The sequence below is a fragment of the Quercus lobata genome, chromosome 3 (genome assembly GCF_001633185.2).
Source record: "Quercus lobata isolate SW786 chromosome 3, ValleyOak3.0 Primary Assembly, whole genome shotgun sequence".
Classification (NCBI taxonomy): Eukaryota; Viridiplantae; Streptophyta; class Magnoliopsida; order Fagales; family Fagaceae; genus Quercus; species Quercus lobata.
The window spans coordinates 43,577,025-43,649,113 of record NC_044906.1 but is presented as its reverse complement, the minus strand read 5'-3'; the positions used below and the strand labels follow the sequence as shown (position 1 = coordinate 43,649,113).

Below are 72,089 nucleotides of genomic sequence, written 5' to 3'. Positions count from 1 at the left end.
TGTGAGGTTAAATACTTAGGCTTGCCTAATTAATTTCTTATCTAGCAATTTATAATTCGTATCTAGAGGCAATGTCAAGCTTTATGCTTATCGTGATAGGTTTGCTTGGTATTGTTTAGGTTCTAGCTAATCTCCTTTAGAGCTTTGGAACTAGGCTTTTTTGCGGGTTGCAAGGTAAGTAGTTTTTTAATGGGACTTTTTTGGAAAACAACCATGTTGCATAAACATTGTTTTTGGGTTAAACACATTTTGGAAAATTATTTGTGGAACTATATTTTCCTAAAAAGAGTCGTGTTGTAACCCAACTATATAAGATTATATATGAAAAGTGCATCATTTTTAATATTGCATTTGGGGAAATGCATGAATATTTGGCATGGAAAAGAAAAGCATCTTTGAACTCCTTTGATAATGGATTTCATCATTTGTGGTATTATTTGGAAATACTAAAGATGCTTTATCTTAACCTGTATTATTAGGGAAATTTATGCAATATATTTATGACAAGAAATGGTTTTGAGGACTTTGAGAATATTGTAGATATTTGGTTATTGAAATATTTTATGAAACTACTTTGAAGTGAATTGAGTGTTTTGAATACATTAACCTGTGAGCTTTCGATGTGGTTTTGCCCTTGTTCCATGACATTGGTGATTAACCCGTCTATGTGATATGTGATTATCCCATCTGTGTGACAACCCATCTATGTGACGACCCTGTCTATGTGACGACCCGTCTATGTGATGACCCCGTCTATGTGACGACCTTGTCATGTGGCCTTGGGTGAGGTTTCTAGTTTTGAAATGGTATTGGGTATTTTTATGGCTAACATTGACTAATATATAGTTTCGTAGTTATTTTGGGAAGCTTGGTGCTACATTATTTCTATCATTCTTGTCATGTTGTTAATGAAATTGATTTTTCATAAATTAAATGAAAATTCCAAATTATGCATGTTTTGTTAACTATTCTTCATAATGAAACTTGCATTTTCCCCACCCCTATTAATTATACTACTTACTGGGCTCTATCTCATTCCATTCTTTCACCAAACTTTTTAGAGCAGGCATCGATCCTGTAAGACAGGTTTTATGGCTAACAATAGTTAGGAAACTACTGAATCACTCTTTTGTAACATATAGTGGTGATGAACTTTATCCTTGAAGTTCGATGTGTAATTATAATTATTCAGACTTCCATTCTTTTGTGACCAATAACCCTTGTAATTATCATAGAGTTTTGAATTAGGGTCTGTTTGGATACCGCTTATTTTGCTGAAACTAAAAACTCATTGCTAAAAGTACTGTAGAAAGGTAAAAGTTAGCTAAAATAATACAATGGAGCCAATGAATAGTACCAAAAAATGCAATGGAGCCTATAAATAGTAGCAAAAATAAGCTAAATAGTGAAATAATTTTCATTTTTCATTGGTATCCAAATGAATGCTTATTTTGGGAGCACTTTTAAATGAAATTTATTAGGATAAATTCTAGAAAACTACCCTGAGGTTTGGGTTAATACCAACCAGGTCCATGAGATTTCAAAATTGACCACTTTAATCCCTAAAGACAATTTTGTCCCTAAACACCATTAGCCTCTGTTAGCTTCTCTCTTCTCTCTCTTCATGGTAGCCTCTGTTAGCTCATCTTTCTCTCTCTCTCTCTCCCTCTGTGAAAATGCAAACTGAGCAAAGACAAACCCAAATCCAAAAAACCCCAGCAAACCCTCACTTTTTTTTGTTGAGAGCAGAGGCCCTTCAATGTCCAATGCCTCCATCTCCTTACCCTCTCAAGCCTCACCACATATCAACCTCGTCCAATCATCGTCATCCTCTGCCATAACAACCACCTTAGCCAACCACAACCACCACTCAGCAACAAAACCCAAATCCAAAAAAAACCCAACAAACCCACCACGGCACCACCATATCTTAACCAACAACCACCATTGGCCACAAAACTCAGCCAAATCCACAGCAAAAAAACCCAAATCCTTCAACAAAACTTAAATCCAAAAAACTTGTAGTAAACCCACCACTCCATCGGAACCCACAACCACCCCCACTGCAAATCGAACTCAGCCCATAGATCCATTACTTGAGACCACAACCACCACCTCACCACCATCGCTACAAAGCCCACAACCACACCATAAACCACTGTAGACCCACGCTCTATGGAGACCATCGCCAACCATCGCCTTCAAGAACGTCGCTACGGTGTTAGGCTCGGTGAAGAGTGGTGTGGAGGACCTAACTTGGCTAAACAAATTTGGAAAATTTGTGAAGAGACGGCAGATAAGAGAGGAGAGGTTGAACGAGAGAAAGAGAGAAATAGAGGGATGAGAGGGAGAAAGAAAAATAAGTAACAGAACTTAACTCCATTAGGATAAAATTGTCCTTAGGGACTAAAGTGGACAATTTTGAAATCTCATGGACCTGGTTGGATATTAGCCCAAACCTCAGGGTAGTTTTCTGGAATATACCCAAATTATTATTAAAATTACTTGATGCTAGTAGAAACTCTTTGGATTGAATTGTAGAATATTTACAGGTACATTTGGGTTGTAGTTTCCTCATACTTTGGACCCTTTTGGGTCTGGGGCATGGCAATAATAAATAAAATACTTATAGTGAATGCAATAAAGGAAATAAAGCACTTATTTAAGTGTGTGTGTATATATATACACACACACTTTTATATCACCATAGATAGATGGATATTCTAAATTTAAGAACGAAGAGTTTAAAGGCATAAAGCAATATATATGCAAATAAAAGACAAGTGTAGACACCTCATTTTGTACCCCTTATGATTTGAACCCCCATTTCCCAATAATGATATCACTAGAAAGGTCCACGACTAGTCTAGGGCCTAACTATAAAAAGTCTTTAACTTGGAGGATGTTTTGGTCAAATAAAAACATACAGGAACCCTAAGTATGCGCACGCATGTGTAAAGCATGTGTATGCATACTTAGACCATCCGCGCTTGCATGTAAAGTTACAGAATGCCCTATAATGAAAGTTTTAATGGTAAAAAGTGTGTAGAGCTAAACCCACATCGGTTGGGAAGAGCCATGCACCCATCTCCAATCACTATAAAAAGTCTTCATGGCCCTTTTCCCAAAACACGTCGAATTCACTAGAAAATAATTAATCAATGAGGGAGTTTTTATTCTAAAACAACCTCTAATTAAAGTTTTCTTGGTTGGGACCTCTTCTAGTCCAGACCTTCTAGTTAAAGTTTACTAACCTTCTAGCTTCTGTGTCTTTCAGATTGACCGAGGAAAGAAATTAAAATCAACCACTAAAAGCTCTTTGTTTGAGGTACATATCTTGTCTTTTCTTCTCTTTTCTTTCTTGTTTTTAATGCTTTAATCTTTTTCTTTTTTTTTTTGAAGATTAAGTTTATTGCCTTCGTATTTAGAAGCATGCTAGGTTAGATTAGGTTTAGATTAGATGTAGTTGTTTGGCTACTTACTTGCTATGTTTTTAGGAAAGGATGCACACGTATGCTCATGCATGCATACGTACCCTTATGAACATGCATGCGCACGCATATTCAAGCCTAGAAACCTAGATTTAAATGTTATTTTATGTTCTTGTTTTAATTAATTTTAATGCTTATTTAGGATTTGTGTAACCTAGTTTTCACATGTTTTAATTGGAGAATAATAGTATAACATGTTTACATGCTTTGATCGTTAGATTAAAGATTAGGGTTTTTATGTGTGATGAATAATATGAACATGCATATGATGCATAAGTTCTACAGTGCTATGGTGCAGTGAGATAAGTAAAGGTAAGACATGCATTATAACATGAACATGCATACTTCTTTGATGATGAACATGATATGCTTGATGAATAAGATGAATTTGTTGATGAACATGATGAATATGCTTGATTGATGCCATGTGTACATAATGATATGCTTGCTACCATGTTGGTGTTATTACCATGTGACGTGTATAATATCTTGATGATGATATGATGAAATGGATGATAGCATGTAATGATATGTGTTTATGTTAATGTGTGTATATGCTTAGATAAATGCTAGGCATATGTATGTGTTGATATTGCATGTGCTATATGAATGCTAGGATGATGTGTATGAAACGCCATGTGATATGATATGATATGTCATGTTTAGATGAATGGTAGGTTGTGTGCTAGATACATGATATTATAGAGGATAAACCAAGAGTGTGTTGTGTATATATGATAGACTATTAAAGGACCTTTTGATAGAATCAAGATATGGAATATAATGAGTTAAGGCTGACCCACGAGTCTGGTGGGATTGGGTGTTGTAGACACTAGATTTTGCACCCATGATTTAATCAAGGAAGATGACTAGAATGACGATCCATGTACCCCAAAAATCATGATTGCATTACATGCATTAATTCATTCATTGCATATTATAAAAATGATCTTCAAATTCTAACGGTCGCGAGGGTATGTCTGGTTTCCAAATCAAACCATCAAATAAAAAAATATCGCATGATCAAGTTTACACAGTCAGCATGCATTGTGTCTAAGTAGAGTCGACCATGCATGATTAATTTAAATTAATTTTGATTGGTTAAAGAATTAAAATTAATTAAATAATTTTGTGAATGGTTGATAGTTAGTGTCAAAAATAGGATTGCTTGCATGGGAATAAAGAGAATAATTGGTAACAATAAAATTGTGGATAATCTGAACTTTATCAAGATTTATTTTAGAGCATTTATCTACAAGATATTTTTTGCTGAAAAGACCTGAATTATCCAAAAAAGAGATAAAAATCTAAGAATATGAATTGAAAACACATCTAAGTGCAAGGCCCGACTTAAGAAACCCTAAAAAAGGGAGTCCAAAACGCACCCGAACACGAAATTGTGATTGGCATCCAAGAGTACCATCCGGCACTTTTGGAGTGCCGAATGACACTTTCAAAGTTCCAAATGACACCCTTAAGGGCATTGGCCCAACGCTCTTCGGGTGACAATAATGCACATCCTTTTCGACTTTTTCGCAGAAAGACGCATCCTAATTCGTATTCTACTCATCATTGCTTATTTTTTAAGCATTCTAGCCTCTATAAATAAAGACTGGATCTCAAAATTTAGTACACTCTTTTACGCTCTCAGAGAGACACTTTCTCATACCCCTAAATTTCTTATATTTGTAATCCCCATTCTGATATTCTCAAGCTAGGATTTTTAGGTTTCAAAGATAATTGCATAAATTTTGAACCCTAATATATCTTCTCAAGAAGAAGAGTGCTCCATGCAAGAGGTTGTTTCTTATTAACCCTTTTTTCTTATATTGCTTTTGTTGTGATGATGTATGTTTATTTATTGTAGTGTAGTTGTTTCAAATATTCATATCATGAATTGTTGATTTATTTTGTTGAAACATGTTCTTGATTCTTTTTTTTATTGTTATAATCTCTTGCTTAGTTTCAAAATCTGCATTTTATCAATTCTTTTTTTTTTTTTTCAACTAAAACGGATATGCATCTTCATTAGATGCAGATCTGAATTTTTCTTTAAAAAAAAATGGATCTACATCTTCCTTAGATACAGATCTAAATTTTTCTTAAATCAAAAATGGATATGCATCTTCCTTAAATGTAGATCTGAATTTTCCTCAAGTTAAAAACTGATCTACATCTTCATTAGATGCAGATCAGCATTTTTCTTTTTCAAATTCAAAACTGATCTACATTAGATGAAGATCTAATTTTTTTAACATAGCAGATTTTGAAAAAAAATTTAAAAAGGATCATGAATGGTTGTGTTTGTTGTGTTTTTTTTATTTAGTACACATAGCATAAATTTATTTCATGGATGAAATCCTCTTCTCCAGAAATCATTTTCATATTTTTTTTTTACACATATAAAAACGGATCTGATTTTTTTTCAATACACAAATCTATTTTTTTTTTTTTTTATTACAAAACAGATCTGATCTTTTACAAATCAAAAACCATTTTTTCTCAGTTCTCAAAAAACAAATCTAATATATTTTCAAATCAAAAGATTTTGTTTTCTTTAATAAGCACAGATCTAAACTTTTCTCTTTAAAAAACCAATCTTTTTAAGTTCTCAAAAACATATCTGATTTTTCTAAACCAAATTCAATTTTTTTTACAACACCAATCTATTTTTTTTTTTTTTTTTTTTTTACAAAGAAGAGGATGCATTCATAAATAAACTTGTGTGATTTAGTTTTTTTCATGTGTGCAACATATCATTCATGTCATACATAAAGGGTATATTGGTCACAAAAGTCTAGAAGACCAGACTTTGTCTGGGCAGAATGGGTGCCTAACACCTTCCCATTCCATACCCTTGCCTCCAAATTTAGTTCTTTTGGATAGGCAGACCTATGCTTTGTCTTTATTTTTATTTTTGGGTAGATTATAACTAGGACAAAAAGCCATGTAATTTTTTGGTAGTTTGTAACTAGGACCCAAAGCCTTGTAATACTCAGTTTATCAAGTTTGTACTTTTTTTTATTCAATTAATGATAATGGAACATTTTAGTCATGTAAAGTTGTATTTAGTTTTTCTTATTTTTTTTGTATAAAAAATAAGTGGCGACTCCACACCACTTACCCAAAAAGAGAGGTGCCCTAAAAAGCACTCTAAAAATCTCTCTTTTTTGAGAGGCACTTTGGCGGTCTCTCACAAGTGCATAACACTTTTCCATCCCCATACCTAAACTACAAACACGTGCTCTGGTAAGATCAATCCCTCCACAAGTGGCACTTATACATATGGTTCATAGACCTAATCTAGGTGGCAACTCCATTTACATACCCTCTGCCTTGGTCCACTCAGCCGAGGCGTACTCTCCACGATAAGCCACGTTGTGGTCACTTGCATCCACAACAAGACAAGTATTTAATGGAAATATTTAAATTAGAGGATCTAGGTCTTTCTTGAGTAAACTTTTATATCTATAGGAAATAAATAAACGGTTGTCCAATTTAAGGGAAAAAATACACCTCCATTCATCATATTGATTTGGGATATAAATAATAGAGTGGGAAGATCAATCTTGAACAAACCCTACACCCATGGAAAATCAATAACTGATTGTGCAATTTAAGGGTAAAAATACTCCTTCACTCACCACATTGATTAAGGATGTACAAAATGAGCAAGATGAAAGGATGGTTTTTCTTAAATCCATCAAATTTAGTATACAAATGTGGAAAAGGTGTATTCCTTCACACATATTATATGCCCATAAATATTGTTGATACTATATTTTGTCTAGCCTCCATTTGCATGCAAAAATACCAATTTAAGCCATGAAAAGCCAAATTTTGTGTTTTTAAACATGGAAAAATAAGGGATTACATGAAATAATTATATTTATCCCAATATAATGTTGGATAAATCCTTTTGATGGTACAAGAGTTTAAAATCTCAAATTTTCCATATTTGGCTAAGTTTAACCATCATTGACTAACCCTAAACGAGACTAGACAAAGTTTGACCAAAACTGCAACCATTCAATCATGATAAATTTGTGTCCATCTTAAATATCATGAAATACCCTTTAAAACAACAATTCACAAGCCCAAATCGAGGTTGAAATGTATGAAATATCTTGAAAACATCAAAAGCCGGAATAAAATACTTATCAATTCTTTTTCAGATTAAAAAGCCATTTTTTTGGTGTTTTTGTGAAATAAACTGTACAAATTCAGCCACAATGGATGCAAAAGGCCTAAACGAACTTGAAATATGATGAATTATCTACGCTTCAAAAAAGTTCTTGACAATATCACTTCCAAATTAAGAAAAATTAATTTTCCAAGACAAGTACTACACAATTTTCTACACTGCATCACCTCCCCCCTGTGTGCAATATATTAGCAGCCATAGCTCCAAATTGAATGAGGGAAAAACCTATAGAAACCAGACATCTAGACCTTTCTAACAATATTCAATTTGAAGAAATCTAATTCCTAGAAGACATCCAAACAACTACACAAAAACAAGGTTAGGAAAGGGCAAAACCAGAAAAGGAAGAATGAAGGAAAATGAGGAATTACAACCTCGATTAGTAGGCCAAAATGTTGGTTCAAGCCTTAAAAAGCAAAAACCATGCTTTTAAAACGTAAGAAAATGAGGAATTACATGAAAAAAAAAAAAGAACTTTTTTATTCCGGACGGGACTTAGATTAATCATTCTAATAATTCAAGAGTTCAAAATCCCAAGCTTGCCTATTTTGGCTAAGTTTGACCAACGTTGACTAACCCTAATCGGGATTAGTCAAAATGTTGACTTTTTTATCTAACCATCCAATCAAAGAAAATTTGTATCCACCTTAAAGTTCATGAAATTCCGTTCAAAAAGATAGTTCACGAGCTAAAATAGGAATTAAAATGGATGAAATATTAAGAAAAAAAAAACAAAAACAAAACCCTAATTAAAAAGTATTACTTTTAGGTAAAAGTGATGTTTTTAGAGCGTTTTCAAGGAATAAACTATACCAATCTAGCCATAACCGGTGCGTACCACCTATTGAAGCATTATGGGTTAGCTACCTTCCACAAAAAGGGTTAGATGATATCTTCTCTGGATTAAGAGGAATTAATGTCTCAAGAAAAGTGCTACAGAAATTTCTACACCACTCACCTCCCTTACGAGTGTGATATCTCAACAATCGTAACTCCAAATTGCATGAGGTTAGAACCTATAGACATAGAGAACTTTCCTGGGACACCAACTTTGAAGAAATAAAAGCTCTAAAAGACCACTGTGTAGGTACAAATTTTCTCACATGCCACATGTCTAAATTTCATTTAACCACTCACCAAAAATACCTACTTAAGTCTCATAAATTATTTTGGGCCCCCACAAATATTCCTTATATCATTACCAAATTGGGCCATAAAATTAAGCCATCTCTATATAAGGCCAAAGCTATTTATCTTTTTGGAAAAACCCAAAAAAAATGACAAATACATCATATCCAAAATCAATTTACCTTGTTAGCAAAACCCAAAAATCCCAACAAACACATTAAAGCCCAATGTTACATGGCACCATTAAAAGTCCATTGCTACATGGACTAACATGGCAACTACTACAAAATCTCAAGCCTACACTTGGCAATCACTACAAAAGCTCAGACTTACACCTAGCAACAACTACTATCAAAGCTTAAGTCTACACCTGGAAATATTTTATTAAAAGCCCAAGTACTATTCTTGGAAAAAACTTTTATTGAAAGCCCAAGTATTATTTTAGCAAAAAATCATTTCAAAAAAGCCCAAAAATTATTTGGCAAAAATATAATATCTTACTCAAATCCCAAAGCTTTGGCAAAATTGATTCTCCCAGCAAATACATAAGTCCATGACAATTATGAACCATGGCAAATATTTATACCATATTATAAAGCCATATATTTTATGTAACATTATTCATTTTTCCAATACCCACGGCAAATATACATCAAGCCCATGGAAAAATATGAATATGTGTCACTAATACTTAAGCCCATAGAAATTACACTCAAAACTTATGGCAATTATGTGTATTTTACAAATCCATGGAAAACATTTATAAATTACATTATCAAAATAATTATTCTATAATTACATTACAATAATAAAAGCTCATATATATTACAAACTCATGGCAAAACTGTTCATTATGCAAAGCCCAAAGAGCCATATCAAAGGTACAAGCCGATAATAGAATCTCAAGGACAAAGCCCAACTAAAACAATCCAGCCGACATGTCAAAATCCAGAAAACCAGCCAGCAAATGGAGCCCAAACGTGTAACTAAGACCAATGTTCTAATTACCATTTCGGAACCCGTTTCGGTTTGTCAATTGGAACAGAATATTTCAGTACCAGTCTATTTCGGTATGCCATTTCAGGTTATAGCTATTTTTTATATATTATAGGTTATTCATCAAAATCCATATAAATTTTTAAGAATTTTATAATTATAAGTTCATATTTCAACTAATATGTCAAACTTATTAAGCCCAAATCCCAGATATCACTCAATAATAATAATAATAATTAATAATAACAATAATAAATTAATAATTATTTTTAGATTATAACAAGAGTAATGATAAAATTAAAATTAAAAGAGGAAAAAAAATAAAAATGGTGAGACATAGGTTAGCCACATGGAGTGGGGTGTCTTAGAAGCCAACACAAATGACTAAAGGCTGAAACTTTCAGCTTTCCCAAGTGACTCACGTGTGAAGGGCTCACAAAACTAAAAGAAATTAAAGTATTAACTATTAAACAATAAATCAATACAAGGCAGTGAAGGCAGACTACACGCAAAGGACTAAAAAAGAAGAAGAGAAGAAGCAGAGAACACAAAAACGCAAAAGAAGAAGCAAAAAAAAAGGAGAAGCTACCAGCTGTGAGGAGGTGGGTTCCTTCAAGAAACCAACGACATATTGGTGACTACTGCCACAAGATCATTTCATTCAGCAAAAATTGTTTAAAACTTAAAAAGGTATGTTCTTTTTAGTACCACCCGAAATTGATATATCGGCCGAAATTCAACGAAACAGGCTGGAATGGCCGGAACAGGCCAGAATGAACCAAAATTCAATCCAAGGTTGAACAAGGGGGTGATTCGTACTGGCTAAGTGACTAGCACGAAATTTTCCGGCCATTCCGGCTAGTACGGAACGAAATTAATAATAATGACTAAGACAACTTGACAGGTTACTCATTTAGTTTCAACCCAACCGGATGATAGCTAGAACCCATAACAGTCACAATTCAGCCCATTAAATAAGATCTAAGAACACATGTCAAGATGGGATTAAAACTTTCCTTGGAAGCTGATAACTACTGAACATGACAGCACTTCAGGGGACATAAAAGAGCTGAAGTCAGCTCACTATCTCCTTCCACTCCAAGTTTCAGTCAGGGAATAAAGGAAGCCGGAGATTCTAGCCTTTTGCCCCTGTTGGGCAAAATATTTGGCATTATGCCCCTGTTTGCAAACTATATAGGGGCGTGCCCTTGTTTCGATACTCAGCCACTCAATCATCGAGTTACTTAAATAACTCAACTATTCTGAAGCCGAGTTCTGGGCAAGTTCTTGCCACGCTGGTAATCCAACGTGGCTTTTAGGCAATAAAATATTCCCGCGTTACTGTTTGTAACTCGGCAATGGGGAAACCGAGTTACTGACGGGATTTCAAATCACTTACTAGCATGTAAAGCTGAACCCGATGGATTGAAAATCGAGTTATTAAAGTTACTCAGCTCTCGTGTAATCGAGTTGTTTTGCTATGTTCTTGATTTCAAATCAGTTATTTGCATGTGAAGTTGAACCCGATAAATGGGAAATCGAGTTATTAACGTTACTCGGCTCTAGTATAATCGAGTTGTTCTGCTATTTACTTCTTCCCTCCACAGATCAGCTTCTCATGCAATTCTCCTCATCATTTTCAGATCAGCTTCGCCTCATTTTTAGAATTTTCTGTCAGAAGTTGGTGTTATCTCTCTATCATCTCAAGTGAGAAACTCATTTTCTTCTTTGAAATACATAGAAAATTTTATTGTGTAGGTAAAAGTAGTTGTAGATATTATAAAAGTTTATCAACCATAATGTATGTTTTTGTTAGAGAAGAATTTTCATTTAATAGGTTGTATTACTTGTGCTTTGGTATTTTCTTGAATAAGTGTTATGTGAGTAGATTAGGGTTATATTAGTTGTTTGGTGTTGTTTGGTGCTACAAGAAATGTACAATAATCTATAGAAACGATGATAAGTGTTATGTGTGTACATTGGGTTATATTGGGTCTTTGCTGGTGTAAATTTCATTGACAAAAAATGAAAATCTTTAGATTTGCTAAAACTAATGAACAATTAATCTTTAGATTTGCAAAAGTTAAATGTACATACTCATCATTGGTCAGACATTAACAACAACATTTTGTATTGCACACAACGTGTAGACATTAACAACAACGTCTAATGCTTATGGTCAAATTTGAGTGTTAATATTTCATTTTTAACATGTAATAATACACAAAATTATGAATGTCTTTGTCGTGTACCATCTTATGCAGCATTACATTATTTACCAACAGTTGATGCGCCAATTATGTTACTAGGCTACAAGCTAGGACTTTGCTCAGCATGATATCTTGACAAAATGAGCGAAAATAACAAATTTACTAATGTAAGCAGTATTTTTCCAGAATTATAATATATCATAAATTATAATATATTTTTCACAAAATAAAGAAAATCATATGTCAATCAAAACCTATTATGTGCTAAACGAGATTAGTGCCAACATGGATTTATTATTAAAGTCAACTATAGACACATGCTCAGTGAATGACAAATGGCATGATAATTGTATCAAAGTAATCAAATAACATACCTCCTGGCAAGGGGACCTGCCTCCACCGGCGGTTGTGGCGACCTCGTAACAGGGCATATAAATGGGAACCTCGAATACGCCCATAGCTGCACCAACATCAGTGCTCCTCCAATCTGCTTCGCCTTCATCTCTGATGCCTTGCATAGGTGCCTGTATAGCCAGGCTAATGCTCCACTGCCCCAACTGTACCTCTTCGCATCGCTAATTGGTTCAAGAACTATAGAGGCATCACCGACACCCGATCTGCCGACTTGTCCATAAACAGAATCGACCCCAACCACACCAGTATGTGATAGTGTGCATGTTACTGGACTACCTCGTCAGTAGCATCCGCAAGTAGGGGACCTCTAAACTGTTCCTTCAGCCAGCTGACTCTTATCCTCGCCCCAGCAAGGATAGACATGTTCTCATGGGGATGCGGTACCAGGTCTGGAGGACGATGACCCAATAACTCACGGCACAACGCAGGCCAATCCAGCTTGACACCCCCAGTCACCGACAACCATCAACAGGAACCCCTAGCATCACCTCAATGTCTTGTAAGGTGATACCCATCTCTCCGTGCGGTAAGTGGAACATGTATGTCTCCGAACGCCAACGCTTGACCAATGCTGTGATCAAGTTCCATGTTTGGAACCTTAAATAACCCTTCCAAACCCGCCTCAGCTATGTAATGCGCAATTCGTGGGTCTAGCCCATGCCAGGGTAACTCATAAGATCGGCGTCTGCACTTTAGCATGCCTGGCACTACCTACACACAAATGAGCATTGTCTTAGGATAGTGCACACGAAATAACTATAAGAATGCTACATAATAATAATATGCAATAAACAGTAGGCTAACTAGTTAGTTACGAACATTTTGCAATATGTTAGTTACGATGTTAACTGCTTATTCACTCAGCTCAATAGCAGATAGGATTAACTCAAGATCAATGACATTATTTAAAATTAGCATTATGTTTCGAAAAATAATGGCAGCGGGTTCATTTTAATTGATTACTATAACTTTTAGATGAGATCTACTAATAGTGAATATACCTTTTCATTAGCCACTACTAATGTTTAATTTTTTTTTTTAGCATTAGTAGTTTCGCGATCATTTTCTCTTTGGATTAAATAAAATTCTTCCTAAACCAAAACAGTAATGATACCATTTCCAACATCTATTTTCAAATAATCAAAGAACCCTACAGAAAGAAAAAGAAATGACTTTGACACGTCCGAAGTTCAGTACAACTACGTACTTGACCGGCGGTAAGCGTCTCCCACAGTGCCATGGATCGATGAGCCAGCTACTGCGTCAACTATGTACCAACCACGGGTCTAGGATCCATATTTGGCAATTGCTGCATATCTGACACGCATGCAATCTAGTTAATAAACCATTGATCACAAGCAAACATTAACAATACAGCCAGGACTTGCAATTATAAACATTCATAATTTCCAATACACCCAGGACTTGCAAAAAAACATAGAACTTGCATATTAACTTGAAAGTATCATAACAACTAACATGCAAGTTTAGATAGAAAACATGCATGAGATTAAAATTGAACATGCATGAGGTTCAAATCTGGCATAACAGAATTTCCATCAGAATCAATCGCCATGAAATTTAGAGGGGAAACTTACTATAGAAATTATGTTTTTAAACTATCAAAACAATTACATATATGAAGAAGATAGACATACTTAAGATTCAGGTAAAAGATAACAACAATTCAGGTTGAATTCCCGCAGATCAACACCAGGACTAAACTAAAACCAATAAAATCCACTGCAGTGAATGTTTAACTCAGGACTTTATCAGAACCAGATTATAATCATACAACCCAAACCCATGTGCTTTATAAACATATAAAAAGGTCGTAAAATAGGTTGTTCACTTGTATGGAGTCAAGGAAAGGTGATTGGTAGGCAATGCAATGAAAGTTTAGCTCATACTTACACCCCTCCCCCCCCCCCTTTTTTTTGGTCTCAACTAACTCAAGAGTGAGTACATATATAGCTATAGCTTTTAAACTCAAAGTTTGAATCCCATATAGTTGTATGCATTGTACTTACCTTTGCAAAATAGGTTTACATTTAAAAAAAGAAAAGCACTAGAGTTTAAACCTAAAAATATTCTATCTTGTCATTTGTATACATCTATATCCTATCTTGTCAACTCTCACGCTTGAGTATCATTTTAAGAGTATAAACACGTATACTTTTTTAATGTAGGTATTCATTATCATTTGAACAAATTTATTTTGATGAGCCGGTTAGGCGACAAAAAATTAATGTTGTTTAAGGCTTATAGTCATCTCTTGACCAAAAAGGGGTGAAATAGATGGTCCTATGCTAAGAAAAAAATGAGTACAGAACATATGGCATAGAAACTGCACTATATAGGTACTCTCCATCCAACTATCATTTAAGACGTTTTCTTCCTCTTTTTAAACTTGTGATGATTGAAGCATTCTCATTGATGATATGAAAAGAAACTTATATATAATTGATGTAGCAAAAAAGTATTAACTTTCTATCTGATAAATGCAACAATAGGCATTAAGAGGAAAGATGAAACAACAAAAAAATGGAGAATAGAAAAAGAAAGGTTGAAACTGCAAAGGATGAGTTTAAGGGTTCAAGACTAAAGAAGTCTGAATTTCTTTGATATTATGTGGCAGAAACTTTATACTAAGGCTCTTAAGAGACTAGTTTGCAATAGCCCATTAGGAAACTTACACTGTCAACCCTTCATTACACAAAGCCTTCTAATCTTTGCCATTGATGCACATTCAAGGTCATATTTAAATTACAAACATAAGAAATACATCAAGAATATATAGCCATATTAGAAGTTTTCACTATGTTTAATATAGAATTCTAGCCTACATGAAAACGTGCAAGAACTTTCACACAAAGCAACGAGTCATTACCTTTTTGAAGCAATTTAAAGAGATTTTGCAGAAACAATTCAGTGTTGTTCCCAATACCTTGTTCTGATAATCATCCTTTCATTTTATTTTTAGTTCAGAATATTTACTAAAGCTTCATCTAACTACTCACTTGTCAAATTGATGTATCCACAAGATCATTCTCAACTATTGGATTGACCCACTGGTTCTATACCTTTCTCTCTGCAAGCCATTTTTTCTTAGTACCAATGGCCTGACTGATTAAGATGAGAAACTCACTGTTGTGCTTAGAAATACTATCTATGACAGGTGGTTGGTAGATAGTCTTAACCTTAATTTTGAAGAGGCAACCACAAGAATCGAAAAGCCTACAGCAGCTCAATATTTTACATAGTATACAAGATCATCAAACCAAACTAAACTTTTTTGCATTAAAATTCAGTCTTTCAAGATTCATAATAAGAAACTTGGATGGAGTGTGGAGTAAATACTATCTAAAATGTAATCCCATTGTCAATAGCATCCGCAAAGTCGGGTCATGAAAGTGAAGTCTCTAGCTACCTTTCAAGATGAATATTATTTTTTAAATTATAAAATTCAGGCTAGCTATACCTTTTGTTAGAGAAATCAAGAAACCTAATTCAGACACAATTCACATTTCTTGCCATAAGATGTGTCTATAGCTTTATTGAGTCTCTAGTCAGATTATTATAAGTATGTGGAAAAATTATACTTTAAAGCTCCTACTTTAAGAGAACAAATTAGACCCATAATCCGTATTAAAGCCCAAATACAATATAGTTCCAAGGTAAATATTAGATTTTTTTTATTTTTTTAACTTTTTGTTGAAATAAACTATATGAATTAAAAAGCAATTTTCCCTAATACAAGCCAATTGTATTTTACATGAATTTGTGCCCTAGTTACGCATCAAAACCCAGTTCAAAACCAAACCCAACAAAGCTCAAACAGCAACAATAATAATGAATAGAGAAAAATCTAACAGAGAAAAGCTGAAGAAACCACACTCAAATTAGAGTACATGCACAAGCCACACTTAACTCAGATTAAATGCAAAGGGAAAAAAATTGAACTCAGCATTTACAAATTACCTTAATACATTTCTAATCCTTTAACTCTGAAGATGGATTGGGTTGACCTTCGGCTATGGTGAGGGTTATGGTGAGAGTTTTGGGTGTGGGTTTGCGTTGCGCTTCGGCCTATGGGTAGAAATAAGAGAACTTCAAGATGCGAATTTGGCTTTGTCTACTCTAAACGGATTGAGGGTGGGAGACAAAACAATTTGAGGGTGGCTACTGATTAGACTAAAGGGAAGGAGACAAACTATTTTGGAGACATTACATTCAAAATTGCAATTTACATTGGGTTATAACTCGGTTTCCCCATTGCCGAGTTACAAACAGTAACGTGAGAATATTTTATTGCCTAAAAGCTCAGCTTCAGAATAGTCGAGTTATTTAAGTAACTCGATGATTGAGTGGCCAAGTATCGAAACAGGGGCACGCCCCTATATAGTTTGCAAACACAAGCATAATGCCAAATATTTTGCCCAACAGGGACAAAAGGCTAGAATCTCCGAAGGAAGCCATAACCAAACCTCAAAGTTTCAGAAATTCTCAACTAAACAAGTCATTCTCTTACTAAGAATACTTATTATTTGGTATAGAAACCAAGCCCATAAACCCTAATGAGAAAACTTAGGAAAAATTGGTTAAGAGGGCACTAAGGGGTAAGGACAGAGTTTCCAGTAAGAGTTGTGCCCAATTATGTGGTATTAGCATAATTCTTCCTGTAATTGACACCTGATTTGGGTGACATAATCAATCCTTGGAGCTTTGATCCTAATAACAACTAACAAAGATCAATAGCCTTAATGCATGGTCTAATCTTATTACTTGAGGATAATCTCCAAAATCCCAACATTAAAACCAAGATTAGTTGGATTTCAGCATCCAGCCACCATTACCCAAAAAGGCAAAAAATTCATAAAAGCTGAATAGATCATCTTTGACCAAATCTTAGGATAAATCTTCTAGAGATTTATTGCTGATTAGGACTAATTTTGTCTGAGATTTTTTGCTAATCACTCTCCTAAACTCAGCTATAAATAAAGCTCTTCACTAACACACCAAGAGTCCAGGAGATACACCAATGCCCACTAATCTCTCATAAATTTCTTACCTGTCATCTTGCTCTTTAGCTCATAAATTTCTTACCTATCATCTTGCTCTTTAGCTCATAAATCAACTTCTTAGTTCTTTAACGAGCTTCTAAGTTTTTAAGCTTTTAGTTCTTAACTCAGTAAATAGCCTCTTATCTCTTAGTTCATAAATATATCTCATACATTTACCCATAAAAACTCATCTCCCCTCCAACAAAAAAATCCCAGTAGTACAAATGTCTACTAGACATAAATAGCACATTCTCTTTTTTCCACTTTTACTTACTTATAGTCCTAAAATAGCTTAAACTGCTTACTATATATACAACTATCATCATGAGCATGACATGACATAAAAGTGATCTTGCACTAGCTGGAATCTCTCTCTCTCTCTCTCTCTCTCTCTCTCTCTCTCTCTCTCTCTCTCTCTCTCTCTTTATTCCATACTAAGTTTTCCTCGTGTATTTGTTATAATTACAAAAATAGAGCCTATAATCTTTGTCTATAGATTTTTTTTATTGAGGGCTCTAACACATTTGTAACGATGGAATTTTTTCCACACATTAGTTTAGTGGAGGATTCGCTTTCACTAGACCCTTCTGATGAGGATCTGACCGACTTGATTGGGGTCTAGGATTTCTCAACCCGCCACTAACTAGAGAGATTGATTAAATTGGCATACCAAGCCTTCAATAGGTGGCGATCGATTCAATTGGCATCATAAAGGCGAAAATCCAATAAGATCTCACCAGACCCAACGGAAATCTCGTTGAATCTAGCTGAGATCTCACCAGATCTAGCAAATCTTGCCAAATATGGCTGGTACAGCAAGTTGGTTCAAGTTTTTTGAATTTTTGGGGGAGGAGACTCGCAACCAACCTGCCAATCATTAGAGTAGTCGGATCAGGCGACAGTTGACTCAGGTCCAGTTGGGTTTTTGGTTGGGTTGGACAACCCTAGGCTCAATTTTTTTTTTTTTTGGGGGGGGGGGGGTGGGGGACACATCTCCCAAGCCATAGTACAACGTAAGAATAAATGGTTCGCTTCCTTCTTGTGTTTTTTGTACATGGAATGTTAGAGGGAAAAACAAGCTAATGGGGCTAATCTGGACTGCAACTGCCAATCAGCAATTCATTGTGCATCATAAGTGAAACCCACACTTTATCACCTTTCAAAGAATACCCACTCCGTAATAATTAGATCTATCTTCTTTAAATTATCAACGGTCAAAATCCTCCTCAATGCAACACAGCACCCAAAAAAAGAAAGCCAAAATATCATTTGATCCCCATCAATTTGATCTTACATTTTGGTAGCAGTCAATTTGGTCTCTGTTATTTTTAATTTGTAGTCAATTTTTGTTAGTAAGTTGACAGTAAAGACCAAATTGTTACAAGTTGAAAATAACATAAACCAAATTATGTGCTACCAAAATGTACGTGAACTAAAATGGTCCAAAAAGAAAACATCCAGTGAAACATAAACTTTCCATTTGCTTTTGTCACAAAAAGTTCACACTCACCTCCCTCCTCAATTCAGAGTAACTCGTTACTTGGAAACCTTCATTTACTTGGAAACCTTTGTTTAGTGAAGCAAGACGCACCAGCGTTGGAGTAACTCAACATTCCCAGACCAAATCTTTGTTGCATACAGACGTTGAGATTGAATTTTATACATGCACACGAAATGGTTGGGAAAATATTTTGGGAGCATAGGATCCTACCCCAAGGAAGTTGGCTAGAGGATCAGCGAATATAGCAATTTGATGTGTACTTATGGACTCGATGTTATGAATGAATTTTGCAAAATCAGTTAAAATTTGTTTAGTGTTTCTTGCAAGACACTTTGCAAGATGGGGGGCTGCCAGTTACACAGCTTGAGCTTAACTGGAGGTTTAGCCTAAAGTTAAAAAGTCTAAATCTTGCTTGGTATAATCAGTACTCAACTACTGTTGGAAAGCTCAACATTCAAATAACAATATGGAATAAATACCCTGATCACTAATTTTTCACTAAAAATGTCGGGTAATACTTTACACCATATTATGTAAGAAGAAAACACGAGACAATAAATGAAGTTCTAATGGGACTCTATCATTTAATATGACATTATTTACGCTGCATGTGCTTTTTTAAATTTCCAAGAGGACCACTCTTCACTTTCTGTTTGTTACAATTACAACTACTAGTGTTTAAATTTGTACCACAGATAAGACACAAACCTTTGCATCTCGGATCACAAATTGCATTAATGGTAATTTCCACATGCAACATGTCCCTTATGTTCTTTGAAATGTCAATTTCTTTTTCCTCAGGAGGAAAATACAGCCAGTCATCCAAATCGATTGAGGCTTCATCATCTTCCTCTCCTTCCTCGCTTCCAGAAAATGTTTTGGCTTTTCCATCTCCAAAGATCACTCCCATGGTGATAATCTCCGGTTCTTTAATGGGTTCTTCAGTTAGTAATAGTGAGAAGTTGGAGAATACACACTCAGCAGCAGGCTCACCACACCTTCAACAAGAAATTAACAAAGAATCAAATTATATGAAACAGAAATAAATAAATGACAGCATCATAGATGCAAGTGGAATGGGCCCAAAAGGCAAATGCATGCAGATTTTGTTTTTAGGTGACCTAAAAAGTCATGTCAGACACTACATGAAAAGAAATCATTCCTTTTGTTTCTCAAAGCATTTGTTCATACCTTAAGATAGAGTTTCCAACTATCCAAATTCATAAAAGTTTAAGCAAGAAAAGCACTAGAGAAAGGATACAGAAGATTGAAATATTACCACTTCCTTTTTTTTTTCAAAAAATCCCAATATCTGTAGCACATTTGCAACAAAATATAAATATACACAATTCACTTTTTCTCATTTGTTCCTTTTTTTAACTTTCTTTCCGTTGCACTTTTTGCTTGTTTGGCAACAGATGGTCATTTTTCAAAAAAATACAAGTGCATCCATTCCATAGATTTTGTCACCTAGGCACCAAAGCACACAAGAACTCATGCATTGGTGGTTACAGTAGTAAGACCAAACCCAACTACAAAATTCAGCGCAGATTTCATTTGGTAGTTTGAATGATTCTTGATTTGGGATTTTATTTAGAACTGACCAGGTCAGTTCTGATATAGCCGTAAATGGTAAGTGCTCACATAACCCAAACCACCCTAAGAATTCACCACCATTGTATTTCACTGATAAAAAAATAATAAGAATACTGTGCTTTCACATTTCTAATATTGTGCCACAATTAATCTGCTCATAACTTTTAGCAATGATGTGATGTAACCTTTTAGGTTATTGTAATTTAAAAGGTAGGCATGCACATGCCTGATCTAAAATTCTAAAGTAGGGCAGCATGAATCACATTATTCTTTAGCATGTGGGGGAACTAAGTACTCACCAATTCAAGCATATGAACGCAGTGTCATAACCCCTTGGAATAAACCAAGTATCATAGTTGCAACCCACTTTGGGTCCAATATGTTTAATTATGCTGGCTTAGGCAGTTCTTATTCACCCTCAACAAAAAGTTATGACTGGAACAGCTCCCCCCCCCCCCCATCCTCTCTCTCTCCCTCCAGCACAGGCCCCTTTCATGGCACCAACATAAAATAAATAATTAAGTTGAAACAACTTGTGAAAAAACTAAATATGGTATCTTTGGCATGAAGAATAGCCTTCAAAGCCATATATGGCTGTTCCACAGCATTCATGGCAATGAATATACCAATTTCCTTTACAAAGAGGTCATAGATCAGTGTAAATGGAGTAAAAGAAAAGATAGGATTGCAGCTATTCGGAACTTGATGTTACAACTCCTAGATAATACATTTCAAAGAACATATTTTCACCTTGAGAATAATGAAAAAAAGGATGTAAAATCATGGACAAACCATATCAAGTATTTATGAATCTTATGAACTTCAATCATGTGATCCCTCATGTCAAAACTTCATGCAATTCGATCTGCATAGGTTCAGTTATCCTGTTTTTTTTTCTTTTCTTTTTCACTAACGAGGGTATTCAAAGCTCTTCAAGTACCTGACTATTATCCTGAATGGGTGTGGTATCCCCATCCCACAAATACTAGGAATAGGAAGGAATTCTTGGGGGGTGGCCTAAAATCCTAGCTAGAGATTTCAAATCCAAAACCTCATGGATCTCACGAAACTATAGGAACCACAAAGCCAAGCCCTTAGGGTTACTTATCCTAGTTTTAATTAGTTCTGTCTAACTCTCTCAGGTGGTTATGTATGAATTTCTTACTTTTTCTCTTAAAGGCACATATGAACTTACAGATTAAATACATCTGGTAGCTACTTTTGAAGATCGTGGATATGTTTGGGAGGAATGTCTTCATAAGACACTATAGTAATTCCGACAACATGCATGGCAATCAAGAGACTTTTTTCCCCTTCAACAATTGGTCAAACATCAAAGGCAGTGGCATAGATGATAAATCAAGAATTAATTGCCTTTCTAAAAATGTTTTAAGAAAAAACAAGTTGGAGCAAGATGTTTTGGTTATCTCCTAGATAACACATTCCCAAAAATTACATCTCAAAAAATGGGGAAAGAAAAGTGATTATCTATGCCTTGACTTTATAATTTGTTGTTTCGGTAAAAAGGTGTTTAGGGTATTTGTTAAGTTAATTACCCTAACACATAAATATTATTTATATATAGGGTGATTACAATAATATTACTCTGTTGCTCCTAGCTTAATACTCACACATAACAGTCCCCCTCAAGCTGGGATGTATATATCATCAATCCTAGCTTGTTACATAATAAATCCAAACTTGTTTTACATAAAGCTTTGGTAAACCTGTAGAAGTATATGAGGTAAGATATTACACCACTTTTTACTCTCTCCCAAACAATGTGAAAATCTATTTCTATATGCTTAGTTCGCTCATGGAACACAAGATTGGAGGCAATGTGAATTGCTACTTGATTGTGGCAATACATAGACAGGCATCTTCACATCAGACTTTAATTCCTCAAGTAAATGCTTAATCCGCATAAGCTCGCATGATGTGTGTATCATGCTTCTATACTCAGCCTCTGCACTGGATTTGAAAATAATATTTTGTTTCTTACTTTTCCAAGTAATAAAGTTTCCTCCGAGAAAAGTGCAATATCTAGTAATGGATCTTTTGTCTAAGGGTTCGTTTGGTTGAAGAGATAGAAAAGTGGAAGGATAGAAAATGGAAAAGGAGTGAAAAAGTGTGAGGATAAAATAGATTTTAGTTTCCTCTATGTGTTTAGTTGAGAGGATGGAAAAATGGAGTGGAAAACTCTTTTGTTTGATTGAAAAGAAAAGTGAAAGGATAAAAAATATAGTTTGTATAAATTTACTCCATTGTCCCTATTACATAATATAAGAAATAATTTTTTTATAATCATCAAATAATATATATATATATATATATATTATTAAAGGTGAAAGCCACCATTTGATTAAAAAAAAAAAAAAAGCCACCATTGATTAAAACAAAACAAAACAAACCCCACTTTTTGATTAAAAAGACATGTTGACAAAATAGGGGGAAAAATTCCAACGTTTAAATCAGTGTTGGTAAAAGCGAGGAGCGCACTTAAGCACAAAGGCCTCTTGGAACCTAGGCGCAAAGCACAAAGCGCAAGCGCGCACCTGATTGAAGTGAAGCGCAAATTTTTAAAAAATAATTTTAAAATTTTAAAATTTATTATTAATGAGAAATGCAACAATCAAATGATCAAATTATCTTATAAATTGAAATAAAACTTTTTATATAATTCATATAACATTTAGATATGCCCTACTTTTGCAATTTTAACACAAGAATTGCAAGTCAAGTCATTTTATTTTTTTGGATAAGCTAGATATGTCAATACTTCCATGTAATATCCTTTCCTAAATCTCCTATATCTATAATGCCCTATGACTAATTAGTAATATTAGTTAATAATTTAATTAGTTAATAATTTAATCACTTAATGACTATAACTCTAGAAGAATTAGTTTGCTATGTTCAAATTCAACCACTAAAGTAACTAAACAATTACCACATATATTATATCATACTTTTTTTTTTTCATGAATGAGCTAAGAATATGAGGACATTGCAACATGGTAATTGGTACCAAGGAGCTAGGTGGGTTACTGTTTCAAGGAGAAAAAATAAAAACAGAGAAGATCTAGGAGGTTGTGGTTTGGGTTTTAGGACAAGTTATACACAAAATATTTTTTTTGATAAGTGATTTACACTAAAAATATACAAAATCAATGGTTTATATCAATAATGTCAAGATCCTATAGCTTTAATTCAGTTTTGATTTTTTTTTCTTGAAAAATATAAAAAAGCTCCAAAGAGCGCGCTTTGAGCTTTTTGAAAAAGCGCAAAAAAGCGCGCCTAAAGCGTGCTTCTTTGAATGAGCTTAGCTTTTGAGGCAAAAAGCGCTGGAGCCTTAGGGCTTCGAGCTTTGAGCTTAAGTGCGCTTAAAGCGCGCTTTTAACAACACTGGTTTAAATCGAAAAAAAAAAAAACCCACTGAATTGACACACTACTTGATTCAAAAAAAAAAAAAAAAAAAGACATTAACGTGGAGGGAAGAGGATAGTTTTGGTATTTTCTCAATACCCTTCTCCTTCCCTATTTTCTCTTCCCAAATTGGAGATATAGATTTTGGTGGGCCTGGGGAGAAGAAACCTAAGCCCCACCAAAATCCCTCCCCCCTTCCCCTCTCAACCAAACAACCCTCACCTATTTTCTCTCTTATTTTCCTCTCCCCGTTTTCCATCCTCCCTAAAATCACCCCAACCAAACAGGGCTTAAAGATGATCCGACCCTATCTGAATCCCTAAATGCTTCTACCCATAAGTGACCATTAGTTTTATACAAAAGACCAATGCCTGGATGTGCTTTAAGATACCTCACCATCCAAATAATTGCATCTCAATGTGGAAGACGCAGAGCTACCATGTTTTGTCTCACAACACTAATTGCAAATGATATATCTAAGCAAAGCAAGTGATTGTGAGATAATTCAATTTGCCAACCAGACAACAATATCTGTCAAGATTAGATGATAGCTCCCCTTGATCCACATACAATTCACCATTAGATCCATAGAGTTCCTACTGGTTTAGATCCTAATAAGCCAATTTCTTTCAAAATATCCAACACATACTTTCTTTGTGATAAAATGATGCCTTCTTTAGATCATGCAACCTCAATACCCAAACAGAGGATTGAGTCACTAACAAACCAAAGACACAAGAGGATCAAGTTAAATTACATCAAATCAAATCGGCACCCAAGAGTGGAGATCCGGCGGCACACAAGGGTTGGGGTTACAGCAAGAAGCTCCATTGGGCTGCCATGCATCGCTGGATAAAAACCAACTAGACTCGGGAGTGAATCGCAAACAAGCTACAGCAGCACAATGTCGCGATGACCACGAACAGTCACCAGTGCTAGTCAACTCCTCCAGCCAGGGAATCGTGGTTGGTGATGGACAACAATGAGAGTTGAGTGAACGACGAGAAACAACGGCAGTTGTGGTCGCTGGAGACTAAAGTTTGGTGGGCTGTGGTCACCGGGGTCACTAGCACAAAATAGGCTATGATACCATGTTGTTCCAATAAAAAAGTGTTTATGGTATTTGTTAAGTTAATTTTACCCTAACACATAAATATTAGTATTTATAACTAGAGTGATTACAATAATATTACTCTTTTTCCCCTAGCTTAATGCTCACTCATAACATAATTCTTCCATTACAGATCAAATCTGACAGAATTTCCTGAAACACTATATGGAATTTTAAATTACATTTTAAGCAAAAGTGATTCCAGAGAATATGTGCCTTGGATAGGTATGTCAGAAAAAGAAAAGAAATATAGACGTCAGCTGGAAATCATCTCTTGATTTTGAAGACACCCAATATACATATTGGTTTAGGCTTCATAAGATTAGAATGCCAACAGTAAGAAAATTATCATTTAAACTTTTGTTGAGAATTCATCAAAAAGCAAACCTTCACTTGCAGATATTACAGATATGATTACATAGACGTATTCCAAAAAAATATGAGATATTATATCAAAAGAACAAATTACTGGTTTTATGGACATAGTATTCCTAGTCTCTTAATCATCCAAAACTTCATTTTATGATTACCAGAAGATAGAAATAAAACAAAGCTCAGTAGTCAAGCAATGAGAGTTACTGAAGCAGAAAACAGGTAAGTAATTCAAGACATCTCTAGAGTATGTTTTAGAGCAACACATAAAATATGCAATGAAACAACCAGTAAGCCTAGTAGGTACATAAATGTATTTCAGAACATGACCAATTTAATCATGTCGATCAGAAACAGAGAGAAATAGAGTTTATTTAATGGGAACACATTAGAGTGAAATATAAAAGAAAAAGATCTCAATATAAGATGGCAAACATGTACAATGAACCACTGAGATAAGCAATTGAATTTAATAGATTAGAATACCTATTGCAGCCAAGAGTAAGGACAGTTTTAATGATCCCATCAAGCCTCAACTTTTGCTTCTTCCTTGATATGTCAATGGAGATCAGAACAGGTGTTCCATCTGGATAATCTTTTACAGCTTTTGTAACCCGTAAACCCATAACTGAAGCCCTAGACTTGGAGATTTTAGTCGAATGCTCTCCTAATCCAAGCCTCTCTAAGGTTGTGCAGTACTCCACATGCCAAATCGGGTTTCTCTTGTAAATAACTGCCCCTTCCCATGGTGACCCCATGTCTTCAATCCCTTCTAGCCCTTGGTCCCCCCAATCAAAAGATACAGATTTTTCTTCAGTTGACTGATTATTAGTATTTATGCAATCTCTTGTGGAAGACATTAAAGTACCATGTGGTTTCCCTCTGACAAATGAATGTCTGTTTTCAGTGAAACTCCATAGAACTTTGTAATGAACAAGGGGGAAGCATGGATTTAGAGAAGAATCTCCCTTGGATTTCAAACTATAAATCTTCAGGCGGTAGCAACAAGAGGGAAGTACAGACATGGAGGGGAGTCTAAGTGACATTTAGTTATGATATCTTGGTATGGGAAAATTTTTGGAATATAAGAGTTTATAAGGCTTTCAGATAATTGGCCATAGTGTCAAATTCTGGATGTAAGGATAGTTGGGACCAGTAGCAATGTGGCTATATAGTTATGGTTGATGTGGCTATATGGTTATGGTTGAGTGAGGAAACTCAGCAAGGGAATAGCAGCAACCAAATTCTGCAAGACCATTGAAAGCAGTTCAGACAAAACAATTGAAGATGTATTATATTGCAAAATTAAAGTTTTTTTTTGATAAGTAATAAGATATATTGATAAAAAGGAACACCCAAGTGCACCGGAAGTGAACAAGGGAGAGGAAATCAAATACAAAAATTGCAAGAGTCTAGGAAAACAATAATAGAAGGGAAAGATTTATTTTGCAAAGCAAACAACCAATCCCTTAAAGTTCTAAAAAAGAGAAGCTTGAGGTCCGGAATAGATCTCTCAGAATCTTCAAAACATCTACTATTCCTCTCCCTCCAAAGGCACCACAATAAGCAATGAGGAATGATAGACCAAATAAAACCATTTCGATGACGACCAAAGCTGCCTTGCCAACAACGCAGCAGCCCCAAAACAGAGTGTGGCATAACCCAAGAAACTCCAAAAAGACCCAAAACCATAGACCATAGATCCGAAACAAAAGGACAATGAAGGAATAGATGGTCAATCGATTCACCATTTCTCTTACACATGTAGCACCAATCCAAAATCCATACCTTCCTTTTACATAAATTATCAATCGTCAAGCATTTCCCTAAGGCAACAGTCCAAACAAAGAAAGCAACTCTAGAGGGAATCTTCTGCTTCCAAATACTTTTCCAAGGAAAACCAAAAAAGGCGGAGCCAGCTAAAATTCTATAATAATCACTAACCAAGAAACCCTTAACTTTGCTAGGAATCCAACACATTTTATCCTCACCTAGCCCCCTTATAGAAGAACCATAAATGGTTTCCAAGAAATCAGACATAGCCTCTAGATCCCGAGCATGCACACCCCTAACGAATCTCACATCCCAAAAGCGGACACCATTGGTGGACATCATAAGCTCAGCCACACTGGCATCCTTATTCTTGCAAAATCTGAACAAGTCCGAATATCTAACAGCAAGAGAAGTCTCTCCACACCACCAATCCTGCCAAAACTTCACTCTAGACCCATCACCAATATCATATAGAATATGGTGAGAGAAGGAAGGCCATCCCTGATGGATATTTTTCCATAAACCAACACCATAAGGGCCAATCACAGCTCTGGTACACCAGCCCCCCCACATACATCCATATTTTATCTCTATCACTTGCCTCCAAAGGGCATCTTCCTCAATCCCGAATCTCCAAAGCCACTTCCCAAGCAAAGCTTCATTGAAGAGTCTAATCTTCCTTATCCCTAAGCCACCCGAAGAAATAGGAGAATAAACAGTAGCCCATTTAACCAAATGAATTTTAGAATCATCTCCAAAACTGCCCCATAAGAAATTCCGTTGGAGCCTCTCAATTCAGTTAGCCACACTAGCAGGAATAGGAAATAGAGATAGAAAATAAGTGGGTAAATTAGAAAGGGTGCTTTTGATTAGGGTGACTCTACCTCCCTTGGATAAATATAAGCGTTTCCAACCCGCCAATCTCCTCTCCATTTTCTCCAGAATTGGATTCCAAATAGTCTTATCCTTGAATTTAGCACCCAAAGGAAGACCAAGATATTTCATTGGGAGAGAGCCCTGCTTGCAGCCAAGAACAACCAAGAAAAGGTCTATATGATTGACTACCCCAACTGGAACCAATTCTGACTTGCCTAGGTTAATCTTTAGGCTTGACACCGCCTCAAACCAGATAAGAATCATACGAAGAATCAAAATTTGATCTAAATCAGCCTCACAAAAGATTAGAGTGTCATCCGCAAAAAGGAGATGAGACACCGCCTTGGATCTTCCCTCCAAGTTACCCACACTGAAACCCGACATGCGACCTTCATGAACAGCTTTATCTAACATTCTTCCAAGAGCTTCCATCACCAAGACAAACAACAAAGGAGACAACGGATCACCTTGCCTCAAGCCTCAAGTGCTACCAAAGAATCCACAAGGAGAGCCATTAATCAAGATGGAGAAACGGACAGTGGATAGACAAAAGAGGATCCATTGTCTCCATTTGGCAGAAAAACCACTTCTTTCTAACATCTGCAGCAGAAAATTCCAGTTTACATGGTCAAAGGCCTTCTCAACATCCAACTTACAAATCAGTCCTGGCATCCCAAGCTTCAATCTACTGTCAAGACATTCATTAGCAATAAGAACAGGGTCAAGGATCTGTCTGTCCCTCACAAAAGCATTCTGAGAAGCTGAGATTAAATCCCCCATCACCGAGCGGAGACGATTAGCCAAGACTTTAGCAATAATTTTATAAACCCCTCCAACCAAACTAATGGGCCGAAAATCTCCAATCTCATTAGCCGCATGTTTTTTAGGAATGAGAGTAATAAAAGTTGCATTTAAACTTTTCTCAAACTAACCAATGGCATAAAAATGATGAAAAACAGCCATGAAATCAGGCTTAACAATCCCCCAGCAAGCTTGGAAAAAAGCCATAGGAAAACCATCTGGACCAGGGGATTTATCAACATGAAAACTTTGAATAACATCAAAAATTTCTACCTCTTCAAAAGGCCTCTCTAACCAATCCGCATTCTCACCAGATATCATTGGAAAAACCAACGAATCCGGAAACGGCCGCTCAACCTGCTGCTCAGAGTATAGATTCATGAAGGAAAGAGTAATGTAGTCTGCAATTATACCCTGATCCGAAGACAAGGTACCATTAACTATTAGGCTTTCAATACCATTATTTTTTCTGTTAGAATTAGCCATTCTATGAAAGAATTTGGTATTGGCATCCCCTTCCTTCAAATGCAACACCCTAGACTTTTGCCTCCAACTAGTCTCTTCCATAAGAGTCAACTTTTCAATATCTGTACGAAGATTAGTTTGAGCTAACTTCTCCTCAACAGATAAACTATAAGTCTCCGCTTTAGCATCCAAACCATTCAGTTTGTTCCAAAGGTCTTGTTTCTTAAAAGTGACATTGCCAAACTCGGTCTCATTCCACTTTTTTAAATCCAACTTCAAGGCAGCCAACTTCTTAGCAAGAATAAAACTTGGGGTTCCTTGGAACAAGTAGGATGCCCACCACATCTTCACTTTGTCGACAAAATTATCCACCCTCAACCACTTTCAAAACGGAAAGGAATTTTTCCTCTTCGCTGCCTCCCACCCTCCAACAATATAGGAAAGTGGTCAGAAAGAACTCTAGACATCCTTTTTTGGGTGAACTGAGTGAAGTGATCAGCCAAAGTAGGGGAGAAAAGGAACCGGTCTAGCCGAGAAGCGGAGGAAGAATTGGACCAGGTATAAAGGCCCCCTTCCATATTAATATCCATCAACCCATGCAAAGAAACAAAATCAGAAAATCCAAACATAGCCCTAGAGAAGCTAGCAGCCCCCAAACGCTCTGAAGGGAAACGGATAATATTAAAGTCCCCTCCTAGACACCAAGGCAAATCCCACCAAGTGATCAACCCGGTTAGTTCCTCCCACATCAACTTACGCCTATTGTTCAAATTTGGCCCATAAACGCCTGAAAAAGCCCACTCAAATTGGTCGCCAACATTTTTAAACTTGCAAGAAACCGAAAAATGCCCCACCGCTTCCTCCACCTTTTCCACAACTCGACTATCCCACATCAATAAAATTCCTCCAGAAGCACCATCTGAGCCCAAGTACAACCAATCTACATATGGACAACTCCATATACTTCAAACAATACCTCTCGTAATCCATTCTAGTTTGGTCTCTTGCAAACACACAATATCCACCTTTCAGGATCGCAACAAGTTGCGAATCTGAAGCCTCTTGCCAACTTCATTCAGACCTCTGACATTCCAAGAAAAAAGCTTCAAATACATTGATCAATGGAAAGAACCCGATTCCTATTAATACCACAACGCCTAGCAGATGAAGAGCCATAATTTATGGAACTAAACAACCCTTTCAACTCTCTTAAACCTTTCACCCCCGAACCTTTTGAACCACATGATTTCTTATTCACCTCAGCCCTTTGAAATAATTCAGCTTCAACAGCCAGTAAAAATTCTGTTGCTTGATCTTCTAAACCCTCAAGGGACGTGCCAAGGAAGCTATGAAAATTATTGAATCTCTTTTGAAACCAATCGGAATGAAGTTCTTGATTCTGTGAAGTATCCATACTCACCACACTTTCCTCATCTACAAGAGATTGTTCTGCCATGGCTGAAGGTAGAGAAAAAGCAATTGGCTCAACAACTAGGGGCTGATCAGCTTCCTCTGAGTAGGAATCCAAAGCCCCATCCTCCACCAAAACCTCATCCTCTTCGAAAAGAGCCGATGACACATTCGTGACGTCAGGAGATTCCAAATTAACTAAGGCCAGCTGTTGTTGCATTTCCAAAACATCTGTAGCTTCACACCGAGGCAAAGCGATCTGAAGCGAAACTGCAACCCTCCTCCCATCGCGTAATTCAAGAACCCACTGCTCCGAGTCCCCCCATTTCTTGACTATATTACCGGAATGCTCCTGGAGAGACAGTCGGAGGTCACGCAGTAAGCTCTCTTCGCCATCTGAGGTGCATTCCGCCCCATTCATGGCCTCCTCGGACTCGTCGGAGCCGAGAAGCTCAGAGTCGACTACGTCGGAGCCGAGAAGCTCAAAGTCGACTACATCGGAGCCTTGGAACAAGTCAGTCGACGCCGCTAACTCAAAGCAGGCTTCAACGATCTTGTCGGAGTTGAGGGGTTGAGCAGTGGCGACATCGGAGATGTCGGAGAGCATCGACAACATCAGAGGCTTAGACGATGAGCGCGAAGAAGTCTGGTTGGGTCTCTCGCATAGACTCGACATCCCTGCTTTTTGGGTCACTCGCATCAGAGAAAATCTGGTGGTCTTTTCTTTTCTTTTGGGTTGCCAGATCATAGAGGGCTTGGGCTTAAGTTTGAGGGGCTGGGGTGGGTTAAGTGGGGAGGCTTCAGCAAGATCATTGGGCCTAAAAATATCTTGCGTGGGTCCAGCACCAGAACAGCCCACTTCCTTAATATTGGAGCACTTAATATCCCACTTGCCATTCAGCCCACGCACCAAACATAGAGAAACTTCTAGGGACAGAGGAGAATCAGCACCATTAAGAGTGTCGTCCTTTATTTCAAGCATGACTTCAGCCTCAGGAACCATGCTTACCTGCCCAGCACCCCTTTCACGCAGATCCTGATTCTGAGTCTTCTGCCTGCTCAAGGTAGACTTGATAGATTGATATGATTTGATTGAATTTTGAATTTTGGGCATTGCAAGCTTTCCTGAACTGCTTCCTCCATTGGTTTTCCGACGACCATCCACCGCTGCCGACAGAAAGGATTTTTGATTTCTAAACTTCTGCACTGTCAGGAACATGGCAGATTGAGATGGCGATTTAACACCAAGAGTGTCAGGAGCAATAGCCTTACGAAGATGAAAGCCAAAACCTCTCCACCCACAACCCAGCTTTCCTTCCGGTACAATGATGAGGCCCTTCCGACGACCACGAAGAAGTTCAGAGATCATAAGAAAGCTTCCATGCACATTGAATCCCAGTTGCAAAATAAAAACCTTACTACCATCCCTGAAGGTTCTAGCAAAATTTTCAGGACGAGTATTTGACAAGAGATCCTCAACATAAGATAGCAGACGTAAAGCACTATCTTTTCCCATGAAAACCGACCGGAGAGAATCCTTATATCTTTCAAATATACGTAAAGAGTAGAAAGTACCTCCCTCCTCTACTGAAAATTCAAACGTTTTGGATTCGACAAAAAAGAAAATGGAACCACCCATGAAAACCAAGGACACGAACAGACCAGAGAATTATGTGACTAATCTGAGCTAGCCAGGCCTCACACACCCTAGTGCCAAATTCCCAAACTAATCACCTATTCCACTATAGGACACCATTACATAAAACTGATTTGATATCAATAGGGGCAATAATCTGTACTGATTCTTATACTGGGAATTCTATGTTGACAATGAATGCTTGGCTACATGTCAGAGTGTAGCATAATTGCATATATCTAAGCAACACCTTTATATTGCAAAATTAAAGTACATGCTACAAAATATAGAAACATTAGAATACTTCTAACTTGAAGAAGAAAAAAAAATTAAGTTAATAAGGGACAATTTTGGTGTTCTTGGAAGAAAATGCATGTGAGGAGAAAGTACCGTGACATAACCACATGCAATAAAAGATCGCCTAACAAAATGGATATTTTTAAAACCATGCACCATATCAGTCAAGAATCAACTGAATATTATTAAAGACAAATGAAAATGAATGGTACTTGATATAGTTAACATCTCACTGGCATTCTATATAGCATGTCATAAAAAATTCTATATAGCATGTCATAGTGTAATCCATTAGAAACTCAAACATTAATCCAATTTATCTCAATTAGAGCAGCAAAGATTGGTAATAGATGAGAAAAGATTCTTATACCTGTATTCTGGGGAAATAAAACCTCCCTCAAACGAAGAGATTTTTTGGAATTCAGAAGCAGTATAATCAATAAATTACTAACAGGTCACCATATTCCTCTTTCTTGCTTTCTTTTCCTTAAGTTTTTTCAACTATTTAAGTTTTCCCTCTTACGGGTTCACTGGAATACACAATGCAGTTATCCAATTCATCTCAATTAAAGCAGCAAAGAGAGCCGACAAAACTTAGAAAGAGTGGACAGGATTTTACTAGGGTGAGTAAAACAAGGCTAGAAAGGGCTGTTGATTTGACTTTTTCTTTTTCTTTTTTAATAGGTAGATAAAGGTGGGAGGGGAAGTTGGGGTTCGAATCACAAACATGAGGCACCACAAAGAATACCATCATTGCTTAACTTCACTTGAACTTCAAATTTTTTTTTTTCATTTTTTGATAATTCAATAGTTACAATAAAGAGGGAAGGAGGATTTAAACCCTAGCTCTCCATATAAAGGAGAGCAGGTAATGCCGCTGAGCTACAAGGCTCTTGGCAGTTGGCACTATTGATCTGACTTGAGTCTCGACAAAGCAAATAATTGGGTTTATAAGGGCTTTCAGTCCAAGTAAATTGGGCCAATAATGCCAACAAAGATTGATGGCTCTAGAGAACAATTCATTGATAATGTCCATTCGGGCTTAATAGAATGTGAGAATTAAGAACAACTTTTTTTTCATTGACATTATAGTACAATAGGGAATTACAGTAATGAAGTTGTTTTAGTAGAAACTGAATTTGCTATGAACTCATAAAACTTGGGTTTATAAATGTTAACCAACCATTCAACTATTCACAATGATGTGCCTGCCATGCTGCCTATTAAGTCCGTGCATGTAGTTTGTAGCAATCTTATTGTAAGTTTTAGAAAGTGGATAGATGGTGGCCAAATGTGATTATAACTTGATAACATTGACCATAAGCTAATTAAGTGCATTGAATTTCTAGGTCAGGCATTTCCGCAAACACTTTGCGTACAGATAATTCGACAAGATAAACTTAGGCATGACCCATTATTTTATGGGTCATGAGTGAACTTAGACTAAATTTGGCGGATATGGGTTTTGATTTTCAGACACAATAACTTAGAAAAAAATAAATGACATGTAGAATCATCAAAACTATATTAGTTATTATCAATCAAAAGTCATTAGGATGGAAAGGAAGCTGGGGGTACTTACCGTGCGAATAATATTTTCTCTACGAGTAGAAACAGTATAAAATAAAATATGTGAGAGAGAGAGAGAGAGAGATGAGGTCTGTGTGTGTGGCCTGTTGATGTGTAAAGAAGATAAAGATAAGCTGCTCAGAGGAATGTCATCTGGGTGCTTCCCAGCCACAATATAACAGTAATGAAACTTCGTTGGGCCAAATAGCACAAATTTAGCTAAACCTAAGGCCCTTTGGTAGAGGATTTAAGGGTCCGTTTGGATTGAGTTTATTGTTGTTGAAACTGAAAACACTGTAACAAAATAATTTTTAAATGTATAAATACTACCGTGGAATCTATTTTTAATATTTTTTAATATATAAACAGTATCAACACAGTATGTGAACAGTATATTTACTGTTCATAACAGTAAAATTTGTCCCCAAATGCGGGCCAAAAACAAAAAAAAAAAAAAACGTAAATGGAGAAAACGCAACCGCAGAAACGCGGAGGGCAAACGCTCTCTAAATATTGTTTTGAGAAAACATACGGTCAGAGGTGGAGTAAAAGTGTTGATTTATGCCACCGATCAATGTTTGCCACGTCACAGATTTAAAGAAAAACCAATAGACTCTAATACACACAATTTAACTTACTCCGCACACACATATCAGAGAGCAAAGCTAGAGAAACAGCACCAACGCCTAACCCATTCCGCCTCACTGCAGCGCCATTGTTAAACCCACCATCCATTTCCATATACACCACCGGAAGCTCCCTCTCGGCCCAGAAAACTCCCCACCGCAAACCCACTTCCGAAAAGCCTCCAAATTGTCAACCCAATATTCTCAGACCCATTCTGAACCGCCGCAGTCGTAGACTCCACTGGGCAAGAATTCCGAATCAAAAGCCAAGGGAGTATACAATCAGAGTGGCTTACACGGCATTTCTCGAGCTTTGGATCCGAATTCGAATTGCTCTTTGATCCTTTTTTTTATTCTTTGTTTGATCAGTGGGTTTTGGGAATTTTGTGTGGCTTGTTTGGGTTTTGGGATTGTTTGATCAGTGGCGTTGATCTTCTGTGGTTTTGATCAGTAGGCTTCATTGATGGTGGCTGGGTTGATTGTGTTGGGTCTGTGAGGGAGAGATGATAGTGTTAAAGAATGAATATTTGATTGAATAAAAAAGGAGCAGAACAAACCTTGAACTTCGGTGCGGTGGCGCCAGCTCCAGAACGACGCCGCGGCGGGGTGGAGCTCTGGTGGTCAGATGAGGCAGGAGGTGGAATGGGTTACGCGTTGGTGCTCTTTCTCCAGCTTTGCTCTCTAATACGTGTGTGGAGTAAGTTAAAATTGTGTGTGATAGGTTGTATTGGTTTTTTTTTAAATGTGTGACGTGGCAAACACTGATGGGTGGCGTAAATCAACACTTTTACGTCTACTCTTGACCGTCTGTTTTCTCGTTTGTTATTTAAACACTGAAAAGCATAAACAACAATACCAACAGTCCCCAAGTGATGACAGATTTATTAGTTACGTTACGGGTCCGTTTGGATACAGCTGAAAACTGAAAACTGAAACTGAAAACTGAAAAACACTGTAGCAAAATAATTTTTAAATGTATAAATAGTACCGTGGAACCCATTTTTAATATTTTTTTCTGAATAAAGTGATTGTGGGTTCCATGAATAGTGCTCAAACAGTGTATGAACAGTAAAATTTGTCTCTGCACAGTAAAATTTGTCTCCCACACAGTGTATGAACAGTACTTTTACTGTTCATTGGCTGAAAAAAAATAAAATAAAATAAAATCTTAAACGCACTCGTAGCACAAGTTCTTTTTTTGCTAAAATTGTGCTATTTAGAAATTTTGGCCCCTTCGTTGCCATATTTAAAGTAGGCCAATCTTTTTTTCTTTTCTCCTTTTTTTTTTTTTTTTTGGGATGAATTTAGACTTTATTAAACAACAACTAAACAAAACAACAAGCTTCCTTCCTGATAATATCATCAAAACAAAAAGGACAACTACCCAACACAAAAGAACCAAAAACTTTACAATTGAGAGACCACTTGGCTAAGGTGTGAGCAGCAAAATTAGCCTGCCTAGGAATCCAAAAAACGAAAAAATTAAAATGAGAAGCTAACAAATTCGAATATCAAAACAAAAGGATCTAATTCTCTAAGGGGGGGCTGACTTGGATTGATCAAAGTATCATGACAAACCTTAGAATCGGGCTCAATAGAAATAGCTACAGCCTCCAAACTTTCTGCGAATAAAAAAGCCCATAAAGCCCATTTTATAGCTTCAGCTTCAGCCTAGAAAGAGAGGGTGGTGTTCACTTTTTGGGAGCAAGCAAACACCAACTCCCCTCTCCAGTCTCTCACCACCATAGCTATTAAAGCACAATTTGGGCCAACTGCAGCATCCACATTGATTTTAATAGAATAACGAGCTAGAGGCGACCATGATTGGACAAAAGGCGTAGAAACAAGAGTGCTACCAGCAGAGACTCTTATTCTTTTGTGATTAGTCCACAGTCTTAGGATATTGGCTTCTAAAACATCAAACTCAAGCAACATACTGGCCAAAATGGCCAACTGGCCCTAAAATCGTAACTATCTAATTAGTAGGCTCTGTTTAGAAACATTATATGTTACTAGCATCTCGAGTCTTAAAGACTCGATTTTGGGCTTCAAAATCGAGTCTTTGAGGCTCGATTTGTATGCTTGGACCACGTCTGATGTGGCAGAGTTGCCATCTGGCATTCACATGGAAATCGAGTCTCTTAGACTCAATTTGCATGTGTGTGCCAACCTGGCTGAGCGACATGGAAGCCCCTGGAAATCGAGTCTTAGAGACTCGGTTTCCAATTGGGGTTTTTCAAAATTAACGTCTTCGTCTCTATTCTCGCACTCTCACTCACACTCACACTCACACCCTCTCACTCTCACACAAACCAGAGCACTCTCACCCTCACTCTTACATTTTCATTTCCCACACTCACAAAACTCTCTCATTTTCTCTCTATCTCTCACACGGCCTCTCACATTCACACACGCTCACACACACACAAAGAACCCTGCTGGCGTCGACGAGCAGAGCCCAGCCCAGCCCAGCGACGACGCCGACGAGGCTGAGCCCAGCCATTGGCTCCTCTCCTCCTCGATCTCTCTCTCCCTCACTAGGAGATCCTTTCTCCTTTTCTCCCTCTCTCTCATTACCACCCCCATACCCATTCATTTTTCCTCACCATACCCATACCCATACCCATTCCGATTTTGCTTGGTAAGTTATTTATTTGATTTTTTGTTTTGATTATTGTGAAATTTTGGGTTTGGATTTGGATACTTAACATTTAGGTTATTTATTTAATTTTCAGTTTTGATTTTTGTGAAATTTGGGTTTGAATTTTGTGGTGTAATATGTAGATACTTTATTTAATTTTTATTTTAAGATTTTTATGAAATTTGGGTTTGGATTTGGTGAGTGCAGATGACATTCAACTCTCTTTGGCTGAAGTCAAACTTGCTTGGATAGTGCATATTGTTGATGCCATCCTTAAGACTTTCCAAATTTCTGGCTTCAGGTTAAATTGTTATTGCTGATTAGGATTATAGCTTTTAGGAGAGAATTGTATATCTCATTAGGCCCATTTGCTTGTCTATTAGGAGCTTAGGACTTACAAGTTTATATGAAATAGTTATCTCATATATTTAAATGTTATAGTACCATTACAAATTACTAAATTATACGCATATAAAAAAGCACTTAGTAGTTTGCTATTGAAGAAACAAATTACATAGTCTTTTTTCAGTTATGTATTTTGGTTGATTGGTTATGATTTAGGTTTTTCGGTTAGGAATGGTTTTGTTTAATTAGTTTAAATAGATGGATTAGATTTAGTTTTGATTAAGGGATTTTGGTTAGAAGTTTTGTTTAGGTTAGCTCGCTTGGCATAAATTGGTTTTAGGTATCTAGAATCGATTTTGCATATTTGGGTTGCTTTGATTCGGCGAACAAAGCACATAGAACTTACGGCTTTAAGCTACGGATGCTTTTGAACTCTAGGAACCAAATGCCTCTTTGAAAACAAAACCTAAACCCTATTCAATTATTGAGGAGGGGGATTTAAACGTTGGTTTTCCTTATAAAAGAGATCAGGAAATGTCACTAAATTACAAGATTCTTGGCCCATTTAAACTAATTCTAAAGCAGAATTGGACAACAATATCTCTAGAAAGTTTAGATGTTCAAACAAGCATATCTCATCCAATTTAGTCTGATTTAGAACTGGGTTCTAAGTTGGCTATGGAAAAGTCAACAAATTTTTTTCTTGGTCATTAATATTAGTATAAAACACAAATAATGTGTCACATCATATTATTTTTCAAGTATAAGCATGATTTGTCAATTATCACCAAAGTTGTATCAACACCACTTTAAATGCTATCTCTACTAGCGTTGTCAACTTGTCATTAGAATCTGGCTTATTAGCCACTTCTTTTTTGTTTCTCCCCTTCTTATTTTTTTTGTTTTTGATCAGTCATTAGCTACTTTACAATTTGTCTACATCGACATTCCTCTTTTACCAAACTTTTGCATAAGATTTCTCATTCCCAAGGGATAAAATAAAATAAAATAGAGAAAAGTCAAAATATCCTCCATTTAAGATTATGTCTTACTGCTTTACCACTATTAAAACTTAAATTATCATTAAAAATAACCCAATTGATGGTTTCCAACAGATTTTAAGAAAAAGTACAAAGAACAGTGGGCAATTTATTATGCCATAATGCTGTATCAAGAAAGCAACTAGTCTTTGTTGAGCAGATAATAACTGCTTGTCTGAGGAATTGGTTTTCTATTTGATGGTAACTGCCAGGTTGGCTCCCTCTCAGACAAGCAGTTAAATAAAGAACATCAGTTACTGAAACCATAAGATCTTTAAAAAAGGAATAATTGAACTTCAAACTAAAAGTTGCTACAAAGGTACTGTGTCAATGTTTTTTTGATACATTTTAAGTTGGGAGTGGGGATTTAAACCCTAGATGTCTCTGTTGGAAACACCAAGCAATGCCATTGAGCTACAAGGCTTCTTGGCAAAAGTAGTGAATCAAAGTTAAATTATTATTAAATAAAATGCATTACTACAAACGCAATATACCTTGTCAAGGTCCTTAACAATTTTAGCCTCTGGTGAAGAATTCTCCTCATATTCCAACCACAACTCACCTATTTCCTGGGCTACAATTTATAAATAGGAAGTCAAAAATTGTCAAACAACTAATCACTTTCAGGTAGAGGAATAACAAATTCATTTTCCTAACATTGACAACAACACGTGCGCACACATAGAGTTAGTGAATAAAGTACCTCTTGACCCTCCACCAAGTAATTTGCACATGTGGTCTAATGCTTCTCGTTCTTGTCGACTCTTCTCTTCCTTTGAAATCCCATCTGAAGGTGTAATGTCCCCAACAATGGCTATTCAAAAAAAAATTCACAAGGTAAAAATAACTTTTAATCGTTCACCAAGAGAATTTACTAAAGAAAAACACAAATAAGTAGAGATTATACAATGATCCTCATAAATCACGACTAATAGAACTTTTAAACATTTAAGGTCACATAATTGTAGTGTACTTGTAAAAGGATTAGTTCAATCTGCTGCAATATCATATGGATCCAATCCACTTACATGTGGCTTTGGACCATCATTCAATATAGGAAAAAAAATGGGAAGGTTATGAACACTTAAGTGTCCTCATTGGAGTATAGTAATTCTAGTTAGACCTAAGTGATCTCATTGAGATTCTAATCAGCAAGTTTATATAGCTAGTAAAATATTAAATTATCATATTTTTGTGTTATTTAGCTCAGAAATAACTTTTGCACCATCATATCTATGTTTGCTTGCAATGTCAATATTACATGCTAATTGCTTATCATTCTTGTGTAGTATGGATGCTGCAAATGCTGGACGGATTGACCATACACAACCTGGCCCTATTGACGATTCGGTGTTAAAGTTGCAGCCCACCCATCGGTCAGAAACTATTTGGAATGGGCAGGTACAATACAGCAGTAAATATTTATGTCAAATGTACACGCATTTAATTCATACAATGTACATGCAGACGTTTGTCATATGTTAATCCAAGGATCCGTTTTGTGCAGGATCCAGGGGACCTTACTTGCCGTGGCCGTACTGAAGATTTCTCCAATTGAGAGCCAATGGTAGACGATCGAGTCGTTGACATCATTAAGGCATTGGGCTTGGAGGGACTGCTAAGGCAGTCGGGTAGAGAGCTTGACCACGGCCTAATTACAGCCTTAGTGGAGCGATGGCGGCCCGAGACTCACACCTTCCACATGCCACATGGTGAGATGATCATCACATTGTAGGATGTGGAGGTGATTCTCGGGCTTCCTGTCAATGGTGACGCTGTAACAGGGAGCACACAGAAAACTTGGACGACTGTGTGCGAGGAGTTCCTTAGCTTTCGACCTATAACTCAAGACCAACATAAGGAACTTCATGGCCAAAGGATTCTCATCAAACGGCTTTTGGAGCAAGTTGCTAATCCATTGCCGCCTAATGCCGAAGAGGATGAGCTGCATAAGTACGCACGATGCTATATCCTAGCGCTACTGGGGGACACAATATTTATGGACAAATCTGGCGATAGGGTGCATCTAATGTGGGTGCAGCAGTTGGAAGACCTTCGTAACCCACGAAGGTACAGTTGGGGAAGTACTTGCCTTGCATGGTTGTACCGAGAGCTATGCAGGGCAAGCCATAAGGAAACCAGTCAAATCGGTGGGTGCTTACTGTTGGTGCAGTATTGGGTATGGGCCAGGTTCCCCTATTTGTGCCCGGCAATTGAGCGTGGCCCACCAGTGGGCGCTTATGGTCCTCCAACGCGTGGTCCTCTGTACCTGAAGTAAGTCTCTACCTTATAAGGATTATTTCTTATTGTAGTGATATTATTAATTGAGTAAATATCTATAGCATTATCTTAGTAGTTATATGTGATAACATTATAGTTTTAGTCATGACATTATCTTAGTAGGAAAGTTCTAAATATTGATCTTTTGTTCTTGACAACACTTGTAGGTGGGCGTGGGTCCCAAACAAGAAAAACAGGCCTGCCCACATCTTCAGGGATAGGTATCGCCAGCAAATAGCTTCAATGTTGCCAAGCCAGGTATGAAAATGTCTTGTTTAACATGTTAACATGTTTAGGAATAAGATATATGTTTGGTGAATTTTGAAATATAAACATAGCTGCCTAATGTGTTGCGTACTTGTTTTTGGGATACTGTAGGTGGTGTGGCAGCCGTATGAAGCCGATTTTGAGGACCTTCCACCATGGTGCATTGCAGGGAGGGCTGTGTGGACGGCAACGGTGCCGCTTGTATGTTTCCACCTAGTAGAGATACATACACCAGATCGTGTCGTTCGTCAATTTGGGATGATCCAAGAAATTCCCGCCGATGTTGACACTGACACCGTGCTTCATGCCTTTGATTTGAGGGGGAAGGTGGGCGTTGATTGGATGCGGAAACATGCTCTGCATATCATAAATTGGGGTAACCGCCTTCAACGGTGTTGTCAAGCAGTGCTTGGTGATATGCCTCCACAGCATGAGTACTTCGATTGGTTCAAAAGGGTGACTCGGAGGTTCATTGATGTTCCTGGTGCTACATTGATTATACTGATAACTTCTCCACATCTTGTACATATTACTGTACTTCTTAGCATGAAACCACTATTTATAAAACATGATTTATGTGGTCCAATGTATGCTTAGCATCAAAGAAGTAGGTTAAAGTTGTTTTCTACTTAAGATTCCTTATAGAGAACTTTGTTCGTTTACCTTATAGAGAACTTTGTTGATTTCAAAATCTAATTTCAAAATCGAAGGTCATATTTCTTATTTCAGCCTTAGAGTTATGGTATACATTCTTCTTCCCAATTTTTTATGGAATAACTTGAATTGCCCTACAAGCAGAGGACCCATAAAACATTGATTGTTCATTCGTACATACATAAATTGTATTGCATTACTAATATACTTGGTTTTTCCATGTGCAGATTGAAGGATACCTCCGTTTGTTGAGCCGTCACCCGGTGGGCACGGAAGACCACCAGGGCATTATTGATGTGCTGACTGCAGTGCAGGCAATTGGCCGTGTACGACCTCGGGACCCTGAGGTCCCGAATGAGGAGGCAGCTACTCCTGCGGCAGCAGCTACTCAGAGGCCAAGCACTACTGAGAGCCCAAGCACGAGCATAGCTCCTACTAGACGTCTACCTGTTCATACCCTTCGAGTTGTCCCTACCTCTGATCCCCCTCCACCCACCCCACATCCATCCCTTAGCCCCACAATCCCTTCACCCACCCTACATCCATCTCGTAGTCCCACCATCCCCCCATTGACTCCACATCCTTGTCTTGGGTCTGACATTCGTCCACCCACCCCACGGTCATTTCCTGAGGTGTCACCCACTCCATCCTTTGACTTGGGTATTCATCTAATCCCACCTGACATACAGCAGGAGCCACCCTCCGACAGTACATCTATTGGCCCTTCATCAGCCATCAACCCACCCCATGTTCATGTTGAGGAAGCTGGTGGGTTACCTGTTCAACAAGAAGGTCGACCGAAACGCATATCAAAGGCACCTCCTTGTGGGACAGGGGGGCACAAACATGGACACAACGCTGGGCCCGAGGCATTTGACGAAGGACATGCAAGACCTCCTCCTTATTATACGAGATGGCATAAGGTCCAAAAAAGGTAACTGAAATGATACATTTTCAAAGTTTATTTTACAATATATGAGCAGCTAAAAAGCATTATTTCTCATATAATAATTACTTAATCATTATGGTTTGTTCGTTAATTATGTTCATGAAGATGATGATGCTATGAAAAGGCCGGAAGCACTAAAATTCAAGTTCAGCACAATAAAAGTAGAAACAAATAACTTTTCTAATGCCAATAAGCTTGGAGAAGGCAGCTTTTAGGTCGATTTTGAAGTGGCTGGTAATGATTCTAACTTATTAATTTGTGATGTATTTAACTGTGGCCAATTATCTTTCTAAACAGAGCCTACTAACTAGATAGTTACGATTTTAGGGCCAGTTGGCCATTTTGGCCAAATAATTTGGTTGAAGTATTCAAGTAACTGGGGCAAAGCTGATTTTGGGTCTAGTACTTTATATAAAACGGGTCAACACGTCTCTGTGTCTCTAAACTGAAAACTCTGTGTCTAGGCCTTCCATACCCAATGCCACCCCTTCTCAATTGTGAGTGTAGCTTTGAGAAGAAAGAGCTTAGAGAGATGGAGATGGATATGTACAGATGTGTGGAATGTGGGTTTCGGATCAAAACACTGTTCGTGCAGTACTCACCTGGAAACATCCGACTCATGAAATGCGTACGTACCCATTTGTTTTCTTTCCTTTCTTCCTTTCTTTCTCTTTTTTGTCTTCCTTAAAGTGTACATGAATTTAACTTTCAAAACTTTCATGTGGCTTGTATTTTGTATGATGTCTAACAAATGGGTTTACCAATTATGTTTTAGTTGTTGACAGATGTCTTTCTTGGCAATCTTTTGTTTCTTGGTACTTTTCTTCTTGCAACAAAGATATTTCTGAGCAAATCAGCTGGAAGCCTAAGGTGAGCATTTGCATTACATTGAGCTGTTTGCTTATGTTAAGACTTGGCAATCTCTAGAGTGGCTTCTTGGAATAATATTTTGTTAGGTAGTCCTTAAGCACTGATCAGTTGGGAAGCTTTCTCAATGTGATCAAGGAATTAAGGGTAATTGATTTAGCGGAGAAAGAAGTATCTCCTGCATTTGAATGATCAGTTAATAGTTACAAGTTATGGTGTGATAAATTGAAAGGTAAATAACATGAGAACAAGCAAGTAGTTGAAATGATGGTATTAAGCCCAATGATTGTCAAACTCTAAAATACCAAGAGATTCGAATTCATTCGTGAGAATTTGGAGTTAATACACATGAGCAATGTTGCCTTGAATGGTATACCCATTTGCAAATATGGTTAAGCTTGTAGAGAATGAATTATTTTAATCTTAAGGTGATATGATACAACAAGAAAGCCTAATAGACTACAGGTTGAGTTTGTGAATGCTTACAAAAAGACAACATATGATCACCTTGGAGGCATGGCCTAATAAGACCTAATAAAATAGGACTCTTTTAGCTAACCTTAAGTATTTAGATGAGGCACTTCTGTTCATAATGTTATCATAGTTGCATCTGGAACAATATTGATTGGTTTGGCTTATTCTTCTTAAATTGCACAGGATTAAAGATATTTTGCTTGCAATCTTGATTTCAAGTTACCTCAAGATGTTTCTTATCGTCATGATGGTATGATTTTCTAATGTCACTTGGCCATCAATAGTATGTGAATGACACATTTTATGGTTCCTGCTGCCTTCTTTGGCTAGTCTCTATTGATTAATTAAATCCCAATATCCCTCTAACTTTAATTAAGCCTTCTACAGGTCTGGGAGTTTCCATCTTCTGTGATTTTCATCACTGATCTATTTGTTTTATCATCCAACACAGTGGCAGTAAAAGGTACCTTGTAGTTACAGTTCTTAGAAGATGATAAACAACCATTACTTTTCATTATTGATAATCTTGTATGCACTGTTATTGATTGTTATTTCATGCCTCATTGTGTTGATGGTAGATGGGTTGTTAGCTAAGTTTTTATTTTCTTCTTTAGTACTGTATTAAGTGATTACTTTAGCTGAGAATATAAAGTTTTATGCTTACTTTGGAATTCCACTATCACTTCAATGATCTTTAGGCCTTGTACCATTTCAGTCTCTAGTATGTCTTCAGCTCCCTTTGTCTATGCTGTTAAAATTTTAATGTGCAGTAAACAATTTAGTTTAATATAAGCATTTAATCAGAGCATGAAATTTGGACAAATCCTAGATTTTGAGTTCAAATTTGATTTTTTGTTTAAATGTGTGCTCAAACTTTTGAAATAATACTCTATTTATAAAAGAAAAAGAAAAAAAGAAAGAGAACAAATATTTCACATCTACCATCTTTATTTGAGGGTGCTAAAAAAAATTCAGATATGAAGTACATAGCAATCAACTAAGCCCATGTGTGGACCTTAAAATCTTCACAGTGTATCAGTTTAGTAAATACTTCAGTACATGGAGTATGATTGAATATTTATATCAAGACTTGTTTCGCCCTAGTTACTGAACAGAATTTTGGCTTTTTAGGCATTATGGCTTGTGGGCTCTAATTGGAAAATTCTTGAAATCAAAGTCTGAAGGTTTGGTAGGCAGTGATAGCACTGTCTTAATCTTTTAGCAAATGGAACTGTCATTCGATTTGAAGGCCCTTTGGTGTACCTTCCTGTTAGTAGATCTCAAAGTAAACATCAGTTTGGTTTTGTAAAATAGGTATATGAATATGTGGAATTATGTGCTTTGCATATACTAGAATAACCTGCTGTTATGTTTTAACCTGATATGTGCATATCGTAGGTTTAGAAAAAGTTTCTGTAATACTACTACCCCTTTGAGCTATTAGTTGAATTCTATGATATAAGAATTGTACTTGATTTGAAAGATGTTGTTAAAATTAGTAACTTTGAGAATTGTAATCCTTCTCAATTCCTTTCTATAAGCTAATGCCATTGTACGGAAAATGTAAAACATAATTTATCTTATGTTTCTGATTGTAAGAGGCCATAGAAATATGATAGCCTAGGCTCAAAGCTACATATTTAGAAATGCAGTTGAAGATGGTAGGATGATGGGTAGAAGCACAAATGACATAGGTTCAATAGGATGGTACTAAGTTGCTTTCTAGGTGGTTTAACATGCTTGAATGCGATATGTCATATGGGATTATTTTGTCAGTTCTAAAGGCTCCAAATGGTGAAGGGTGAAAAAGATTTGATGTAGTTGCTTAGGGAAGATTTGGAAGCTAATAATTTGTGCATGAGTGCATCAAAAAGAGCTACAGAGCTCAGAAGCAAGAAATAGTTATACATGTGTTTCCCTCTTATCAACTTTTACAAGTTCATTTAGGAACATTAGGTACTTCTTAGATTTATTTTATGGCATTGACTCAGTTTTCATCTAAATGGGGTTTTGAGTATTTCAACAAACAGGTTGGCAATTTCTTTGCATTTATCTGGAGTAAATCTCAATAAAATGTCATCATTTTACTAGCGCAGTTTGCCATTTCTTTATTTAATGGTAGTTTGTAGATGCAGGCTGCAATGGTTTTTTGATTCAAATAGATATATATGTTGCTTTGATCCTTAGGATCCCAATAAATGTGTGCAATAGATAAATTTATTTTGGCTTCCCTCAAATGTTATTCTCTGGAGCTGCTTCTGGGCTGAGCATAAACTGCTTAGCCCATTAGGTGTGAATGCCCCTGGATTACCTGACAACTGATTCTGGCGGGTGGGATTAGTTGCCCATAGGTTTTACTGGCCAAAGTTGAGTCCAAACAGCTCTCCTTTAGAAAGGTTCCCAACGTTATTAAAAAAAAAATGTTATTAACTTGTGCAATTTATAACTATTGGGTGATTACTGTAGTTGAATAAAAGATAGTGCATGTTACAAAGCCCCTTACAAACTAATTCTCTTTTGTGAACCAGTGATGACTGAATCAGCTATGAGTAGATGCATAGGAGCCTGCTTCAGTGCACATGCTGTTAAGATTTTCACCACTCAGGTGCTTGAGCTAAGATCATTGAGATATTCTAACTTCTTTAGTGATTTAATGCCTTGATTGTTGTATTGAAATACAGTAAAATGCAAATTAATTCAATTATTGTTTCTTTCTCAAAAAAATTTGGGACTTTTCTCATACTGAGATAGTGGCAGTGGGATTTACTGATAAGAGTGTAATAGTCTTGCATGTTATGTTTTCTGGCTAGTGCACATGCGGGTTATTCAAATATTATTTTTAGATGACAGCAATAAGAGCCAACACTTAGCTCCAAATATTTGGGGTTGGTTATGGAAACTCGACATATTAATCAAGTTCAAAACGTATTCTTTCATTCTATTATATCCGAAATCATAGTTTTCATTACATCTTTAATTGACAAGTGCTCTTTTGCTAATTTTATTAGTATTATTTTAGGACTTCCTCTACCTTTTTCGTTCCATTGACTAAAATCAAACTCTCTTTTTTATTGGTGCATTAATTGCTCTACTTTGTATATGACCAAACCATTTCACATGACTCCCTCCCATCTTTTTATTAATAAAGGCCATCCAATTTTTAAGCAAATTTCCTCATTTCATATTCTATCTTATTTTTTTCATTTATTCATCTTAACATTCTCATTTCAATTACACTTATTTTATAAACATATTGCTTCTTAACAACATTTAGAGGGGCTAAGTCTCATGAAGTTGGGGAGTTTGAAAATGTGTTGTATGATTATGTTGTTTATCAGGACCGTATCTATTTTTGAACTTTGCTCTGTATGTAGGGTCCAAGGAAACTTATGAAAAGGCTGATGAGGTTCTAAAGTAGGATATTTTGGATTGTTGGACGCCAGAAAATCACTATGGATGGACTGAATCTAAGTGTTAAACATTTCTAGATTTAGACCATCTATAATGATTTTCTGGAGTCCAACAGTCCAAGATATCCAACTTTAGAACCTCATCAGCCTTTTCATCAGTTTCCTTAGACCCTACCTCTAAGGTCCACGAAAATGGAGGTGTATCATAAGAAGTCGGGTAGGTGTATTCAATCGATAAGTGGACCAAATGGGGACTGTATGCCCGTCAGCTACTCCAACTCAGTACATGGTCTTCTTCTTCGGGCTCTATCTGATTGCTTTGGGGACTGGTGGGATCAAACCTTGTGTTTCATCATTCGGTGCAGATCAGTTTGATGATACTAATCCTAAGGAAAGGGTAAAGAAGGAATAAATTTCCAACTGGTTTTATTTTTCACATTGTCCTGACATAAGTAGTTTTCAGTTCTGCAACATGTATTCCTAGCCATTGTTGGTTTTCTTTTGTCATCGAGGGACCTATTTCCATTTAAACACAGAAGTTAGTTATGAAAAATTGAAAGCTTATTTAAATGCATTGCAAAATACAATGGAATATTATGATTGTGTTGAAAAATTTAGATATTAGTCGGTAAAGAACTATCTAGTTGTCAACTCTTTTAGAAGCAGCCTCTTCAGATTTGCAACTTCAGTTGAAAGCTAGCTTTGGTTTTGTTACTTTATGTCATTTTAAATCCCATAGGCGGAAATATATACTACTGAAGTGATCACAATCTTTGTCTCGTTTTGCAGGAAGGACTGGCAAAAATAAAAGAAGTTCTTGGTAAGAACATGATGTAGGAATGATAAACATCTTAGCTTTGAAATTGCTGGCCTGGCTGGTTTTCTATTTTTCTAGCAGTTGTAGAAATCTTATAGTGCCTTTTGTAATCTACAGATACTGTGATGAATATTTATATGAAGACTATGACTGAAGATGATGACAAGGAAGTTGTCGCTCAAGCTTGTATGAGCATAGCTGATATCATCAAGGAATATGGATACGTGGCCATTGAGCAATGTGAGTTAAATTTTGCTGCCTTCATTTTGCCTTTTGTTCATAGGAATATGTCTGATGCAAATGAAATGACATAGTTGGAACTTGCCTTTTGACGTAATCTGATTTCAGATGTGCCTCGGCTTGTTGATGCTACTTTGGTATTGCTCCGAGAAGAATCTTGTTGTCAGCAAGAAGAATCTGACGGTGACATTGATGATGATGATACCAAACATGATGAAGAGCTTATGGATGCAGTTTCTGATCTTCTTCCTGCATTTGCCAGGTCCATGGGTTCTCATTTTGCACCTATCTTTGCAAAGTTATTCGATCCTTTAATGAAATTTGCGGTAGGTTAGCACCTGATTTTGTGGTATATGTAGTTGCATTTCTATGCTATCGTTTCTTTGTGTTATTTTCTCATTGTTTTAATTATTGGAAAATGCAGAGAGCTGCACGCCCTCTGCAAGATCGTACTATGGTGGTTGCTTGCCTCGCTGAAGTAGCTCAGGATATGGGTCCTCCAATTGCTGCCTATGTCGATGTAAATTTTATTACTCTTAAATATTTGCCTGCAATATACTTTTGGTCCCTTAAATGTAAAAAGTAATGCCTTAGTACTGGAAGATCTAAATGCCACCAAAATAGTCCTCTGTCCATCAATTGTTCACTCTTTCTCTCTCAACTCACCTCCCTTTTTATCTTTCATTTTCTTTCCCTTGAAAGTGAGATAAAAAGGCAAGAAATATTCAAGGCCCATCATATTTTCATGTGGAAGAGAAGCTTGGAGCTTTTAAATTAAGTCCCAAAAACCACCACCAACACTCAATTTTTCAAACGTGTGAATGAGTTCTATGAAAATATGATGTGCTTATTTAGATGCATTGCAAAATACAATGGAATATTATTCATTCATGGGAGGTTATGTGCCTTCTTTATCTTTCCTAATTCTTTCATGATTGAGTAAGCATATTATTGGAAAGAACTTGTTCTTTAGAATTAATGCTTTGTTCAACACAAATTACTTATCTTTGTGTAGAATTGTACTGATGACATGAGATCATTTCACTGTATGTACCTGCATGAAAGTTTGACATTTTTCCCAACTTTGTCAACTGCATAACAAATTCTGCCCCAGGAAAAAAATTCACTGTTAATTTATTTTTGCTGCACAGGTGCCTTGATAAAGCCGCTGTAGTGTCAGATGCTGAGATCAAAAGTGAGGAATTCTCCAATCCATGGAGGCTTTGCACTGTAACACAGGTGGAAGAATTGAAGATTTTGATCCGCATGTTTCCAATCTAGGCTACTGGAATTGTCTTTTCTGCTGTTTATGCCCAGATGTTTACAATGTTTGTGGAGCAAGGAATGATGATGGACACAAGCATTGGTTCTTTCACCATTCCCGCAGCCTCTCTCTCATCCTTTGATGTCATCAGTTTTATTTTTTGGGTCCCCATGTATGATAGGGTAATTATTCCAATTACAAGGAAATTTACTAGCAAGGAGTGAGATTGTATTACAAGGTTTATATTATGAGATTTGTATTACTGGAAAGGTTTGCTCTGTAGAAATTTGTATTACAAGATTTATATTATGAGATTGCGGGATCTGCATTTACAAAGTTGGACAGTAATGCTCTTGGTGTATTTTATAATAATGTTATATTAATAATTTAAAAATGCAATACATTTTGTTTTTAATGTATTACATTCACGTGCCTTTGAAATTTGATGCTCTTAGAACTAGTCTAGATAGGTGATTACCGAATACAACCCTTGAATGTTTAACTGTTTAGTGTGGAGTACGGACCAGTGGGCAATTTTTTGCTCCTGCCAACCCGAGAGTTCAAGATTGGTTAGGGGGAAAATTTCCCAGTGGAAATCGAGTCTCTAAAACTTGATTTCCACTGGGCAAATTACGAAAATGCCACTTGAATGGAAATCGAGTTTTAGAAACTTGATTTCCACTGGGAAATTTTTTTCCCCTGCCAACCCGAGAGTTCAAGAGTGGAAAATGTCTCAATGGAAATCGAGTTTCTAAAACTCGATTTCCAGTGAAGTGGCATTCTTGTAAATTGGTGTTGAATGGAAATCGAGTTTTAGAAACTTGATTTCCACTGGGGAATTTTTTTCCCCTGCCAACCCGAGAGTTCAAGACTGTTTAGGAGGAAGTGTGAAAGCAAAATTTCCCAGTGGAAATCGAGTTTCTAAAACTCGATTTCCATTTAAGTGGCATTTTTGTAAATCGGTGTTGTAATTTATTTGCGATTATGCCACCCAAATGGAAATCGAGTTTTAGAAACTCGATTTCCACTAATATTTTTTTTTTTTCGTTTGTTTTGCAGTCCTGCAGGTGTAAACCAGAATTACTTTTTTCCCTTCCCCTGCAATAGTAAAAGAGATCCAAAACACATCACATGGTCAGCGGTAAAGAAGTAGATACAAGCATAATCACCAGTCAAGGAGAGAGTACATCAGATGCAAACAATCGGATTCAAACAGTTACTATTCATGGGCATTTTACTTGCCCTTAGCACACAAAAACAGTCAATACATTATCATCGGTTCAAACAAGGCCGCTGTGGTTGAAGTTGCCAAAGTAGTAGCTATATTGCCAATGCCATATCATTGCATTACAGGAAAAAGCTGCACAATGCAATTAATGTAACGAGTACAATGGATAGCAAATGTTCAATTAGAACAATATTTAGCAATAAACAAAATAAAAACTAAGTCAATACAACATAGACTACATAGTCGTCTAACACCTGTCCATACTGATACAACATACTCTACATAGTCACCTATAACTTGTCCATACTGATACAACATAGTCTACATAAAATTTGCTGCACTTGTCCATACCGAACATAACCACAAGTCCCACGTACAATGCCATTCAAAAATCCAGTCTCCGCTCGCCTGACAACCACGAAGGTACAATTGTTAGTTTCCAAATGTGAAGAACAACAACCAAATGACATTCTGAGCATATTATATAAAAACAGTGACAACACTTGCCTAGTTTACAGCACTACCACTTGTCGAAACCCCATGGGAATTGGGACAACATCTGCGGTTATGCCCCTCTTGATGACACACTCCACATCGTTGCCTTGGTTGAATCTCCCTCAAGTCCGGATCTTCCCTCCAGCTTCCCCGTTCTCGTCGTATCCCATCCATTTCATTCCTTAATCTTGATTTCACAGGACGACCTTTGCCCCGTAACAGCTGTGGGTCAGGCACCCACCGTGGTCCGTGAACATCCCTCCACAATGACTTTGATTTTGGCACCACAAAATGATGTGAATATGTCTGAATGGCGTTGTTCAAACTGTAACATGGGTCAATATAGCTGGTCGCATCGAGGTGCAGACCTTTAAGAACTTTAATTGCATGTGAACAAGGGATCTTCAAGTTTTGCCACTTTCTACAACCACATGTTTGCTCAATTACGTGCACTTCATGACTATGGTTTCCCCCTCCACCTCTATGGCCGTTATACGGGGTAACCACTTGATATACACCAATTTCATGATTAAAATTCCTCTGAGTATGTCCTGCAGTTTTCTGCTCATTTTTGTTATAGATCTCCATTGCATAATCACTCCACACCTTACCTTAAGAGAGATCAGAAAGAATTTTTTCATGTCGATCGTAGAAATATGCAACAAGTTTGGACCATGTGAACTCAACCATTGCAGCAATGGGCAAACCGCGGGCACCTTTAAGTACCCCATTAAAACACTCAGAGATATTGGTTGTCATTGCCCCGTAACGTCTTCCACCATCCTGTGACTGGGTCCATTTGTCAACATCCTCACTCATTAGATATGTGTATGGCATATAGCGTAGGATGTGGCGATCAGTAGGGTCTACACCCCTCAGTAAATTAATCTCGGCCTCCTTAATGGTTTGCATTATGGACGTGAATTTTGCTTCATAAGTCGCATATCCAGCTTTCAAGGCCAATGCCTTTAGAGTCGGGTCCTTAAATTTTGTGTTGAAGTTGCTAGCAACATGTCGAAGGCATTATCGATGATATACCTGTTCTCTTCCGTCCTCACCTCTAGGCCACTCTCGAATGGCGCATCTGATACCTTTATGTCGGTTAGAAATAATGCAAATGTCATCCTTAGGTATGACATGCTCTATGGAAGTCCTGAGACACTCTAAAAACCAACCCCAACTAGGCCCTGACTCCCTGTCTACAACAGCAAAGGCGAGAGGCAAAATCTTTTGGTTAGCATCAATTGCCATTACAATCATCAACACCCCTTTGTATTTACCATACAAATGAGTCTCATCAATACTAATCACTGGCCTGCAATATTTGAATGCAGCAATGCATGGAGCGAATGCCCAATATACATAGCGTAGTACCGCAATACCTTCGTATGGCCTAGGTATGGTGTGATAGCTGTACTTGGTACCTGAGTCCTGATCCAAGTATGCTAACAACAATTTCCGCAACCTTTGGTAAGACTCCTCCCAATCCCCAAATATCTTAGCAATTGCCTTTTGTTTTGCATCCCATACTTTATAGTAAGAAAGCTCATGATTATACTTAGTACGTATGATCTCCCAGAGCTGATCAATACGAGCAGTGTGATTTTGTCACAATTTTTCCACAATTTCTGATGCAACAAAATTAGAATCCATCATTTTACCGTCTCTTTACAGGCCAAAGGGTATACAAGTGTGTGGACCCACATAAGACGTGACCACCCACAGACCATTAAGTTTAGCCTTCATGAATGCCCCAACGTACCACTTGTAGTTGTCATCAACGCATGCGACGCACAATTTTGTGGTGCTCGACCTCCAGGTTATAAAATTTCTATTATCATTTGCTGCGTATATTGTCAATGCACGTTTCACCGCCGATTTATTTGCAAAAGTCAACCCTTTACAAAAATGCATCCAATCTTACCAAGTACAAACAAATGGTTCTAATAGACGTGAAGGATCAAACATATTTTCCCAAGTATTTGCGTAGAATGAGTCGGTAGGATGTCTGTAGCCAGTGGTCTGTAGCCAGTGGTCGTATTTGTATCACGCTGGATGCCAATATCATCGTCTGCATCACCTTCATCATGGAACTCTATATTTTCCTCTTCAAAATGGGGAACAACTTCATGGTCATCCACATCGTTCTCAAGGTCGCCTCGTTCAATCCTCTCTTCGTACTCATCCACACCATCAATACTTTCACCATCATTCGTAGCATGATCTTCGTCTTTGTCTTCGTCTTCGTCTTCAACATAGTCTTCGTCTTCGTCATCCTCCTCTAAATGTGTCTCTTGACAATGGAGGGTTTCACCAGTATTTACAACATGATCTTGAGGTGGGAGCATATAACCTCCCATTGTATACCCTCCCATTGCAGTGCATCCCTCATCAAGGGCTGTAAATTGTAAAGACGTAGTTGTTTGTTGCACCATCTCAGTATCAACTTCCGCAAGCGGCTCTGAACTTATGTACAACTCAGCAGCATTTACTTGGGGCATTTTCTGGATCCTATTAAATATCATCTTCACATGTTTGTCTTCTTTAATCACCATATACCCGTAATTTATCCGTTCATGTAGGACTTCTTGTGGGTAACGATAAATAATCTTGATGTCATACCAAGCAGAGTTCAAATTCAATTCGTCCATTATTTTCAACTTCAAATCATTCAACGTCTTCAATTTACAACGTATCATCATGGGGTAGCATTGGATACCCGGCCCTGTAAATGGAAATCCCTCAATCCCCCCAGGATTGTTAAGGGGTCCACCGTAGTATACATTTATATCAATATTCTTCAGATGTTGTGAACCTATTAGAAAGTCAAGTATAATATGTTAGCGACATATTTTTTCTCTTTCATTTAACATCAATTACAAAACCTTTTCTATCTACTCAAAGTACAAAAATTACAAATTCTCACCCCACAATTGCATATACTCACCCCACATTACATACAAACACATTCAATCATTATCATTTCGTACTCAAACAAATAAAAAAACTAAAAACAAAACTCACCCCCATTACAAAATTTCAACTCAGCTCTAACTAATATAAATAAAAATATCAAACCAAACAACAAGAAAAATAGCCATGATAAAAGCCTAGCAATACAAATATATATCTACAATATTTTTTACTTGTTATAAAATCCTAGCAAATATATACATTAACTTGCAAAAATAGTCATGATAAAAGCCTAACAATACAAATATATATCTACAATATTTTTTACTTTGTATAAATCCTAGCAAATTATATACACTAACTTGCAAAAATAGTCATGATAAAAGCCTAACAATACAAATATATACCTAAATATATTTTTTACTTTGTATAAAATCCTAGCAAATATATACACTACCAAATATAACTTCTTACAAACCCCACATTTGCATATTCACATACAAACACACCCAATCATTATCATTTGTTTCCAAAATAAAATAAAAAATAAAAAATCATTAATTATACTAAAAAAAAAAACTAAACACACAACTCACCCCATTACAAACCTTCAAATCATTCTATCAAAAATATAAAAAACAATATCAAACCAAACAAAAAAATTAGTCATGATACACATACCCATAAAAAAAACCTAACAATACATATATAAATATATATATATATATATATATTATATATGTAACTAACAACTAGAGAGATTGAGAAACCTTACCTAACATGAGGATGTGGGGTGAGTTTGATTTGAAGTTTGTAATGGGGTGAGTTTTGTATAAGAGTAAAAGAGCACAGCCAGATAATGAATTTTATGCTGAAATGAAAAAGAGTGAGAGGAAGGATGTGGGTGATAGCATGTGTGTACCTACAATGAGACAGCCAGACAACTGAATGTGTATACCTACAATGAGTGAGAGCATGTGCAAACTGCAAAGGCTGACTCCTGAGAAACCCCAGACCAGACAAAACCAGCTGAACTATAGGACCAAGACATGACCAGACATGACCAGACACGATCAAAACAAGAGAGTAACTGTACTAAAAAATCGAGTTTTTGAGACTTGTTTTCCACGTGGAAATCGAGTCTTTAAGACTCGATTTCCAGCTGGACATTCCCCCTGGTTTTGGCCAGATCACAATAGAAAACCGAGGCTTAAAGGCTCAATTTTGAGGCCAAAATCGAGCCTCTAAGGCTCGAGATGCTATAAACCAAATATCTTTCTAAACAGAGCCTACTAACTAGATAGTTACGATTTTAGGGCCAGTTGGCCATTTTGGCCCAACATACCTTCAAAATGAATTTTGTTTCTGAACTCCCAAACTAAATCATGGGGGGGGGGGTAAATAAAAGTTGAATGAAGTCAAGATTAATGAAAGACCCAATACTTCCATTCTCAACCCCTATTGACTCTTGAACTAAATAGCTTTAGTAACTGGACACAAGGCAAAAAGGTGGACAGAAGATTTTGACTCTAAATTACAAAGCGGGCACCTTGTGTCACCACCATCAACAAATCTGCTTAAACTTTCCTTTGTTGGCAAACATCCAGTCACTATTCTCCAAATAAGCATCTTAAGCCTATCATGCAAATTAGATTTCCAAATACAACTACACAAAGTGGCAAGAGGAGAGGGGGGGATAGAGCCTCTACAAATCCAATATGCAAATTTAACATTAAACTCACCAGATTGGATTGGAGTCCAAATCCAATTGTCTTCAAAACAATCAAGAGAGATAGGGATCTTAAGAATAGACTCAATGGTTACAATCTAAAACCATTGCATTAATTTATTAATGTCCCAGCTCATAAGAATTAAGAAGTTGAGAAACCATTAAAATTTCATCTAAATTCACTCCATCTTTGGGCTTGTGAATAAAATTTGGAAGGTCCAAAACCTAAGGGTCTTCCCAAATCCTGATAAAATTGCCACTCCCCACTGAAACATAATCTACCTTTGCAATCAGTTGCTTAGAGCCTACAAGACTTTTCCAAACAGGAGAGGCATTGGTGGGAGCTTGATGCCTTAGCCAATTTTACAAAACCTAGTATTTAGCTCTCAATACTTTAACACACAAACAATTCCTTTTAGCCAACGTCCACCAAGCTAGTTTGGAAAGAAAGGCTTGATTGAATTCCCAGAATTTCCTAAAACCCAATCCCCCCTTCTTTTAGAGGTCTACATAAAGTTGACCAAGCTTTAGGAGTCCAGAATGAGCCTGACTCCATTTTGGGGTTCCACCAAAACCTATGGACCACTGCATCTAACTGATCACATAAATTCTTTGGGAATTGCAAAGAAGCCATGGTGTAAGTTGGAATGGACTGAGCCACAGATTTGATTAAGGTTGCACTACCTACCCAAGAAAGGTTTTTGCTCTTCCAACCACTGTGCTTGTTCTCCAACTTATCCCTAACGAATTTGAGATCATGAGACCTGTTCTTAGACAAATATAGTGGAACACCCAAGTAAGAGGTGCTTTGGGGAAAAGCATTAAGGCCCCAACTACATTTAATCTGATTGAGAAATTGTCTACTAACCCCTTTAGAAGGGAAGACACCAAATTTCTCCACACTAATAATTTGCCCCGACCAAGAACAATAATTTTCCAAACAATTTTTTAGGGTGATAAGCTCAGCAATCTTCGCCTTACAAAAAAGAATAACATCATCAGCATAGCAAAGTTTAGAAATAGGAGGAGCTAAACTAGAAACTTTGAATGTTGAAAGATTATTACGACTTACTTCTCTATTTACCAACCTCATAAGAATTTCAATACCAATGATGAAAAGATAGGGTGAGAGTTCCTTGCCTAAGGCCACGGAAGGGAATAAAGCTTGGACAAAGGCCTCCATTTAACAGCAAGGAGTATTGAACAGTGGAGATGCATTGATAAATAAGGTTAGAAACCAAATGCTTTGAGGACCCGAATAAGAAATTCCACTCTATCCTATCATAAGCCTTCTGAAAATCAAGCTCGACACCCACAAAATCTTTCTTCTTCCTAGTGTGTTTGAAGTTATGCACAATCTCCTAAGCAAGCTCCACGTTTTCATTTATCCACCTATTGGGGACAAAGGCCTCTTAAGCTAGATCCACCATCTTATCTAAAAGCATTCTGAGTCTATTCACAAGTATTTTAGAAATTACCTTATAGCAGACATTGCACAAGCCTATAGGGCGAAACTAATTGAAATTGCAAGCACCACTCTTCTTGGGGATGAAGGATATATAGGTCTGATTAAAATTCTTCAATAGCCATCCATTACGAAAAAAAACTCTACATAGCCATAAATACTTGATCTTCAACAATGTCTCAATAATGCTTATAAAATAAAGCTGGAAAGCCATTAGGACCAGGAGCCTTTAATGATTTCATCCCAAAAATAGCCTTCTTAATTTCTTCTCTAGAAAGAATTTTACATAGCTCCAAATTCTCTTCATCTAATATGCAAGGCTCAATAAGGTTTTCTATATTGTGGGGAATTCAAGGTTCACTCGATTGATATAGAGTTTTGAATTTTTCTGCAAAATAATTCTAAATATCCTCCCTATCATTAATCCATGAACCATCTTCCAGTTTAATCTCTGATATCTGGTTTCTTTTACTTTTAACAAGGGTGAGAGATGAAAGAATCTCGTATTCCTATCCCCCTTCCTTAACCACAACTCCGTAAAAATTCTAGTGCCACTTCAAATCTTCCTTGGCTAACCAATCATCCAACTCTAAATTTAGAGAAGCTTTTATCTCCAAATTTTCTTTGGTGGGGGGTTTTTGCTATATTTTAGCAATACTGGCTTGAAGGACTTTAATTCTTTCTTGGACGATACCGAATACATTTTTATTCCATTTTCTCACATCATTTTTTGTCTCTAACAGTTTTCTAACAAGCTTAAACCCATGCCTCAACTTGCACTTGCCAAGCTTTGTTGACCACGTCTCTACTCCTTTCATCTTTTGTCCACATTGCTTCAAATCGAAAGGGATGAACAAAATTTTTTGGCTCAAAGTGAGTGTCAAGCAGAATTGGGTTGTGATCTGAGTTGGAGTTGCACAAGTGTTTAACCCCAGCTTTGGGAAAGAGAAGCTACCATTCACAGTCACAAAGGCACTAATCTAGTCGCTCCTTGATATTAGCCAAACCTTCCCTTTTATTTGACCAAGTGAAGGACGGGCCATAAAAAAAATAGTACTTCTATGCTTGATTTGGATCAAAGTAAAATTGAGGTGGTTTTTGTTTGTGTTAGAAACTGAAAAGAATATGCAAGGACACCCAAAGTTGGCAAGTCACTTTGTATACCTCAGGAAAATTGTAACATCCAGGAGTTATGGAGTAATGGTTTAGACTATTACTCTACCCCACCAAGTCTACTATCCCACTCAATATTAATGGAGTGGTGTGTATATAAACACCAAGAGTGGTACCCATTTTACTGAGGATGAATTCTGCATTTCTCATAGTGTTTACAGAGTGTAGTGAGGCTTTTAGGTTGTAGGTTATGTTTGCATCACTCTAGTAGTGTGCAACCATCGAGAAACGTTTTTGGTCTGTGGGTTATACAAACTGGAATTCAGAACGTGTTTGAATAGCTGGTCTGCGTGGAGGCTGGCTCTAGACAGCGTAGAATAATCTCAAAGCTCCTGTGTGGTCGTCAATTTAGGTCAAGAGAGGTATGCCGAAAAACCGATTGTTTATATTCCGCTGCAAGTCTCTATTTCTTACAGTTTTCTTTTTTGAAAGCTAATATTTTGTCTTCCATAGCATTTTAAAGCTAATATTTTATAAGGAAGTTAAACATGAAGGGCACTTGTCATTTAGATTACTGACAAAAATAGACGATGGGGCAATATAAAAATGGAGTTAAACATAAATTATCAAAACCAAATTTTAAAAAGTAAAGGACCAAAGTAAAAGTAACACCAACCGTAAGTACCAAAAATGTATTTTTGTCCTTAACTTTTTAGAACTTCGGCTATATTGATTTTTGAGCAACCTTAATGTGTTTTCATTTTAAAGTTTTTTTAAATAATGAAAAGTTTATTAAAAAAAATGAAAAACAAAAATAATTAAACGTCTCTTTCTAGTAGTACACATCACTAATTAGTAATCATGCCTCACTTGCTTAGTAATTACAGCATTTTTTGTCTCCGGTGTCCTCTTTACAATAGAAAATTAAGTTTCAAATATATGAAGTTTATGGAATGATACAAATTAAATCATATGATTTCTTATTCTAGTTGTTGGTGGAAGATTCGAATCATCGTTTTTCTCTACCATATAATGTGTATGGAATGTTTTACACTTTGCACCCTAAACGTTTTTAGTGCACATTTTGCACTCTAAACTAGGAGCTTCATTACAGTTTGCACCCCAACATCAAGTTTTCCGTTACCTTGGATGGAAAATTATGGCATTATGTGAAAAGACCTAATTACCCTTGTTATCAATCCCTTGGAATCAAAGAAGAAATTACACTTCACCACCCTAAACTATACTCTTGATTACACTTTGCACCCTAAACTTTGAATTTTCATCCAAGTTAATAGCAAACTTAACGTTGTGGTACAAAGTGTAACAAGAATCACAGTTTAGGGTGCAAAACATGCATTCAAAAAGTTTAGGGTGATAAATTGTAATTTTTCTAAGATTATAATTAAGCTTTTTATGTAAGAGAATAATCAATTTTTTTGATTAATTTAACTTAGTTTTAGATCTAGACAAAAACTTTATTTCTCTATAATTCCAGTGTTGATTCTTCATTCTAATGCAATTCTTTTTTAGTACTCAAGTATTTGATCTTGATTTCCATCATTTGGTATGAGAGCACAAATCTAGTCCTCTTTTTCCATATTGATTTGATCATTTGATCATTTGAGCCCTAGGTGTCCTTGTGTGTTCTTTTTTCTTTTCTTTTTTTTCTCTCCCCATTCAAGATCCTACAAATCATATCTAGGTTCCTTGTGCCAATCAAAGTTGTGTTGTGTTGTTGTTGCTACAAACTATCACAGATTGATCACTTGTGCTGCCGCTACCATTTGCAATTTTTTGAAGATTGTGAAGCTTCTGATGGCCCAAATAAGGAGATCAATGAAGGGTGGAATAAGGGGGAAATCAAATGGATGTTGGGGAAGAAGTTGAAACCAACCCTTCAATGGGGAGGAATGGTGGATGAAATCAAAATATAGAGAAAGAATATGAAATTGCTGGATTAAGGAGACAAATTGCGCTACTTATAAAAGTGGTGCAGCGTATGTAGCCTCCTCATGAGGCTACTGATGAGCCTGATGACTCTCATTCTCATTTTGAGAACCCTTTTGTAGTTCCTCAAGGGGTAGGCCTTATGTGGAAAGAAATGAGTCAAGACTTTACTATAACTTCAAGGTTAAAATTCCAAAGTTTCAAGGGAGTCCTAAACCGGAAGACTTAGTTGATTGGCTTAACACCGTTGAAAGGGTGTTTGATTATTATGAAGTTATGGATGAAAAGAAAACGAAGTCAGTTGCTATTTGCCTTAAGGGGAAAGCTTCTGCTTGGTGGGAAAAATTGGAAATTTCTAGCCAATGAAGTGGTAAAATCAAGATCAAGAGTTAGAAGAAGATGAAGAAAAAGCACTATGAGTAATTTCTTCCTTTCAATAGCACCCAATCACTTTACAAATGCCAACACAATCTTAAGCAAGAAGGTAGTTTGGAGGAGTATGTGGAGGTGCCATTTCACCAACTTATAGTAAGGGTATATTTGAATGAAAGTTAAGGAAAAATGGTTGCAAGGTACTTGAGTGGATTGAAGACATTCATCCAAGATGTCCTTAGCCTACAATCATTGTGGAACATGTCGAAAGCCTACAACTAGGTTTTATTGGTGGAGAAACAACAAACTAAGCCTGCTTTAAGGTCTAGAAAATGGGGTTCCAATTCTGGTTATGAGATTTCTAACTAATATAAGGTTGGGAATTTTACTACAAATGAGAGAGGAGAAACTTCTAGGGTTAGGCAACAAGCAGCATAACCTAAACATGCTATTATAGTCCCCAAAACAGTCCCAAATAGCCATTGTTAGCAGGGGTAGACAACAATAAGTGGATACTTTCAAATGTTTCAAGTTTGGAGAACTGGGGTATCGATCTTCGAATTGTAGAAAGAAAACTCTTATGTTATAGGAAGTAAAAGAGCTTGAATATGAAGATGGAAAACTCATTCTTTATCAAACTTCAAATGAGGAGATTGGTGGTGATTTTAAAGAAGAAGAGGGCTCGAACTTGTGATAAGAAAGACTTTTCTTGCTCCTAAACTCAATTATGAAGAAGACTAGTTAAGAACCAATATTTTTTATACAATTTACAACATTGAAAGAAGATTTTGTAATTTGATCATTAATGGGGGAAGTTGTGAAAATGAGGTCTCTCAAGAGGTGGTTAATAAGTTGAAGCTTACCACTCAAGATCACCCACAACCCTAGAAACTTTACGGGTTCAAGAAGGGTAGTGAGGTGAAAGTAACAAAGTGTTGCTTAGTGCAATTTTCTATACAAAAGAAATATTTTTATGAAGTTTGGTGTGACGTAGTACCAATGGATGGGTGCCATATCCTTCTTGGAAGACCTTGGCAAAATGATCGTCAAACGATGCATGATGGGAAGAAAAAGAACACATCATGCAAACTTCCAATGTGACTATTTTTTTTTTCAAAGAAGTCTGCAAGCTTCATAATGTACCCCTATCTATTGCTTCCAACAAGGATGCTAAATTTCTTACTCATTTTTAGCAAACTATATGCCACAAGATAGGGATTGAATTGTCTAATGAAGTCTTGGGAATCTCTCGAGATGCTTGATTGGTAAAAATCCTTGGAATTGGGAAAGTATCATTACCTTGGCTGAATTTGTTTACAACTCTTCTCTTAATTAAACTACTGAAACATTTCCTTTTGAAGTTGTGTATAGGAAGGAAAAAACCTTTGAGTGTCTTAGATTTGGCACCATTGCCACTTTCTAAGGAGAATGCAAGAACAACAGAAATGATAGAGTTTATGCAATCTATCCATGCTCAAGTCAAGGAGAGAATTGAACATTCAAATATAAACTACATGGGTGCTACAAATATTCATCGAAAAAGACTGACTTTCAAGGAAGGTGACCTTATGTGGGTAATTTTGAATATGGAAAGGTGTCCTCATGGATCCTGTTCCAAGTTGTGGGCAAGGAAAGTGAGTCCATGCAAAGTGTTGATTAAAATCAATGACAATGCCTACACAATCCAACTACCCATCATCTAAATATTTCTAATACCTTCAATGTGAAGCATTTGAAGCCTTATTTTCTAGCTAAAACTTAAGGGATGATGTAGCCACCATCAACCCTTAGAATAGCCAACCAACCCCCTCCCCCCTTACTCTTAGGACTAATAGCCAGCTACACTCTACTCTTAAGCCAAAACAGTCAGTCACCCATTTTGACCTCTCAAGGCAACTAATCAGCCACTTATTTTGACTTCTCAGATCTGCCATGTGTTCTCTTTAATTTCGGCTTTAACTTATGTTATTGACCGCCAATCTAGTTGTAACTATTATCTAGTTTATTTCCTAGTAGTTAAAGATTATAAATAGGCCTATTAAGTAAAATAATAATCAGTTTTTTTTTTTTAATGAATTTATCTTAGTTTCATATCTTGACAGAAACTCTGTTTCTGCAGCTTTCTCTATAATTCTAGTTTTGATATTTTCATCCTAATGCAATTCTATTTCAATTCTCAATTATTTGATTTCGATTTCCATCATAATGCAATTGTTGAGGGGTGAGGGGGAAGAGAGCTGTTGAACCTAAAATTGTCGGGCTAAAAATTCTGATTCTTTCAATTTAATCTAATAATTTTGTCCGTATTCTACTTCTGTTTAATCAATCCAGTTTCATAAATGTGTAACCTCGAACCACAAAAACAAGTAACAGCTGTCAGTCATCTTTGTTACTTTTGACTCCTATGAAAAAATAGACACCTTAAACCACAATCTTGCTAAGTGGCAAATAGGTAAATTTGAGAATTTGATAAAGGAGTAGTTTAAATTACTCGGCATTTGGTAGAGATTACATTTAATAGTATTTATATGTTCATGAAAGCCGAATTAAAAAACCAAAAACAAAACAAGCAAACAAACATGGTGCAAGATGTTTTGGGTAACCAAATTCAGGTATCGCCCACTGATTTATGCATTCTGCCTGGGAGTGGAACGAATAGATAGTTAATGGAGAGAGTGAGAGGCCATAAAACCATTGTCGTTACATATTTAGCCATAAAACCAATCCATAGTCTAACTCATTAAATTCCAGACAAAGTCTAATCTAATCCGTTAAAAAACTTTACCCAATAATGTCAGCAACTATGGCATCTGACAAGCAGAGGAAAATGAAATGAAATACAAAAGACAATAATAATCAACCACAATAGCTTGCTGGGCAAGGCAAGAAAATAAAAATCAGTCCATTGGCTGATCAACCTCAGCATAAGCAGTTTCAAGGTGGGCTTGCTCTGCTTCCTGCACCTCCTTCTCAGTCTTCCTCCCCTTTTTGCACTTGTAGTACACACTCATGAAGGTTCCCACAGCTCCATACTTCTTTCTGGCTTGCTCATAGAGCTCAGCATCAAACATCCTCCAGAAGTTTTTCTCACTCAGTTCAGATACTGCATACTGTGGCTGGAATCCATTATTTTCAATCAACCAGTTCTCCAGTTTACGGACTGCCTCAGCGCCATCAAAAGCCTCACCCCTCAAGATAGGGCCAGGTGCATAGTAGATCCCAATATCAGTGTACATCTGAGCATATTGTGTATCTCCCTGCCTGTGTTGTAGCTCAAACCCAGGTTCAGGATAAATCTGAGGTTTGACAGGTAGCTTGTATACTCTGTGTGGGCAGAGCCAAATGGGGTATACCTGAAGAATTAACAGACAATGAAAGAGCAAACTAAAAAAAATGAAATATGAGATAAATAGAAAGTCATTACATGCATCAACCCCACAATATCTACTTGGTAATATGAGACACAAAGAAATAGAGTCATTACATGTATCAACCTCACAACTTTTTGATAGGTATTGTATCAACCACACAACTATTTGATAGGTATTGTATCAACCACACAACTATCCTTGAATCACTAACAATGGTTCCTAGCTTAAATCTAAACTTCTCAGCCCATTGCTCAAGGGGGTCCTGCACTAGTTCTCAAGACGGGGATTACAGATCTCAGTGCAAGGAGGTTATATATATATATATATATATATATAATCACCATTGTAATTTATCTATCAAAGCACATTTTTCTGCACCCCATTTTCACTAACTATGCATATTACTTTTGGAACACAAAATACAACCTTACAAGACATTACCGTTGAATTTTGATCTGAAGTTTACATATTTAAAGGTTTCTACCAAGACACTCGACATACAACAGAAGTGTCAGAAAGCAATAGCCTGGTTTGTCAGGTTAAGGCAATCTACCATTGAAGTCCACATAATATCCTATCAGTAATAGGACAACGGAAAAGATAACCATGTCATCTTATGGATAATATAACTATCTTCTCTCCCCCACCCCAATCCCTTCTTTTATTAACCTCAAAATGCTAAAATCTATGTTGACATTAATGCAAATACACACCAACATATAATTGGCCACAAATTAATTATAACAAAAATGTTGGAGAAAACAAAAGAAGGTAAAGTGGGTAAAAAAGAGTACCTCCATCTCTTGGTGGACCCATTCTAAAGCATCCCCAACCTTGTAAAGTGGAACAAGCATGTCCTGAATTACATGATTCTCATGATAGTAGTTCCTGATCGCTTCACCTTGGGTAGCTTTGAGCAGAGCAACTTTGGGTGGCATCAACCAGCCAAGGAGAAACCTAAACCAAAATTGATCTCCAAATGGAAGGATAAGCTTTCCCTCCCAGTACAGACACCTAGTGTGCCTATGATAATACTCCCTGGTTGGTATATACTCAACAAACTTCCCTCTCTTCAGTGCTGTCTGTGCATGCTGGTAGAACCACGGTTTGAACCACCACCCAATATTGTTGATTACATTTCCCTTCTTCTTGGCCTCTTCTTTTGAGGCATACTTACCTGTCATGCATACAGCTTCAGTTGGATTGTAAAGCATGGTTTCAACAAAATCTGGAACCTTCTCAGGATTATCCTGGTCTCCATCTCTAGGAGCAAAAGAATCAGTATATGCCTGTGCAACTTCCTTTAGATTACCCACTACAGGTTGGTATGTCAGCTTCATGTATTCCTTAATATGTATAAGCTTGATCTCAGCAGAAACAAGAAGCCCCAGCGTTCCTTGAGACCATGGAATAGCATAGAAAAGATCGGAGTACTCATTGTCCCTGGTAGCTCTAACAACACGGCCATCAGCTAGAACAATCTCATAGGCCACAACAGTATCAGAGAACAGACCATAGATGTGAGAGCTCCCTTCAATCCCATAGCCATTGATGAGGCCACCAACAGTAAGGTCATCAAGTTCAGCAACCACTGCAAGGGAAAGATTCATTGGGACTGTGACCCTGCTGATCTGCCCCATGTTGACTAGGGGCTCAACTTTAGCAATCATTCTCTCTTTGTCAATTTCAAGGATATTCCGAAATGCAGATAAATCGACCTCAAAATGTCTAGCTCGCTTATAATCAACATTGCGCATCCCAACAGCAATCCAGGGTTTACGTGCTGTGCAGACAAGACCATCCTTTTTTGGGTTCCTCTGCTTCAGTCGTTTTACAACTTTCTCAACATTTTCATCATGCTCTTTTTGACGCTGCTTGAAGGACTTCATCTCGGATCTAACATCCCCAAGATATGTGAGGAAGTAAAGTGTGAAGGAGATTGGGAGGACAACGAAAATAACAACAATCCATCGAAAATGAACAAAATAGTCCACCCACACCTTCTTCCTTTTTGGGCGTAGGGGAACATCAAGATCCGACATTTTGGAGAGTTTTTCTGTATTAGACATGACAAAAGGAAATAATAAATAAATAAAGTTATATAAAAATTAACTTATGGGAGAGCAGATTTGCTTTCAGATATTTTAAATAAATAAATAAAAACCATACAATTAATTCCATATTTATGCACTTTAACACACAAAAATTAGCTCTCAGGTATGTATTAATAAGCAAGAAATATCTTGATATGTATAAAATTATGGACCTTTTTGCTCTAAAGAATAGGGAGACTTACATGCATCAGTTACATGTTAACAAAATCATTTCTTAAGAAAATCAATCTATCTAAAGGAGTTTAAGATGCATTAAGCCAGCAATACCAACTGTCCCAGTTGCTTTTATACACGTTCTACTAGGAAAATAAACAATATATTGAGTAAAACAAACAATAGAAAAAATTAATAAAACTAAATATGTAAAGATTACTTTTCACCAAAACAGTACAATAGAAGATATTAAAGTATCATATATGCTAAAGGTTTCCCTTTAATTTCAAAATGAAGACACTTTTTTTCAATAGCGCATTGTATCATTTAGTAGAGGAAAAAAATTTTGGCCCACAAATGCCAAGAAAAAATGTACACAACAAATATCCTGAGACAAGATGGTTTGCAGTGCAAAAAATAAAGACTAATACATGACATGACATACATACATACACAGAAAAAATAATTGAGAATTGACAAGCAGCCAAAATAGTCTTAGATTAATGGATACATCTTCTAGTCAAGTCAGAATCAACGACTTTAATGACAAGTGAACATGAAAACCAAAGTGATGATCATGCCACAATAGAATGAATATGTTAACCCGTTTGATTTTTGTTTATTGGGGATTTCTAGGAACGTGTTCATTAACTCCAAAAAGACCAAGTGCACACAGTAGTTATAGCAGCAGCAAGAAGAAAAGGATGAAGAACAATTGTAGTATGCCCATTAGATCTAGTCAATATGAGAATAGTTACACAACGTGATGTGATGTGGGCATTAGGTTTGGTAAAATATGTATATCCATGCAAATTCCAATGGTTTTTCAGAGAATAAAGAGACAATTCACGTTACAATTTTATGCTTATTCAATAGAGCATAACATTCCAAAACACACAAAAACAAAAATAGGATGAAGATCTGAGTAGGCATCCAAATCAATATTTGGTATACAGTAGAGAGTAAACAAAGAAATGTTACTACTTGTCTCAGAGATGACCCAAAGAAATGTGAGTAATCAAACATAGAGAATTAAAATTCAGAGATCTACTGCCACTGCCACCAGAGAAATGAAAACAACTAAAACACAACAGATTTTAGTTTAAGCAAAATGAGTCCATACAGCTGATTATCAATAACAAAATAAATAAATTGCTAATTAACAAAACAAAGGAACAGAAATGAAATTTGGATCCAAGATCTACTACTACACCAAAATATTCTGAGAAATGCAGTAAAATTTTTTTTTTTTTTTTAAATGGAAGTTTGTGAGTAACTAACTAAGTTGCCTTTACTTTAACATGACATTACTCCAGTATGTATTTCAGAAACCAAACACAAAATCTCAAAGAGAAACACAATGTTTAGTGGATGAACAGCACTATTACCCACAAAACAAATAAGAGAGAGTACCTGAACCTGAAGGAAGGCAAGCTCAGGAAGTGTGATAAGATTGGAAGAGTAAATGAAGCGACATATATAATATAAAGCCAAAGTGAAAAGGGTTAGGGCTGTGGCTGTGGGTGCCTAAATATAAATATTAATTAAAAATAAAAATAAAAAAGCTATAAAAGTTGTGATTCAGTTTCATATATATAAATATGATATAATAATTTAAAGGAAACATGTTGGACTTTATCTTCCTCCATTCTATTAGGGCGGGTGGGCAATTGAAAAGACCACAACTCAAACTGAAATTATCTTTATCGTTTTTCATCCCTATAAAACGGAGGAGACCATCTGTATTTAGTTTTAGTCATATGATATCATCATTCTATTATTATATATTATATTAGAGAGATACTACGTCCCCAATATTTTTCCAACAAATTACAAGTGGTTAGTTGTTATTGGTTCAAACTAAGTTACTTTTTTGGCGCTAACAATAACAACCAGTAACAACCTACCACTTAAGATTTATTGTAAAAATATTGTAGACATATCATTTCTCAACTCTCTATATCAATTGAAATGAATAGACCATCTATATTTAACACTCATCTATTTTCTTTCTCTTTTACTTATTTTTTAACAGTTATATAAGATGATCATCATCTTCATCTTCTATAATTCTTCTTCTTGTTTATAGCTGAATTTTATCTAAGTGTGTGTTTGGCTCTAATTTAAAAAATCAGCTTATTTTACTACTTAGCTTTTTTGCTACTATATATAACTCCCAATGTACTTTTTAGTACTATTTATAAGTTTTACTATAATTTATAATTTTTTTTTTATTTACAGTATTTTCATCAAAAAAAAATTTCAATTTCAGCCAAATAAACAAATCTAAACAAATCCAAAATATGTGTATATATAAAGTTATTTAAAAGTAATATAAATATATGGGGAAGGAGAATGAGGAAATCAAGAATACTAACCCTTGAATAAAGTAATAATAGTAGTAGTAGTAGAAGTATATACATAATAAAAGACAAAGAAGATGAAGAAATCGAAGAGGGATCAAATCAAATATTATAACTCCTCGCGTCTCTCACTGCTTCCACTACTCTTAAAAACGTTACGTGACAGCCACTTTTACTCTTTTTCTCCCTTTCTTTATTTTAGTTGCTAAAACTGCGATGCTTTTTTAATTAGATTTCTTTTTCTTTTCTTTTCTTTTTTTAATTACGGAAACGTGCGGTATGGTAGTGAAAGTTTCGTCTCAAAAAGAAAAAGTGGAATGGCGGGGTCCTTTTAAGGATAGAAAATAGGGGGAAAAAAAAAAACTAATCAGGATTTGGAAAAAAGTTTATTAAAAAAAAAAAGTTAAAGGTGGACAGAGTAGATGACATGACACCAAAACGCATATGCTACCACTTAACTTTATCTTCTCTGTACACCAAAAAAAAAAAAAAAAAAACTTTATCTTCTCTCTTTTTCTTTTTTCTTTTTATAATGATTTGATCTTTATGTATATGTTAAAAAAAAAAAAAAAAGAGGAACGAATTGGTCACTGATATCTGGGGAATATTAATACAAGTTCTTTTTAAAAAAATTAACTCTCAGATATGTATTAATAAGCACAAGAAATATCCTCACATGTATAAATTATGGACCTTTTTAAATTTGAGTGACTTATATATGTATCAGTTACATGTTAACAAAATCATTTCTTAAGAAAAGAAATCAATCTATCTATAGGAGTTTAAGATGCATTTACCAACTGTCCCATTTTTTTTTTTTTTGACACATGTTATACTAGAAAACAATATATTGAAAAGGAAAACAATCAATATATGAGAAACTAATAAATCTATAATAAAGATTTACCTTTCACCAATGCAGTATGATAGACATTAAAGTAACATATAAGCTTCTTCTCACTAAAAAAAATATATATATATATTATATAAGCTAAAAATTTCCCCACAACAACAATTTTTACTTTTAGTTGAGGATTACTGTGTGTGACGTGTGTGTGGGACAAGACCAACAAGCACACAACAGGTACAGGAAGAAAAAGATGAAGAACTTTGCGGTATGTCCGTTGGATCTAGTCAATATGAGAATAATTCCACATGTGATGTGATGTGGGCATTAGATCTGGCCAAAATATGTAACGCTTTTCCATGCAAAGCCCAATGGTTATTTTGAGAATATAGATGATTATAGACAAGAAGACAACTCATCACGTTACCTACAATGCTATATATATATATATATATATATATATATTTTTTTTTTTTTTTGCTAAAACCTACAATGCTATATATGCTCACACATCTGCCACCAAAGAAATGAAAACAACTAACATTCCAAAAACACACTCATTTTTTTTTTTTTTATTGCCAAAATGATTATCAATTACTAACTATTATTCTTAACAAAATAAAATTACCAATTGACAAAACAAGGAACAGAAGTGAAATTTAGATCCAAGATCTACTGCTTTTGGATTCTGTGAAAAAAAATATAAAAAAATGAAAGTCTCTCTGGATCTGTTGGATGTTTAATTAAGAAAAATGTAAATCTAGTACACAGACATGAAAAGGCAGCAAGAGACAGAACACTCAAAACCCACAATACTCTTTCAATTTTTTTTTTAAAATTTTCTCAGAACCCATTAGAAAAAGAAACACAAAAAAAACAGAGAGAGAGAGAGAGAGAGAGAGAGAGTACCTGAAGCAAGAGGAAACAGCTGCTCAGGAATTGTGTAGTAAGGAGTAAATGAAGCGGAGATAGATATAGAGACTAAAGAGTAGCGAAAAAGAGTGCTGTGGGCTATAGACAGACAGCGATCGCCAATTAAAATACTCTTATATTTATTTATGAGCATCGAGCGAGTGTAATAATAAATGCTAGTGCAGTGAGCTGTGACTTTTGACAGACTATTTTGTACTTTTACTATTATTCGCCCGAGGAGAAATCTAGATATACGTTAATTACATTGTTATTTTTAGCACCATTAAATATCAAAATATCCCTTATAATAGTAGAGTTAAAATTATATTTTTTTTTTGGTTTAAGAGCTACTTTTAGCTGTGCGTTATAACTGAAATGTCAAAATAAAAATAATTATAAAAAATAGTTTATTATTTCTTTAGAAACATTTTTATAAATAATTGAAAAAATTATCAGAAATAGTTAATTATTTTTTTATTTCTTCATAATTTTTTTTATATACAATTTTTTTAAAATAATTTACTACCATTAAAGTTTTTCAAAAATAATTTATTAATGAATGCTTTAAAATTATGATAGTAAATCCTATATAAAAAGAAAGATAATATGTTTACAACATTTTTATAATAAATCATAGGTGATTAATTGTTATTGGTTCAAATTTAAAACTAACACTAAGATTACTTTTTTACCTTAATAATAATATCCAATAACAACATGTCACTTAAAATTTATTATAAAAATATTGTAAACATATCATTTCTCGTATTAAAAAAAAAAGAAGAAGATTGAAGAAATGGAAGACAGATCAACACAATCAAAAGCCAAAAATAAACAATTTACACAGCCAG

The 72,089-nt window shown here is 36.2% G+C and overlaps 4 protein-coding genes across 8 annotated transcripts; 1 reads left to right on the top strand and 3 right to left on the bottom strand.

The window, feature by feature from the left end:
• Window positions 1-19,460: 19,460 nt before the first annotated feature.
• LOC115981865 (large ribosomal RNA subunit accumulation protein YCED homolog 1, chloroplastic) lies at window positions 19,461-34,537 on the bottom strand. Its single transcript, XM_031104278.1, has 3 exons — window positions 34,353-34,537; window positions 25,999-26,758; window positions 19,461-20,005 (listed from the first exon to the last, which is right to left on the bottom strand). Exons 2-3 carry the CDS (start codon window positions 26,556-26,558, stop codon window positions 19,603-19,605), a joined length of 963 nt encoding a protein of 320 aa, XP_030960138.1. The 5' UTR covers window positions 26,559-26,758; window positions 34,353-34,537; the 3' UTR covers window positions 19,461-19,602.
• LOC115980941 lies at window positions 26,711-28,593 on the bottom strand. The gene is made up of 3 exons (XM_031103132.1): window positions 28,170-28,593; window positions 27,457-27,971; window positions 26,711-26,758 (listed from the first exon to the last, which is right to left on the bottom strand). The coding sequence occupies exons 1-3, from the start codon at window positions 28,591-28,593 to the stop codon at window positions 26,711-26,713; spliced, it is 987 nt and encodes a 328-aa protein (XP_030958992.1).
• Window positions 34,538-43,538: 9,001 nt separating the features above from the next.
• On the top strand, window positions 43,539-50,629 carry LOC115981862. Of its 4 annotated transcripts, none has more exons than XM_031104275.1 (10): window positions 43,539-43,769; window positions 43,917-44,011; window positions 44,666-44,732; window positions 44,870-44,945; window positions 47,011-47,087; window positions 48,682-48,712; window positions 48,827-48,949; window positions 49,058-49,211; window positions 49,374-49,469; window positions 50,101-50,629. In XM_031104275.1, exons 1-9 carry the CDS (start codon window positions 43,620-43,622, stop codon window positions 49,429-49,431), a joined length of 831 nt encoding a protein of 276 aa, XP_030960135.1. In that variant the 5' UTR covers window positions 43,539-43,619; the 3' UTR covers window positions 49,432-49,469; window positions 50,101-50,629. The 4 variants fall into 4 exon arrangements, with proteins under 4 accessions (XP_030960135.1, XP_030960133.1, XP_030960132.1 ...); XM_031104273.1 differs by having other exon boundaries at window positions 49,058-49,279; XM_031104272.1 differs by having other exon boundaries at window positions 43,540-43,769; window positions 49,058-49,275.
• A 13,516-nt stretch (window positions 50,630-64,145) lies between these two features.
• Window positions 64,146-71,358, bottom strand: LOC115981859 (delta(24)-sterol reductase). Of its 2 annotated transcripts, none has more exons than XM_031104267.1 (3): window positions 71,236-71,358; window positions 65,644-66,905; window positions 64,146-64,831 (listed from the first exon to the last, which is right to left on the bottom strand). In XM_031104267.1, exons 2-3 carry the CDS (start codon window positions 66,889-66,891, stop codon window positions 64,376-64,378), a joined length of 1,704 nt encoding a protein of 567 aa, XP_030960127.1. In that variant the 5' UTR covers window positions 66,892-66,905; window positions 71,236-71,358; the 3' UTR covers window positions 64,146-64,375. The 2 variants fall into 2 exon arrangements, with proteins under 2 accessions (XP_030960127.1, XP_030960128.1); XM_031104268.1 differs by lacking the exon at window positions 71,236-71,358 and adding an exon at window positions 68,530-68,637.
• Window positions 71,359-72,089: the final 731 nt, after the last annotated feature.

Excerpts from the sequence above, each read along its gene's own strand:
- LOC115981865 (XM_031104278.1), bottom strand. The coding sequence starts at position 26,558 with ATGTCACTTAGACTCCCCTCCATGTCTGTACTTCCCTCTTGTTGCTAC. Across the intron at positions 20,006-25,998 it reads CTTACTCTTGGCTGCAATAG|GTGTGGTGAGCCTGCTGCTG; the intron begins GTATTCTAATCT and ends TTCTTGTTGAAG.
- LOC115980941 (XM_031103132.1), bottom strand. The coding sequence starts at position 28,593 with ATGGAAGCTCTTGGAAGAATGTTAGATAAAGCTGTTCATGAAGGTCGC. Across the intron at positions 27,972-28,169 it reads CTTATATTTATCCAAGGGAG|GGATAAGGAAGATTAGACTC; the intron begins GTAGAGTCACCC and ends CGGGTGGCTTAG. Across the intron at positions 26,759-27,456 it reads GCAAAGTTAAGGGTTTCTTG|AATTTGGTTGCTGCTATTCC; the intron begins GTTAGTGATTAT and ends ATGGTCTTGCAG.
- LOC115981862 (XM_031104272.1), top strand. The coding sequence starts at position 43,620 with ATGCCACCCCTTCTCAATTGTGAGTGTAGCTTTGAGAAGAAAGAGCTT. Across the intron at positions 48,713-48,826 it reads AAAAATAAAAGAAGTTCTTG|ATACTGTGATGAATATTTAT; the intron begins GTAAGAACATGA and ends TGTAATCTACAG. Across the intron at positions 49,276-49,373 it reads ATCCTTTAATGAAATTTGCG|AGAGCTGCACGCCCTCTGCA; the intron begins GTAGGTTAGCAC and ends TGGAAAATGCAG.
- LOC115981859 (XM_031104267.1), bottom strand. The coding sequence starts at position 66,891 with ATGTCGGATCTTGATGTTCCCCTACGCCCAAAAAGGAAGAAGGTGTGG. Across the intron at positions 64,832-65,643 it reads GGGTCCACCAAGAGATGGAG|GTATACCCCATTTGGCTCTG; the intron begins GTACTCTTTTTT and ends TTAATTCTTCAG.